This window comes from Malus sylvestris, chromosome 13 (assembly GCF_916048215.2).
Source record: "Malus sylvestris chromosome 13, drMalSylv7.2, whole genome shotgun sequence".
NCBI classification, from domain to species: Eukaryota; Viridiplantae; Streptophyta; class Magnoliopsida; order Rosales; family Rosaceae; genus Malus; species Malus sylvestris.
Window position 1 is genome coordinate 3,157,013 of NC_062272.1, and position 68,556 is coordinate 3,225,568.

Genomic DNA, 68,556 nt, shown 5'->3' on the forward strand with positions numbered 1-68,556 from the left:
ATCATCAACTCTTCAAGAGTTATAATTTAATGTCATTGACTCTTGCAAGAGATTTTAGTATGTTGCAACAATATCATAATGATAGTACTCACTAAGGCAATTTATATCATCCATTGGTATTGAGTACATATTTTATGTTTTACCCTTCAGAGGCTTACTTCAAGCAATTTGAATCCTTCAAGGGTTTTCTACACTTCATGACACATTTTCCTTTGGAATTTATACAGAGCAATTTGCTCCCATGTATACTTGAGGGATTTACTTATGGAGATATAATGTGGGCGACTCACAACCCTTCGTATATAATTCTCCATTCATATGAACTCGTTTACAACCTTGTGTCATATCATGTAAGTGTATTACACTATATTACAAATGCCCATATATAACCTCCTTGGTTTAACATCATTTGGCTATTTGTATTGTATTCAAATATATATAGGTTCATTTGCCCACGTTCTTACAAAATTTGTAATGGAATTGCCTTTCTCCATTTTTGGCCAATAATTTTTCTTTTGTCGACGAACAAAAGAACGTGACTTAATATTAACACAGCTTATTGATGAATTTAGTAGCTACTTGTAAAAACCAAAATTACCATTGGTTATCATCAATCCGTGATCCCATACTCTCATGTGCACGCGCATGCATAAAAACTTTTCATTTCTTTGGATATCCATTGCCTCTTCAAGGGCATGACGCTATCTCTTCCAGGATAGTCATAATTGAGAGAATGTGGATCATAACCTCCTCTTGAGCGTTATAGAGCTTGGATTTTAATCTCCACTTCCGGGAGTTGAGTCATTGGAACCTATATGTCTATTATGCTTCATGTATGAGACATCAACATTCCCATGTCTGTGGATTGTCCTATCTGGGACGTGTATCCATGCGGCGACTGTCATGCTTCTGGCATGCAACAGTTATGCTTCGGGAATGCAATAGTTCAGTAGTGCCATATTATTCTTCTTTCGAATAACTGAACCTTTTGAGTCTAAAAATCTGCCACGCTTCAGGCGTGCAATAGATAAATCATTTACTGTCTCATTATTTTGTCCAACAGGGACATCAATTCTTGTAGGCACATTTGCAGTAAGTATATGTGATTTCATCACTTTCGTTGCATCATTCAATTATTTCAATTTCATTTTCTCATTGTTTGTTTCGTGAATCAAAATAAGACAAATTCTCTTCGTTCTTCTGGAACGGTCTTTTCTCATCATTCTTCTGGAATGATATTTTCTCATCGTTCTTCTGGAACGATGTTATTTTCTCCCCCTAATGGCAGGAAAACTGTCTTATCAAAATCATAGTCCGCAAATCATGCGGTAGACATATCCCCAGTCAAGGGTTCCAAATATTGAATGATAGATGATGTTCAACATCAATGCCTAATCTACGATGATGCCTCATTTCAGTACGTTGTGGTAGTCTTACATGCACATAGATAACACAACCAAAAACTCGTAAATGTATAATGTTTGGCTAGTTCCCAAACACGAGTTGTACTGAGAAGTATTGATGGTTGATAATATGTCTCAACCGAATTAATAATGCATTATGTAAAGTTTACATGTTCCCATGTAGAAAATTGGCAATTTTGTTTTCTTGAGCAGAGCGTTGGTAATCAATTTCACCCACTTAATAAATGTTTCTGCTAAACCATTTTAAGTATGGACATAAGGAACTTCTGGTCCTTGTTTAATAGTCTGTTAACCGAGACTCTTATGTCCTTTATTATGGTTAAGTTGAGGCACTGCGGCACTTTAAACTTACGGTACTCATCAAGGAATTTCATGTCCTGATCTTCAGGATCAAAGGACTTCATGCCTGATCTTTTTGTATGATGGAACTTCGGGTCCTATCATTTTATATGATGAGGATCAAGAAACTGCAGGTTCTGATCTAATCAAGGAACTCTAGGTCCTTGTTATACTCATCGTAACAAAAGATAAGTACAATAAATAAATTAAAGCAATAGACGGTAATTCCAGCCATAATGAATAAAAATTGCATTTAAGTAAATAAAGCTTGTGACAAGGGCTTTAATTCAGCACCATCAAAACTTAAAGCAATAGGCGGTAAAACCGTCCATGGTAAATAAATTGCTTTAAAGTAAATAAAGCTTGTGACAAGGGCTTTGATTCAGCACCATTCACATAAATATCAAAGCTTTAAAGCAAAGGGTAATAATTCTACCCACTATAAATAAATTGCTTTAAATAAATAGAACTTGTGACATGGGCTTTAAACCAACACCATGCACATAAATAAATATATAATTTTATTATTTCTTTTCATAATGGTGATGGTCTCATCAACTTCCCACTATCAACTTTATTATTATTTTTTATTATTTCTTCCCTTCACTTCTGTCGGGGCACCCATCCAAATTGTCCTTATTTTATTAATGTTTTCATTTCACAACAACAAGTCCTTTTAGTTACTCAGGAAGTAAAAGTAACAATAAGTTCCAATTGGTGTTCCTCCTCCGGTGAGTTTCGAAAAAGTCGAAACGGTTCCCATAAGTTTTGGAGTCAAAAGTGTCTGCAACTTATGAGAAGATCAAACCGTTAGATTTAGTTCAAATTTTAGTATGATATGGATAAGAGGATACCAAACAACTTTCGTGAAGAAACAATTTCGATTTGAGCTACAGAAATAGAGTTATGGTACTCATAAGGTGGCTGTCCAGTTTTCTGCGGAAATTGGAAACTGGTTTAGTATTTCAGACATCTGCAACGATCGCACCGTTAAAGTTTTCTGAAATTTTGATATGTTGTAGATATTGAGTGGACGAACAACTTTCAAGAAGAAAGTATTTTAATCCGAGGTCCGCAAGTTAGAGTTCAGAGGCTGTTTACATTGCTGTCAAATTCTTTACGAATTTTGAGTATGTACTCTTTTGCTTCTGCAAAGGATGATATACAGTCATACAACAATATATATAGTTGCTTCAAGAAAATCAATTGTACTGAGATTTGAAGATGAAATGAAAATTGTTTCTTATCTGTGAGATTCCAGTTGAAGGAGGTGAACATGATTTGTGGCGTTGTGCTTTCCACTGACATAAAAGCTTCTCGTGCTGATAACGTGTTGTAAAATCGACTGTGGGTGCAGTGGAATAAATGAAACAAGACACAAAATTTACGAGGTTCCTCTACAGTCAGTGTGACTGGAGTACGTCCTCGGGGCAGCAGCGGCGCTTTCATTATAATTTGAAATAATAGGAGTACAAAGATAACTCTCTCTATTATCTCCTCTCATCTTCCTCTATTCTCTCTCTTCCTCTTCCTTCCTTCCTCTCTTTCTTTCCCGTGAACTCTTCACATCTACCTATCCCTTTGTTGTGTTTCATAAGGCTTGTTTTTATACAAGTAAATCACATGCTAAATAGTGGAAGGGCAACTTGCCCATTATTTGAGTGGACATCCATTTCTACAACAGGTATAATTTTGTCAATTAAGGGACAAAAAGTGTTTACACCAGCATAATATAACCACCATTTTTTACCAACAAAAAATAAACTTTTTGTATTGGTTGTGTAAGGGCATATATGCATGGAACAGAAGACAGAGGGGAGAATAGTGTGCTTTTGTACGGATGTCATAAGAAAATAAAAGGGGTATCTTTTCTTAGTGACGCTGTCAATTTTCCACAATTATACTGTTGATGTTGCAATCCATGTCTAAGAAGAAAAAAATGACAAAATATAATATTATAGCTAGGGCAACCGCTGTGGGTCTTTATTTTTTTATTTTTCTAGTTTGGTGGGAGGCTGGGATCATGTTGACAAGTTGGCAACAATGGAGTGGATTTAGAACAAAGGAACAGAACATATATCATCATCACATATATGGAGCCTCTTATTACAATCACCACCCTACTATGGGTGACTTTGTCTAATGTGATTTATATCCACACATATTTATCGAAAAGAAAATCAAGTTACTGATTATTTAGCTTCATTTTAGACAGATAGTTATGCTTACCACTAGTGATTTACAGTTCCGGACTTTGTTGCCTCTATCCATGCTCATGATATTTCCTTTTGTTCTTATTATATAGGTTTCATTGATCATTTGGTCATTATGGGTTTTGGCTTAGAATCCCCCCCCCCGGGCGCGGCAGCTTATAATTTTTTCGTTTACTTTCGTTTTTTTATTTATTAATAAAAATGGTGGAGAAGGGACGGGCATGGGGTATCTAGGTGTAATAGTTCGCACCCTTACGGAAGAGGATATGTGCCTCGCACGCGACTATTGCCGAAGAGCTAATCTCTCCTAAGCCATTGAACTTATTAAAAAAAAACCACCACCCTAGTAGTAGAGGTACTTGCAATTAGCTTAATTTGTTGATAATGTATTAGAGCCAGTGTATTTAATTCATATCTTATTTTAAAATAATATCACAATCGTTTTGCTTAATATAAATCATTTTATCATATGTAAATTACGTTTCAAAATTCCCAAGAACCTCAAAGACCTAATTCATTGCATATTATGTCAGGCATCATGAACATGTAACATTTAGAATACAAGATCTTCCTCCGTCCAAAATGCTAACACATATCTGCTACAACAATGGATTCATATACATTTATTTATTTTCATTCACCATTTCACATTGGTTCCAGAAATTAAGGACATAATTTTTTTTTTTTTTGGCATGTATATCATACAACAAAGTCTACAAGTTTGCAACCTAAAGTCTTTACTGTTGCTTATATTTGAAGTAACTTATATATATATATGATCATGGTGATCTTGTATAAGATGATAATCTCTACTTTATATACTGCAAATAAAAGTATTGATTGCTTAATGAAAGGCAAGAAAAAATATTGAAACTCTAGTTAGCTTCAATTAGTGGACATCAGGCTGGTCTAATTGGAGCTAACCTTGGTGTGCTTATAAATATTTTAGCCAATAAGCTTCACTTTCACAAATAATTAAGCAGATCTTATGGGCCACTGCAGCTTCCAACTTCCAAAGTGTCTAAACTACCCTTTGATCATATGCATAATATTTGAGAAACAAAGGGTATTGGTAGTAATTAAGGATACAGAAAAGAAAAAGACAACAACTTTGCTAATCTTCCTTAATTACAAACTATGCCATCTCATAAGAGCCATTATTCTTTTCTCTATATATATATTTGAATTGGATTTGTTCCCCTCTCCATGCCACTCTAAATTCCCACCATTTTAAAATCTTCATGAGCACAAGTTGGCCGAGATAGTCGTAGCATCCGGTGGCGATTCGGTTTACTTTCCGGTGAAGCTAGTTACTATACCCTTTCAAGTGGAGGAAGCATATGGTGATGGTATAAAAGCAAAATTATCAAGGGGTGTGTGAGAAGTAAAATGGGGTGTGTGGATAGCACATCCCATTTTAGAATGTGCTTTTAGAGAATTTGGTATGAGACATCGATAAAAAGTTCCTTTTTTTCCAACCCCCATAAATAACAACGAGAACTAGAGCTTCTTCGTTATCCTTCTCTCTCAGAACTCAAAACTCAAAGAGAGAAAATGGTGAAGTTCTCCAAGCAATTCGAAGGGCAGCTCGTCCCTGAATGGAAGGATGCATTCGTCGATTACTGGCAGCTCAAGAAGGACCTCAAAAAAATCAATCTCCTTGACTCTAACAACAACAAAAACTCACCTACTAATCACCAAAATAGCTCGTCTTTATCCAACACTCTCGTCACTTCCATTAGGAAGTTCACTCCTTTTGGCCATCCACATAGAGAACATGACCTCATACATGTACTCATTCTCTCTTCCGAACCCTATCATTATGTTTGTTTTCTGGTTAAATTTTAAATCATGTTTCGAATGCGTATGAACTAATGTGCGTCTTATAATTATGTACCAGGTTCACAGGAAGCTTGCCTCATCAGCAAGCAAGGGAGACATGTATGAGACTGAATTGTTAGAGCAGTTTGCTGATACTAATGCTGCGAAAGAGTTTTTCTCATTCCTCGACCTTCAGCTCAACAAGGTGAATCAGTTTTTCAGAACAAAGGAGAAAGAGTTCATGGAGAGAGGGGAGTCCTTGAAGAAACAAATGGATATACTCATTGAGCTCAAAACCGCCTTCAAGAAACAGCGCGGCAAAGGAGCTTTTGCGCTGAATTCCAAGGAGGATATTTCCATGTCAGTCTCCTTCACATCTGGTAAATCTTCAATTTCGTTTTAGTTTTCAGTCGAATGTGCAAAATCTGCATATACACACACGCATACATCGTACATGTTTTAGTTATACGTTTTGGCATATCCCATCTAGATTGTTTCTCTGAATATTTTTCTTCACTACCTCCTTTAGCAACGCGGAGATTGACTGTCGCTAGAACAAATGATCATTGTGTTCCATTTATATTATTTCTAGTTTGCTATCTATTTCAGTAAACGTACCTTAAATCGTTTCATTCTTTACCAAAATTATAGAATCAAAAAAGCGATTATCTATACTTAGTTTCTGATGGCTCTGTTTCTTGGATACAGATGAGGATTCTGTTAAGGATAAAACAGAGCAAGAACAGCTGCAAGACTGCACAGAAGACTTGGAGAAAAATGAAGTGGCATACTCGGAAGGAACGGCATACTCGGAAGGCACGATATCCGGTGAATTGGGAAAATCAATTAGAACGAAAAGTGAAGATGGTGGAAAGCTAAGGAGCATGTCAAGTCGTTCTTTCAGCTTCCAAGGGAAGAACTTGAAGATAAACATTCCTCTAACAACCCCGTCGCGCACTTTCTCAGCGATCAGTTACATAGTTTGGGAAGATCTGGTGAATCAGTCCTCGAAAAAATGCGGCGCAGACAGTGGTAAGCTGCACATCAACAAAACTAAGTTGCATCATGCGGAAAAAATGATCCGAGGAGCTTTCGTCGAGCTCTACAAAGGGTTGGGATACCTCAAAACTTACAGGTAAAATCTTTTAGTTAAAAAGATAAACAAATTTGGAGTTGTTATTCGATGATGCAGGGGAAGCTTACGTGTTGTCAAATTTTCAGGAACTTGAACATGCTTGCTTTTATAAAGATTTTAAAGAAGTTTGACAAAGTAAGTAAAATGCATAACTTTTAATTCATCTTTTTGCTTACGTAATTAAATTGATTTTTTCTTCTTTTCTTTTTCAGGTCACTGGAAAACAAGTTCTTCCGATTTATCTAAAAGTTGTGGAGAGTTCCTATTTCAACAGCTCAGATAAGGTACTTGACAAACCCTAATTTTTTGAATTTTCGAAGAATAACATCAACAATCAAGCTTTATTCCACTAAGTAGAGTAGGTTGTATGAATCTTAAAACGTCTTCGAACGCTAAGTAAATATCTGATTCCCATCATGCTCGCTATGTTTTAGTAAATTTTTGCATGATCTTTTGATTGGATCATGTTCAAATGTTGGCCACTTTCTATCATTTCGTCCAAATATTTTCCCGACAATTTCAAGTGGCCATTGATCCTGCAGTTTGTGACTGCACAATGGATGCCATTAAATTCGTAAAAATCGAACCCAGATATGCTTGTCTGATACGGAAACTGGCAAAAGTTAACTTTGCAGGTCAATAGTACTTTTGCTTATTAGTTTAAAAAATGACAGGTGATGAACTTAGGAGATGAAGTTGAGGAGCTTTTCACCAAACACTTCGCTGAAGAAGACCGGCGAAAGGCCATAAAGTATCTTAAACCGACTGAGCGTAAAGAATCACATTCTGTAACATTTTTCATTGGTAAGTACAATTTTTTTATGAAAAGTGACCACAAGGGGTATGTTATGCCAAATTACAACAAACTTGGATGAACATTATTTTAAAGATAAAAATTAAAGTACCTAAGTGGTTCTCCTTTACGCAACTTTAGCCCTGGAGCTTAAAAGTTTGTTCATTTTGTGGAGAGATTTTTTCGTGTGTCAGGAAATAGTTCAACACGTTAAGTGTCATAATACAATTATTTAAAAAATTCAAGTTTCCAACTAATTATATTACTACATTTGCGTACCAACCGCGTACTCAATACCACTGAAAATTCTCTATTTTGTGACCATACAAGATTAAGAAACCAAAAGTGTACGGACCCAATAGGCCACTAGGGTTTTGAAACACAAGGCTGTGCCTTGTCCACTTTTTGGGTGGGAAATAAAGCATAGGTCGCTACTGCCATTGTTATTTTTTGGACAACTTTTTTATTGTACGAAGGTAGAACCCTAAAAAGGGACATCAACATCTAGACTCTAGAGGGCAGCAAGATTTTATTTCCTCGGTGCGGAACCGAGCTACTCGCATGTACACTGCTTAATAACCCACAACTCTTCAAGGTTAGTCCGAGTGGTGAGAGAGAACAAGGTAATTAGTTCGGATCAGAGTAGATTCAATCTTTAGAAATTAATTTTCGAGTAAAAATCATAATATCGAACGGGAATATTTGGTAATGATATTTGTTTTTTTGCCTAGCAAAAAAAGAAGTGGAACACAAAATATAGGTTGCATTACATTGTGAACGTTTCTACTCATACATGATATATGAAATTGATAAATATGTGTGACACATTGGACTGCAATGACTAACTACTCAGGTGACTCATCTTCTTTAATTATAATTATCAGGTTTATTTACGGGATGTTTTATCGCACTCTTAACTGGATATGCCATTATGGCTCATATAACGGGATTGTACAAACGGCAGCCAAATTCAGTCTACATGGAAACTGCCTACCCTGTACTTAGGTAAGCATTGCTGCAAATAATTTGAACAGAGTCTTAAAAAATGTTTGATACTTCGATGTAAACAAGGAGAGGCTAGAGAACTAAACTCTTTTTGTTTTGTTTTTGCAGCATGTTCAGCCTACTGTTTCTACACTTCTTCTTATACGGCTGCAACATTTTTGCGTGGAGAAAGGCGCGTATAAATTACAGTTTCATCTTTGAACTGTCCCAGACGAAGGAGCTAAAGTACAGAGATGTGTTCTTGATCTGCACCATGTCGTTGACTACGGTGGTCGGAGTCATGTGTGTTCATTTGTTACTGCTAACAAAAGGCTACTCATATGCCCAAGTTCAAGCAATTCCTGGCCTTCTTTTGTTGGTAAATTCTTCAACTCATGACATGATAAATCATAAAAGGAAGATCAAATAATCCATATTTACAGTAAATATTAATCAGGTTTTAACTTTTCTTCTACATGTGCAGGTGTTTTTACTACTACTTGTGTGCCCCTTCAACATCATTTACCGATCAAGCCGTTTCCGCCTTCTTCGTGTCCTAAGAAATATCATTCTGTCGCCTCTGTACAAGGTACTTGTGGAAATTTTTCAGGTCGACGGGCCGAGGACCCGCTCCAACAACACCGATATTGTCCTCACTTAACCACCTACACAATCCTCAAGTGTGGGGTTATATCACAAAAGGCCTTGATGTTAGTTAGAGTGGGGTCTATATAAATGGGTTTTTGCCCTTTCCTCTGTCCGATGTGGGATAGAATGGGGTTCTAACACTCCTCCCCTGCACGTGAGACCCCATTTATGGGTCACACTGGGGTCTCAAGTGAAATTCCACACATCGGCAACCACGTGGAGCCATGTCGGGACTCACCCAATCGCGCGGGACCAATGGGGACCCACCCAATCACGTGGCAGATGTCGGGACTCACCCAATCGCGCGGGACCAATGGGGACCCACCCAATCACATGGCAGTATGGGCCTGCCCCCTGGCTCTGATACCATGTGGAAATTTTTCAGGTCGACGGGCCGATGGCCCACTCCAACAGCACCGATACTGTCCTCACTTAACCACCTACATAATCCTCAGGTGTGAGGTTTTATCACAAAAGGTTTCGGTGTTAGTTAGAGCGGGGTAATTCTATATAAATGGGTTTTTGCCCTTTCCTCTGTCCGATGTGGGACAGAATGGGGTTCTAACAGTACTGCATCTCTTCAACATGATTAAAACAAAACATTTTTAGTAACAGCTAAAACCATATTAGACCAATTAAATCATGTTTCTAATTAGTTTCTGTTTGCTGTCTGCAGGTTGTCATGCTGGACTTCTTCATGGCAGATCAACTTTGTAGTCAGGTATCATTCAGCGCCAAATCAAATATATTCGTTCCTCAAGTTATAAACTTTTCCGGTTCGTCATAACAATAGATTTATCTGTATTCAATAGGTTCCGATGCTTAGGAACCTCGAGTATGTGGCGTGTTACTACATAACCGGAAGCTACAAAACTCAGGACTATGGCTACTGCATGAGGGCGGGGCATTACCGAGATCTTGCCTATGCCGTGTCCTTCCTACCTTATTACTGGAGAGCAATGCAGGTATACAAATTAGTCTCTTTGGCCATCTGCTATAATCTTTACCGTCTCTTTTCTTCGACATCTGACAAAGATTTTGTTAAATTGGATTTTCAGTGTGCTCGGCGGTGGTTTGATGAGGGACACACAAGCCACCTTGTGAATCTAGGCAAATATGTGTCAGCAATGTTAGCAGCAGTAGCTAAAGTAGCTTATGAGAAAGAAAGGAGCATTGGATGGCTCTGTCTTGTCGTGATCATATCAACTTTCGCAACAATTTACCAATTGTATTGGGACTTTGTAAAGGATTGGGGTTTGCTACAAATGAATTCCAAGAATCCTTTGCTTAGGAACGAATTAATGATTCGCCGAAAGTTCATATACTACATCTCAATGGTAATTGCCATGTCTCCCTCAAACAAATCACAAATTTGGAGAACAAGATTTTTCTTGTGTGGCAAGCAACCGAGAATGAACTTATTCTCGAAATAAAATTCTGGTAAATGTCATGATAAAAGATTCCCAGTCTATTCAAAGAGGACAACATGAGAGCAAAGGATTAGATGTTGTCTGAGAAATTGCACGCACATCATCGAAACAAATTTTGTGTTTTCTTTCTAGGTTATAAATTTTATCGGGTTTCAAATCCGGTGTTTGACGAATGTTTTGGATGCTATATCTGCAGGGATTGAACCTTATTCTCAGGCTAGCTTGGATGCAAACTGTTCTCCATTCAAGTTTTGGACATGTAGATTACAGGGTAACCGGGCTGTTTTTGGCAGCTCTTGAAGTCATCAGAAGAGGGTTGTGGAACTTTTTCAGGTAAAGAAAAACCCTTAAATTCCTACGATTCTTATTCTTTTCAGTCTACATCTGCAGCCATATGCAGAATTTGACATGAAACTAAAATGACCCTTTTTCGATTTCAATATCTCTAACACACGATACGTTCGAATGGTCCAGGTTAGAGAATGAGCATCTGAATAATGCAGGCAAGTTTAGAGCAGTTAAGACAGTACCACTGCCTTTTCATGAAGTGAATGATCAGGACTGACGCCCCCATTGGCAACAGTTGCATATAGAATTCGATGTTTAGGCGTTTTCAGAACAAATGTTTCCAAGAGGAGGAATCTTGTTGAAAGCTCATTCCAAAGTTGGTGTAATAAGACACATCAACTGTGTAATCTCTTTTGGTTCGATCGGGAGAACATTTGTTCATACTTGTACATAGAAAGAATTCCTTCATCAATGAAAGGAAAAGAAAATTGATGCAAAGTGCATATACATTAGTACTGCACAGTTCACTTCACTCATTGCTGCAAATACATCAACGAAGGGAACCTCAAATTGCCGGGTAGTTAATCGGAGAATGGGTGAGACGAAAATACAAGTGGCTGCCTAGTTAACTAGTTTATGCATCTTGTCAGTAAGTCACATGATCAAAACGGTTTCACTTAAGAAATTTCTCTGAATCCAAGTTGGGTCGTGTCATAATTTGGATTTTGGAGGTTTAAGGATTGTTAGTTGCGAGAGATTTTTTAATGTGACCGTAATACGAAATTATATATCACGTGTCATTATATAATTTGTGAGATATGTGTGACAAAAATTAAACTTCATACCACTTATATATCACACGTGTTTCGGTTACAATAAAAAATTTCTAATTGGTTGCACAACTCAGCCTTTTCCATATAACACGTGGCAAAAACCCAATTGATTTGCCCAAAATCAAATACATTCTTGCAATTGCAATCGGAAACAAAACAGAGAAAATTGCGTACAGTCTACAGAGCTACATCAATGGCGGCGACACCAACCGCCTGCGGTTTCTCCCCCGCCATTCCATCCCTCTTGCCTCTCATAACTAACCCTAACAAAACCATTTCCTTTTTCCGACCGTTTTCTGCTTCCCAGAAAAACCCTACCGTCGGCCTCTCCTGGTCCTCAACCCACGGACGAAGAAACCCTCTCTGGTGAATTGGCTCTTCTGGGTTTCTTTCAATTTTTCATTTTTCTTCGTCCACATTTATGTTTATGCTAAAGTTTAAATCTTTAATTTCAGCTCAAGAATTTCCCATACGGCAGGTGTAGCACCAAAGCGGGGCTATGTGGTGCTGGCTGTTTCTGGGTTGATGAGTGGCAATTCTGAGACGGACGCAGAATGGGAACCCAATAATCCGAATACGGTATAAAAAAATATGCGATTCGAGTGTAATTTGAAAGAATCATTGTCTTTTTCGTATCGATATTGCTCGTAGTCATTTAATTTTTCTTACAAGCTTTTTGAGACCAATGTGACATATGTTATCATGTCAATGTATGTGTGTGTTTTGTCATTGCTTGGATGTGTTAACTTCTTAACTTGGGTTCTGTTTCTTGGATGCCCTTTTCGAACTTTCGAAGGATGCTACGATTGACATACAACTTCCAAGAAGAAGCTTGCTTGTGAAATTCACTTGTAATTTGTGTGGTGAAAGGACAAATAGACTCGTCAATCGATTGGCTTATGAGCGGGGGCTTATTTACGTACAGGTACTTATTCCTCTTGTTGATTGATATAAGATTCAGTGTTGTTTGTTCTTGATGATGAAAAACCTGTTAAACTTTTTTTCTGTCAGTTTGTTGATATTTTGATACTTTTCTATATAGTCCTTAGAAAAAAGCATATAAAAATTAAGGATTATGTTAAGCGGTCGGTTTCAAAGTTGCTTCTAGTTCTCTTAATCTAAAAGTAAGAAACAAGTCTTAGGTTCATCTGACTAATTAGCACTGCTTCTCATCAGTGTGCAGGGTGTCAAAAGTATCACAAGTTAGTTGATAATCTTGGCCTTGTGGTTGAGTATGACTTAAGGGAGGATTTTGATGTGGATACAAATGCGGATGAAGTTTGATCCGACATTGAATTCATTATGCTACTTTTGAGTTGTCTTTGTGATAAAGTAATTCTTGGCGGTTGTTGGAATTCATCTCCCTTGATATATTGAACACGAAGTAAACAAAAAAGTGGTAAATGTTGATCGTTCATCTTTTGTATGATTGATTCTTAGATCTAGGGTTGTACATATGAAAAAATCATCTTATTGCAATATATTCTCTTAAAAAAAATTTCTTCTGGCACTGTACCAATAAATTCATAGTTCAACGTCTAAGATTGGTAAGAACTTTAGCCTGTCTTTGCCAGCAGTATAGTGATTGCTAACCCGATCGTAACCCAGAATCCTGATATCCCTCCTTTCTGGTGGAGTGCATTTCCTCCATTCTATGAGACAATAAAGAGAAAGGTCATGGAAAAAACTTTAAAGTTGTTAAGTAACATCTATAAAATTTGAGTTCCATCATGCAAATATGGTGTTCTATGGTAATAAGAGTAAGAGCTGGTTAAATTCTTTACCAAATTCAAACTTGGTGATGGGGCCGGTGTTGTATCGTCCTCTGTATCTGTCACCGTAGGTGGTGCTGGGGGACTTTGTACGGTTGGTGCAGGTGCTGGTGCATGATGATGATGCTTGTGCTTGTGCTTGTGCTTGTTCTTCCCCTTGTGGTTGGGTGGAGCAGGTGATGGTGCTTGCACTGGTTGTGAAGCTGGTGGCACAATAACCGGTGCTGGCGCGGATACTGGGGGTGCTTTTAATGGTGAGGGCACTGGTGCTACTTTAGCTGGTGCCGGTGCAGGAGTTGCTTTAACAGGGGCTGGGGCTTGAACTGGTGTTGGAGATGCAGGTGGCGCCGCTACAGGAGGCGGCAATGTTGGTGTCGAAACAGGTGGTGATGGCGGCAGATTCGGTGGCTGTGATGGAGTTGACACAGGTGGACTTTGGGGTAGCGGGGGTGGGACTGCTGGGCTTTTGGATGGTGCTACCTTAGGGGAAGGTGATGCGGGTGTGGTGGTTGGTGGGGTTGCTGCTGCATTTACAGGCGGTTGTGTTACTGCGGTTGGTGCAGTAGAAGGTGGTGGGGTTGTAGTCGGCAGAGTAGCCGGTGCAGCAGGTGTGGTAGTAGGCGGGGGCGTTGCAGCTGGCAAAGTAGAGGGTGCGGCTGCCGGTGTCTGTGCACCGATAAGTATTACCTGAAAGCTGAGGCAACATAGAACGAAAGCCAGCAAAATCGAAACCATTTTTGGAAGACGAATGCCAGGGAACAGCATTGGAGGGTTGTCGGTTATATATCAGGTTTGTGAGGAGAGAAAAATGCAGTTTGGTGAAACAATTGAAGTGGGGAGAGATGTAATTTTCATGTGATGGGAACTTCTCTGCTAATCATTTGGCGAGCAAATGTTGTTAATGAAGTTGAGAAGCTGGCCAAGAAATTGACAAAAGTCTCGCGGCACAAATGTAGAAGAAACGTCTAATTTTGATCTTAACAGCAAAGCTTAACTCTGGTAGGAGGTGTCTATCCGTCCTTTCTGAAAGCAACGTCCTCAATCCTCAATTCAACACCCTTCGTAACACGGGACGTTGTGATGGCAGTCATGTCTCATGCAAGTTACTCTCCTATTAAGCGCAGATGACCGCACGGCATTTATTTGTTTGTTTATCATTCATTTGGTAATGGCTCACTGTCAAAGGGAGGTAGGAGGCACTGTGATTAAAACAAAGGATGGGCAAACGAAGGCCAACAATAATCCAACGTGAATATCATGAATAAAAGCTATATTTAAAATTAAATAAATTAAAAAAAAAAAAAAAAGAGACACTATCTAGAACATAAAAAAAAATTGGATGCTCCGGTGTATCGGGTACTTTGGGCGTTTTAACTGTTTTTAGATCTTTATTTTTGTATTTTCAAACAAAGATCTAACGGTTAAAATAGGGGTGTGATATCCACACATCCCATTTTACTTCTCACACACCTTTTTAATTTTCAGCAGTCGGATTGAATGAATTGAAGAAGATCAAATGACAGAAATTATCAAGGGGTGTATGAGAAGTGAAATGTGGTGTGTGAATAGCACATTCCCTAAAATATCCGAAGTACTGAATACTCACCTAAGAAAGTACCCTAGAGCATTGTCCCATTTACGCGGCCTTGCTTGTAATGCTAGGTTTCTGTAAATACTTTTGGAACACGCTTTTGTTAAAATCGCAATTAAATGTTTATTAAAAATTCATACAGCTTTTTAAAACAAATTGATAAGGGCTTCTTTGAAAAGTGCTTTTATAATTTCCAAGTTTTTTTTTTTTTAAATTTGCCGGATGGTCCCATAATCTATAGTCATCCCATTTGACATCATGCAATTGACATAGTCATAGCTCATAGTCGGATCGCCAGTGAAATCTAATTATACTGGTAGATATATTTTGGCAAAATTTTCGGACTAACTGAAAGAAAGACAACTAAATTTCGCCAACATTCGACACAGATTTGTACATTCATCAAACTAACAGTCTTTGAACTCTTACAAACAGAACATTATGTGGAAGATGCGATGCATCTTCGTAAGTAACTTTGATGGATGGAGAGAAATTCGATGAAGACGCCGGGGCGCTGCCGGGTCTGCTCAGCTGGAAGAATTGCTGCATTATATCTGCACAATCCGATGCCAACACGCCACGTCGGATTGTCATATTTGGGTGGAATGGGTGGACAGGAGGAGCTGGTTTTTCCGAGTGTTCCGAGCTTCGAGCTATTTCCTTCACCCCCATCAGGAAAAAGTCTGCAAGCATATTTATAGGTTGATAAGATAAGGTGCAATTGAAGAACACAAATCGCATACCTTATCCAGTTCGGGGTTACTTAGAAGGACACAACAGGCATACCTTATCCAGCTGCCATCAGCTCCGAGAAGCTTATTTGGAGCTCCCCATACAACAGTGTCGACTCTTGCTTGGAGTATTGCTCCAGCACGGTTCGGGCACGGTTCAAGTGTCACATACAGAATAGTCTCCTGAGACATCAGAAAACAAGAGTCAAGTCTAAGGTGGGATGGCATGGCTTCCTTCATTGGTAAGTAGTAAGTTCAGTTACATATAAACCATTGTCAACAAAACACTTCCACAGTTATGAATGTCGTTATCATTGTATAAATTTCATGATAAATGTGACTGACATCGCTTCCATTTTACAACTTAGGGAGTTTTTTAATATCCAATAGAAATGCAGATATTTGACGTTTAATGAAAAAAGAAAGACTGCTCTCTAACTTTGCAATGTCATCATGCAGACACAGAAGCCAGAAGGGAATTTTTAATGGAGAGGAAGAAAAGCATGATTCCATGACTAGAATATGTCCCTTCAGATCATCAATATGCGTGTATATATATATTGAAATGGGTACTAACAACTAAATAACAGAGAAATTACCGAAAGCCTCCATGACCGAAGAACATTTGAAGCTTCCCGTATGCATATCATTTCTGCATGGGCAGTTGAACCCGTAATTCTTCCACTCTGATACACACATCAGTGTAACTATCCAGAAGAAAGCATTTAGCTATACACATAAGCTAATAGAACTCACAGGTTACATCCACGTGCAATAATCTTGGCCTTGTGGTTGAGTATGACTTAAGGGAGGATTTCGATGTGGATACAAATGCGGATGAAGTTTGATCCGACATTGAATTCATTATGCTACGTTTGAGTTGTCTTTGTGATAAAGTAATTCTTGGCGGTTGTTGGAATTCATCTCCCTTGATATATTGAACACGAAGTAAACAAAAAAGTGGTAAATGTTGATCGTTCATCTTTTGTATTATTGATTCTTAGACTAGGGTTGTACATGTGAAAAAAATCATCTTCTTGCAATATATTCTCTTGAAAAAAATCTTCTGGCATTGTACCAATAAATTCATAGTTCAACGTCTAAGATTGATATTAGCCCGTCATTGCCAGCAGTATAGTGATTGCTAACCCGATCGTAACCCAGAATCCTGATATCCCTCCTTTCTGGTGGAGTGCATTTCCTCCGTTCTATGAGACAAAAAAGAGAAATGTCATGGAAAAAACTTCAACGTTGTCAAAGTAACATCTATAAAATTTGAGTTCCGTCATGCAAATATGGTGTTCTATGGTAATAAGAGTAAGAGCTGGTTAAATTCTTTACCAAATTCAAACTTGGTGATGGGGCCGGTGTTGTATCGTCCTCTGTATCTGTCACCGTAGGTGGTGCTGGGGGACTTTGTACAGTTGGTGCAGGTGCTGGTGCATGATGATGATGATGCTTGTGCCTGTGCTTGTGCTTGTGCTTCCCCTTGTGTTTGGGTGGAGCAGGTGACGGTGCTTGCACTGGTTGTGAAGCTGGTGGCACAATAACTGGTGCCGGCGCCGATACTGGGGGTGCTTTTGATGGTGAGGGCACTGGTGCTACTTTAGCTGGTGCCGGTGCAGGAGTTGCTTTAACAGGAGCTGGGGCTTGAACTGGTGTTGGAGATGCAGGTGGCGCCGCTACAGGAGGTGGCAATGTTGGTGTCGAAACAGGTGGTGATGGCGGCAGATTCGGTGGCTGTGATGGAGTTGACACAGGTGGACTTTGGGGTAGCGGGGGTGGGACTGCTGGGCTTTTGGATGGTGCTACCTTAGGGGAAGGTGATGCGGGTGTGGTGGTTGGTGGGGTTGCTGCTGCATTTACAGGCGGTTGTGTTACTGCGGTTGGTGCAGTAGAAGGTGGTGGGGTTGTAGTCGGCAGAGTAGCCGGTGCAGCAGGTGTGGTAGTAGGCGGGGGCGTTGCAGCTGGCAAAGTAGAGGGTGCGGCTGCCGGTGTCTGTGCACCGATAAGTATTACCTGAAAGCTGAGGCAACATAGAACGAAAGCCAGCAAAATCGAAACCATTTTTGGAAGACGAATGCCAGGGAACAGCATTGGAGGGTTGTCGGTTATATATCAGGTTTGTGAGGAGAGAAAAATGCAGTTTGGTGAAACAATTGAAGTGGGGAGAGATGTAATTTTCATGTGATGGGAACTTCTCTGCTAATCATTTGGCGAGCAAATGTTGTTAATGAAGTTGAGAAGCTGGCCAAGAAATTGACAAAAGTCTCGCGGCACAAATGTAGAAGAAACGTCTAATTTTGATCTTAACAGCAAAGCTTAACTCTGGTAGGAGGTGTCTATCCGTCCTTTCTGAAAGCAACGTCCTCAATCCTCAATTCAACACCCTTCGTAACACGGGACGTTGTGATGGCAGTCATGTCTCATGCAAGTTACTCTCCTATTAAGCGCAGATGACCGCACGGCATTTATTTGTTTGTTTATCATTCATTTGGTAATGGCTCACTGTCAAAGGGAGGTAGGAGGCACTGTGATTAAAACAAAGGATGGGCAAACGAAGGCCAACAATAATCCAACGTGAATATCATGAATAAAAGCTATATTTAAAATTAAATAAATTAAAAAAAAAAAAAAAAGAGACACTATCTAGAACATAAAAAAAAATTGGATGCTCCGGTGTATCGGGTACTTTGGGCGTTTTAACTGTTTTTAGATCTTTATTTTTGTATTTTCAAACAAAGATCTAACGGTTAAAATAGGGGTGTGATATCCACACATCCCATTTTACTTCTCACACACCTTTTTAATTTTCAGCAGTCGGATTGAATGAATTGAAGAAGATCAAATGACAGAAATTATCAAGGGGTGTATGAGAAGTGAAATGTGGTGTGTGAATAGCACATTCCCTAAAATATCCGAAGTACTGAATACTCACCTAAGAAAGTACCCTAGAGCATTGTCCCATTTACGCGGCCTTGCTTGTAATGCTAGGTTTCTGTAAATACTTTTGGAACACGCTTTTGTTAAAATCGCAATTAAATGTTTATTAAAAATTCATACAGCTTTTTAAAACAAATTGATAAGGGCTTCTTTGAAAAGTGCTTTTATAATTTCCAAGTTTTTTTTTTTTTAAATTTGCCGGATGGTCCCATAATCTATAGTCATCCCATTTGACATCATGCAATTGACATAGTCATAGCTCATAGTCGGATCGCCAGTGAAATCTAATTATACTGGTAGATATATTTTGGCAAAATTTTCGGACTAACTGAAAGAAAGACAACTAAATTTCGCCAACATTCGACACAGATTTGTACATTCATCAAACTAACAGTCTTTGAACTCTTACAAACAGAACATTATGTGGAAGATGCGATGCATCTTCGTAAGTAACTTTGATGGATGGAGAGAAATTCGATGAAGACGCCGGGGCGCTGCCGGGTCTGCTCAGCTGGAAGAATTGCTGCATTATATCTGCACAATCCGATGCCAACACGCCACGTCGGATTGTCATATTTGGGTGGAATGGGTGGACAGGAGGAGCTGGTTTTTCCGAGTGTTCCGAGCTTCGAGCTATTTCCTTCACCCCCATCAGGAAAAAGTCTGCAAGCATATTTATAGGTTGATAAGATAAGGTGCAATTGAAGAACACAAATCGCATACCTTATCCAGTTCGGGGTTACTTAGAAGGACACAACAGGCATACCTTATCCAGCTGCCATCAGCTCCGAGAAGCTTATTTGGAGCTCCCCATACAACAGTGTCGACTCTTGCTTGGAGTATTGCTCCAGCACGGTTCGGGCACGGTTCAAGTGTCACATACAGAATAGTCTCCTGAGACATCAGAAAACAAGAGTCAAGTCTAAGGTGGGATGGCATGGCTTCCTTCATTGGTAAGTAGTAAGTTCAGTTACATATAAACCATTGTCAACAAAACACTTCCACAGTTATGAATGTCGTTATCATTGTATAAATTTCATGATAAATGTGACTGACATCGCTTCCATTTTACAACTTAGGGAGTTTTTTAATATCCAATAGAAATGCAGATATTTGACGTTTAATGAAAAAAGAAAGACTGCTCTCTAACTTTGCAATGTCATCATGCAGACACAGAAGCCAGAAGGGAATTTTTAATGGAGAGGAAGAAAAGCATGATTCCATGACTAGAATATGTCCCTTCAGATCATCAATATGCGTGTATATATATATTGAAATGGGTACTAACAACTAAATAACAGAGAAATTACCGAAAGCCTCCATGACCGAAGAACATTTGAAGCTTCCCGTATGCATATCATTTCTGCATGGGCAGTTGAACCCGTAATTCTTCCACTCTGATACACACATCAGTGTAACTATCCAGAAGAAAGCATTTAGCTATACACATAAGCTAATAGAACTCACAGGTTACATCCACGTGCAATAATCTTGGCCTTGTGGTTGAGTATGACTTAAGGGAGGATTTCGATGTGGATACAAATGCGGATGAAGTTTGATCCGACATTGAATTCATTATGCTACGTTTGAGTTGTCTTTGTGATAAAGTAATTCTTGGCGGTTGTTGGAATTCATCTCCCTTGATATATTGAACACGAAGTAAACAAAAAAGTGGTAAATGTTGATCGTTCATCTTTTGTATTATTGATTCTTAGACTAGGGTTGTACATGTGAAAAAAATCATCTTCTTGCAATATATTCTCTTGAAAAAAATCTTCTGGCATTGTACCAATAAATTCATAGTTCAACGTCTAAGATTGATATTAGCCCGTCATTGCCAGCAGTATAGTGATTGCTAACCCGATCGTAACCCAGAATCCTGATATCCCTCCTTTCTGGTGGAGTGCATTTCCTCCGTTCTATGAGACAAAAAAGAGAAATGTCATGGAAAAAACTTCAACGTTGTCAAAGTAACATCTATAAAATTTGAGTTCCGTCATGCAAATATGGTGTTCTATGGTAATAAGAGTAAGAGCTGGTTAAATTCTTTACCAAATTCAAACTTGGTGATGGGGCCGGTGTTGTATCGTCCTCTGTATCTGTCACCGTAGGTGGTGCTGGGGGACTTTGTACAGTTGGTGCAGGTGCTGGTGCATGATGATGATGATGCTTGTGCCTGTGCTTGTGCTTGTGCTTCCCCTTGTGTTTGGGTGGAGCAGGTGACGGTGCTTGCACTGGTTGTGAAGCTGGTGGCACAATAACTGGTGCCGGCGCCGATACTGGGGGTGCTTTTGATGGTGAGGGCACTGGTGCTACTTTAGCTGGTGCCGGTGCAGGAGTTGCTTTAACAGGAGCTGGGGCTTGAACTGGTGTTGGAGATGCAGGTGGCGCCGCTACAGGAGGTGGCAATGTTGGTGTCGAAACAGGTGGTGATGGCGGCAGATTCGGTGGCTGTGATGGAGTTGACACAGGTGGACTTTGGGGTAGCGGGGGTGGGACTGCTGGGCTTTTGGATGGTGCTACCTTAGGGGAAGGTGATGCAGGTGTGGTGGTTGGTGGGGTTGCTGCTGCATTTATAGGCGGTTGTGTTACTGCGGTTGGTGCAGTAGAAGGTGGTGGAGTTGTAGTCGGCAGAGTAGCCGGTGCAGCAGGTGTGGTAGTAGGCGGGGGCGTTGCAGCTGGCAAAGTAGAGGGTGCGGCTGCCGGTGTCTGTGCACCGGTAAGTATTACTTGAAAGCTGAGGCAACATAGAACGAAAGCCAGCAAAATCGAAACCATTTTTGGAAGACGAATTCCAGCGAACAGCATTGGAGGGTTGTCGGTTATATATCAGGTTTGTGAGTAGAGAAAAATGCAGTTTGGTGAAACAATTGAAGTGGGGAGAGATGTAATTTTCATGTGATGGGAACTTCTCTGCTAATCATTTGGCGAGCAAATGTTGTTAATGAAGTTGAGAAGCTGGCCAAGAAATTGACAAAAGTCTCGCGGCACAAATGTAGAAGAAACGTCTAATTTTGATCTTAACAGCAAAGCTTAACTCTGGTAGGAGGTATCTATCAGCCCTTTCTGAAAGCAAGGTCCTCAATCCTCAATGCAACACCCTTGGTAACACAGGACGTTGCGGTGACAGTACTGTGTCATGCAAGTTACTCTCCTATTAAGCACAGGATGACCGTAGGTGTATTTATTTGTTTGTTTATTATTCATTTGGTAATGTCTCACTGTCAAAGGGAGGTAGGAGGCACTGTGATTAAAACAAAGGATGGCCAAACAAAGGCCAACAATAATCCAACATGAATATCATGAATAAAAGCTATAGTTAAAAAAAAAAAAAAAAAAAAAAAGGACACTATCTAGAACATCAAAAAAATTTGGGTGTTCTGGTGTATTAGGTACTTTGGGCGTTTTAACCGTATTTAAATCTTTATTTTTGTATTTTTAAACAAAGATCTAACGGTTAAAATATCTGAAGTACTGAATACTCACCCAAGAAAGTACCCTAGAGCATTGTCACATTTACATGGCCTTGCTTGTAAACGCTAGGCTTCTGTAAGTACTTTTGGCACATGCTTTTGTTAAAATCGCAATTAAATGTTTATTAAAAATTTTGATAAGTGCTTCTCCAAAAAGTGCTTTTATAATGTCCAAGTATTTTTTCAAAAAAATTTTGCCGGATGGTCCCATAATCTATAGTCATCCCATTTGACATCATGCACGTGACATAGTCATAGCTCATATTCGGATCACCAGTGAAATCTAATTATACTGGTTGATATATTTTGGCAAAATTTTCGAACTAACTGAGAGAAAGACAACTAAATTTCGCCCAAAATTCGACATAGATTTGTACATTCATCAAACTAACAGTCTTTGAACTCTTACAAACAGAACATTATGTGGAAGATGCGATGCATCTTCGTAAGTAACTTTGATGGATGGAGAGAAATTCGATGAAGACGCGGGGGCGCCGCTGCCGGGTCTGCTTGCTTTTCCTTCTTCCTTCTCCTCAGCTGGAAGAATTGCTGCATTATATCTGCACACTCCGATGCCAACACGCCACGTCTTATTGTCATATTTGGGTGGAATGGGTGGACAGGAGGAGCTGCTTTGTCCGAGTGTTCCGAGCTATTTCCTTCACCCCCATCAGAAAAAAGTCTGCAAGCATATTTACAGGTTGATAAGATAAGGAGCAATTGAATAACAAAACTCGCATACCTTATCCAGTTAGGGGTTACTTAGAAGGGCACAGCTCGCATACCTTATCCAGCTGCCATCAGCTCCGAGAAGCTTATTTGGAGCTCCCCATACAACAGTGTCGACTCTTGCTTGGAGTATTGCTCCAGCACACATTGGGCACGGTTCAAGTGTTACATACAGAGTAGTCTCCTGAGACATCAGAAAACAAGAGTTAAGTCTAAGGTGGGATGGCCTGGCTTCCTTCATCGGCAAGTAGTAAGTTGAGTTACATATAAACCAATGTCAACAAAACACTTCCACAGTTATGAATATTGTTATCATTGTATAAATTTCATGATAAATGTGACTGACATGGCTTCCACTTTACAGCTTAGGGAGTTTTTTAATATCCAATAGAAATGCAGATATTTGATGTTTAATGAAAAAAGAAAGACTGCTCTCTAACTTTGCAAGGTCATCATGCAGACACAGAAGCCAGAAGGGAATTTTTAATGGAGAGGAAGAAAAGCATGATTCCATGACTAGAATATGTCCATTCAGATCATCAATATGCATGTATATATATATTGAAATGGGTACTAACAACTAAATAACAGAAAAATTACCGAAAGCCTCCATGACCGAAGAACATTTGAAGCTTCCCGTATGCATATCATTTCTGCATGGGCAGTTGAATCCCGTAATTCTTCCACTCTGATACACACATCAGTTTAAATATCCAGAAGAAAGCATTTAACTATAAAATATAAATATAAGCTAATAGAACTCACAGGTTACATCCACGTGCAATAATCTTCCCTTGTTGTACCAAAACAGCCCCGACAGGTACCTCCCAATTATCAGCAGCCTTCTTAGCTTCGAGAAGTGCTTCTCTCATAAACATTTCATCCATTTTTCTTTGTTCAATTTCAAGTGTATGTGCTTCTTCCCATTCGTCAAATCTGTCTCTGAGGACTTGCGTACTCCTCTGAATCTTTCTTTGTTTCAATTCCCCACCCGTTTGCACATTGTCTGATACTCCTTCATTCAACTTCTGACAGCCAAATTGGTCCATGCGCTCCATTGAACCACTTCCAGAGACAATGTTACCGGCATTTGAAATTTCTTCTACAACAGCAGGCTTTACGCCACTAGTAGTTAGTGGTTGAGATGGCTCCACTTTTTCAATGCCAGAAGAAGAACCTCGAAAACTCTTTTGATTCTCTTTTGAACCCAAAGATCTCTCACTAGAAGATGTGGAAATGACTTTTGATGTCAGCCCACTTTCTTCTTTATTAGGAGAAGGCGGTGTGCCTGCTTCAAGATATCTTACTTTGTCCTTTGATCTCAATTTTCCACTTTGAGGAAATGATTTAGACAGTTGCAGCTGATGTTGCACGTCTTTTTCCCTTTTTGTGTTCTTTTCATTGTTGTCCTCGGTCTCATGGCCAGAAAACCATGCCTCACTACTTGCAGATTCATTTGACGAAATCCTTCCACCCAACTTCACAGCAGAATGAGGGGTCTCAGCATGCGAACTCCACCTCAGCCTAACAATATCTGCAACAATGTTCCATATGGATCTGCCAGTTCTCTTGACAACGGCATCCCCACTTGTTGTAGTAGCCTCTGATTTTTCTAACTTGGGGGTTTTAAGAACAGATGTGTCTGTCACATCCCACATTTCATCTGCAGGCCCCTTGGTTCCAGAACCTACAGATGAACGCCTTGTGTCATTTCCCTTCGTCTGAGAGTCTTCAGACCTATTTTGACTAAAATCCATTTGCCCATTCTTCTCACCTCCAGGCACCAATTTTGCTTCAGAAACTGTATTTGCATCCTTATTTTTGGAAGTTGAGACTTCATGTCTTGCTCTTTCAGAGAACTCCCCAACAAACTGTGAAGATGACTTCTCCAAACGGTGAGCTGAGTCCAAAGCATCTTCAGGATTAACGAGGTATAAAATCTCCCCTTGAGTCTGAGTGTTTCCATTTCCGCTACTTGAGACAGTATTCTCGTTCTGGTTTTCAGAAGTTGAGACTTCATGCCTTACTTTCTGAACAAAACCCCTGACAAACTGTGAAGATGATTTCTCCAAATGATAAGTTGAACCCAGAGCATCTTCAGGAATGAGGTATAAAATCTCCCCCTGAGTCTCGGAGTTTCCACTTCCACAGGATGATTCTTGGTGCAACGCAGAAGTTTGTTTTCCTGAATGAGTACGCAAGGCAGGTGAACCACCATCTAGAATTTCTTCAGAAACTCCCTGAGTTGCCGTCCCACTTGATGACTCGATGCGCAGCGATCCTCTAGCTATCAATTGAGAAGGGGGAGGCAGCAGCATTGCCCGTGGGCTTCTCTTATGCCCCTCAACATTATCCGGTTGCTTTGTAGCTTGGGAAACCACATCCAAAGATGCTTGGAAACTAGAGGCTTCTCCCGAGTCACCTTGGGCCTCTTTTCTGGGTTTAACTTGTATGCGCTTTTCATCAGCGGTTCCTTTTCCGGATAGATTTCTCTGAAAAGCCTCCTCTTCTATTTTGGGACATGGCTGTGATGACTCCCCACTTGGATTAGGGACCAAGTTTGACTGCCCTACCTGGTTTGTAATTCTAGTTTCAGGCTGAGCAATGTTGGCCCTTTCAATACTACTGTCACAAGTTTCTGATACTTCAGTGATTTGTGGGGACTTTCTTCCCGAGTCAACGAGTCCAATGACCTGCTGGCCTATTTCTTGGCGTTGCGCGTCTGTCTCATTTGCTGAATTCGACAACATATTTGCTTTTTCTTCCTGATAAATCCTTCTTATATCAGTCTCCCTCCGCCTATCAGAGATCCTTTGAACATCAACAACTCGAATTTGTGAGATTTTTGAAATCTTTTGGTGGTCTCTGTTTAACTCTTCTTGTTGACCGATGTATCCAGCTGTGTCATAACATTCCTCTTGTCTTTCCTGCACCAAGTTTGTAGCTATCGCTAGGTTTTCCTGGGACAAGAAAGTTGTTTCAACCTCACTTCCATGGATTTCTGATTCATTGCGCTCTTGAAATTTTCTTCTAGAATCAGTCACACCAACCCCAACAACTTGGTTACCTATTTGACTATATTGTTCTCTTGTTCCCTTAGTCAAATATGAACTCTCTCCCTCATCATCAAATTGCTTGCGGGATCCAGAGGCCTCTCCTAACTCACTTTGATTGGTCTTCGACACTCTTGAAGGCATTTCTGAGGATTTCCCACCAGCCTCGGTTTCTTCAGCTACTACCTCTGTAAGCTTCTTTTCTGTCTTCTTCCTCCAATCCCACATGACACCACCATCAACTACAGCACTTCTTTGTTTTGTTGTTTCTCCTTTGCCCTCGGAATCGTCTCTATACTTCCTGTTATCTTCAATGACCTGCCCATCAAATCTACCTCCAATATCAAATTTTGAATCCTCGTACACACTTGAAGCTGATTCCCCAAAGAGGCCATGCTTATCCTGAGCATCTGCCTCACTTCCGAAATCGCCTGAAGATGACAAAGAGTAATAAGACGAACTAGAACCTACTTTCATTCCACTACGATTCTCACCACTCAAAATCATTCCCCTCTCTTCTTTCTGTCTGAAATCCCCTTCACTCAAGTCAACAGTGGCTGATCCAAATTGGCGCTTCAAATTACTCTCCGAAGTACTCCCCCTAACATTACTTTTCTTCTTCCTACTGTTACACTCACTACTATTGTCTTGTTCGATATCCACTTGTACGCCCTTAGACGAACTCCCATTTTTTTCTCTACCATCAACACTCCGCCTCTCCACTTCTACTCTCTTAGACAAACCGCCATTTCTCTCTCTACCACTAAAACTCCTCCTACTCTCATCTTCTACTCTCTTGGATGAACCGACATTTCTCTCTCTACCAATCGATATCCTCCTACTCTCCTCTTCTGCTCTCTTAGATGAACTCTCATGTCTCTCTCTACCAATCAAACTCGTCCTCTCCTGTTCCATTCTCTTCGACGAACTAGCTTTTCTCTCTCTACCGATCAAACTCCTCCTACTCTCCTCTTCTACTCTCTTAGATGAACTGACAATTCTCCCTCGGCCACTCAAACTCCTCCTACCCTCCACCTCCACTCTCTTAAACGAAACCCCATTCCCCCCTCTCCAAAAACACTCCTCACCCACTTCCTCCTCACTCAACAAGCTGAGCATAGCCTCGGCATCATCGAGATCACCCGAATCATAAACTCCACCCTCTCCCTCCCCATCAACCACACAACTACACCTCCCCTTCCTTCTCCTCCCCCTCCTATCACACACACTCCTCTCCCTAACTGAGCAAGGGAGCTCACAGCAACCACAGTCAGGCCTACATTCCTGAACACGATAACCACACCGGTCCATGCCACCCAAAACTAACCTTCTAGAAGCTGACCATTGAAGCAATGTGGATTGCCTCAAACCATACAAGTAACACGGGTTTATCCGCACTCTACGGATTGAAAATTCACAACAATTACAACAACAACACGATTTGGATGATGAACAATGAATTGGGTTTATTGGGTTCCCTTCAAATCTTTCATTCAACAAGTAAGAGTAATCATTGAAGGAATAGGACAAGGAGCCTTGGCTTCTCACAGAATATAAACTTGAGCTAAAATATGTGTTCTGCATATCTACCGAGAGAGAGAGAGAGAGAGAGAGAGAGAGGAGGAGGAGGAAGCTTACCTTCGAATTGAGAAGTGGGTTTTGGAGGGTTCGTGAGAGCGAAGCTCCGAGTGAAGGAAAGGTGTGGTTTTTGGGTGGATCAAAATCCAGATTGCTAAGCTGGAAAATGAACGAGAGCAGAACAGAGCCACCTAGGAGAGCGATTCACAGTTGAGTTGACTCGTTGGGTACACTAACTCGGTCAATTTTTGGGCTCAAACATATGTTTGGACCGAGTAGTTTTTTGACACAATATTTTCTGGACCGGAAATTGGATGGAAGGTTAGTGTGGGTTTTTAGTGGGCTTAATGCTTGGTGGACACTAAGTTACCAACAAATGAACCCAATTTCTTGTTCATTGGGCTCATTAATTTTCAGTTTTTATGACCGTAATTCAATTTGCAGGTAGACCCCGTGTCCAAACAAAAAAATTCGTGTTGGCGTGTCTGATCTCGTCATTTGTATCACAAAAATATAAAATTTTCTCTATCAATCTCATCCAATACCACGTAATCATATATATTATATATTGAAAGAATTATCCAAGTCAAAAAGTCCTTCCGAATATCTTCTCGAGACATCCAACTAACTTTATCAACAACAAAATCATATTAATTTGTCTCTGTTTATGTAATATCTAAGAAGTTTTATGTGAGTTCTTTTATAACGACTGACTTTGCATACAACCGGTATAAAAATGCAAACTTTTCGTTACCATTATTTCGGTGGTGTTATAATGACATTGGAGTCGAAATCTTCAAACGTGCAAACGCAAAATTAATATGGATCCGACCAAGTTAATTTTGCTTATCGCATGTATGAAGATAACTTGAGTTGAGGGGAGGGTGGGAAGATAACTATTTTTTTCAAAAAGGGATTAGTTGTGGTTTCACCATTGCAATTTACTTTTTTAGGAATCGGGAAGATTCAAAGAGGTTTTTTAGTCTCCCCTAACTACTATCGTGTGATTCATATGCATCAAGAATAAAAAACAGAACGTACTATATGAAATACAAACATAGAATTCGTTTCTAACCACCAGATCGCCTCATAGTGGATATAACTAATTAACTACCAATAATCTATCATCCTCTATTTCAATCAATTAATCAGTCATGAAAGAAAGGATAAATAACAATTAATAAAAAAATAATGACCAATATAATATCTAATCGTAATATGAAAGCAACTTTCTACTTACTACTTTGGCTTGCTTCCCCCATTTGTATAATCTACTGACCCCTATAAACAATCCCAAACAAGCAACTGAGCTGAACAAGTGTATAATTAACCAGCTCCACCAATTATTTTCCATCCATTAATGTCAACTCTCCCCCTTACGTTACATGACATAAACATTTTTATACAATATGATTATTTAAATCGTGCTTGAGCCAATGTTGTAACATGTATAAAAAAAAATTAGGCAATACCAGAATGACTAAATTTAGAGATAAAATTTGCAAAACTAAATGATGTGTCACTAATAAGAATGAACACGTTTATTAACGATTAAGTAATAATTCAGTTATCAACTTCCATATCATTTAGTTTGCAAAATCTTGTCTACAAATTTAGCATTACTCAAAAAGATTTATAAGATAAAATAAACTTGGCCTCTAGGGTTTCTACACTTGTTCAAATTCAAGAGTGCCCATTTACGGAAGTTGCCATATTTGTCCATGCATGGTTGGTGGATGTGTAACGCCACAAAAGACCTTCTGCCTTGGATGATGTTTGGTAGGTCACCTTAATCCTTATGAAAGTCCTTCGATCAAACAAATGGAACTCCACTTCAACAACAAAAAAATTTCTACCTGTGAATTTGGATGGATATTGTTCCTGATATTGACACTTTCATGATTTCATTCTAGACGTAATACAAGTTATTTTAGTATATTTCGAAGTTTTGACCGTTACATCTTAATTTTTTGTCAAATATACAAGGATCAAAATATAACGATTAAAATTTTTAAAATATAAAATTATAATGCGAAGCACTAGAGAGTTTTCGGGGTTATACATGGGATTGGAAGAGTGATACATTTTCTTTTACCAGCATGTCCTTCAAATTTGGATGGTGTATAGTCAGTTGTCATCCGAAATTTGTACTCAATCTTAATTAACATCATTTGCACAACAATTAACCCCTAAACCTAATGAAATATAACACTTTATTTATCCTTATTTAGGACAAAACATATAGGTATCACCGAGTTCAAATTGAACTTACTTTTAAGAGATTCTGAATAGAGCATGTCTTGAGCGATTTGATTTAGGAAAATAAATTGAATTAGTTGGTTTTGTTTTCTTTTGTCAATCCAAGCCTTCTAAAAAGTCTTCCCTTCTAGACATCCAAGCGTGGCACGAAAGGTTGCCAAACCACACGTAGCATGATATAACAACATCAGCTCGACAAGCACATCACATTAGAAATTGAGCTGCTTCTATTTTCACATGCAAGTCGCGTCCACTTTGTTCCACGTTCCACACAATGGAACATTAACTAATTAGCATAATCTCAAGTATGATAAATGGAAAATTTGTAGTATCTTTCAGGCTATTTTGTATATTGAAATTTCTTATCATTGATTAAAATTTAGGGAACTTTAACGAAAAGTTCTCGGTACTATTTATTTTAATGAAAAATCATATTTTTACACTAAAAAATCAATCTTGGTATTATTCATTTTACACTTTATTTTGTCTTTATCGTTAAAATTCAAAGTTTTCAAGCCATTTCATTAGTTTTCCTTTTAACGGTAAAAATTTGAAGTATAAAATAAACGGAAAACCAATGAAAAGAGCTTAAAAACTTTGAATTTTAACGATAAGGACAAAATAAAAGGTAAAGTGAATAGTACCAGGATTGACTTTTTAGTTTAAAAATATGATTTTTCATTAAATTAAACAGTATAGGGAGCTTTTCGTTAAAATTCTCAAAAATAAATTAAAACATAATAGAATTTGTGTAGGATGAATCAAATTAGCATGTATATATAACATTATTACGTATGCACATACGTCAAGAATAGACTTAGCGATTATTAAATAAGATTGATTGAGAAGACCAATAGAATTTATATGTGTGCATCTATAAATTGTATGATTGATTGAGAAGACCAATAGAATTTAAAATACATGTGCACATTATATTTATATAAGTTGGTGGAAAAAGCAAAAGAACCCATAACCCACACAGCTTTATAATATTACACGACTAGCAGCCAATTGACGAGAGATTTTTCAGTGGTTTAGAAAGACGGTTCAATATGTTAAGTGTAATAATATAATTAGTTATAAATTTGAATTATAATTAATTGTATTATTACACCTAACATATCAAATCTTATTTCAGCACATTGAGATATTTCTCCTAACTCACCATTCCATCAAAAGCCGCATGGCCCTTCGTTCCCTGGCTAACTCACTTTAATACAACCTAATTAATAAGTAGTTGAATTATTCAAACCCAGAACCCTAGCTAGCTCACAACTCCTGCACGTTACATTTCTTGAAGCTTAGGTTATGAAATAATCGTGCATATTCCACTGCTACCAGTACTAGGCATATATGAAGCTTCCGTTCCGAGTTCCGAAACGCGGTTAATATAAAACCGATACCTCCCAAGTAGTCAATCTTTTTTCGTATGCAATAAAAAACACTCGGACCTTTCCATCTCCAAGTCATGCTTGACCATGAGAATAAAAATCGAGTTATAACTTCTCTATGGTGCTTGACTTTGATGCCAAGGATCTAGTATCTACATTGAAAAAATAGATCTTGACCTAGTATACAAGTTTTGGAGATAATTTTTCAATGTGCTCAAAACATGGAATAATACACCACGTGTCACTGTACAAGTAGTGAGATATTTGTGTAATAACTCAAAAAATAGAACTTTTCTCCACTTATATAATAACACGTGGTGTACCGCTCGTGAAATTGGTACCAAGTGGAATACCCTACAATAAAAACTTAGAAGCAACTATACTGACTAGTCAGATGAACTAGTCAACTAAGTACAGGTTGTTAGATATCCACAAGCATATAAACCAAGTAAACTGATACTGCTAAAGCAAGACAAATGATCTCCATTTATTGTTGTAGCTTTTGTTCTTGAGTTAAGTTTACTTAGTTAACAAAGTGTTAATACTAACACACCCTACAAAGTTTATCTCTAACAATGATTATTTGGACATAAACGTAACTTTGCAAAGTATTGACACACAAGGAAGTTTTTGGCCGGAAAAAACCCACCTATGGGTAAAAAACCGAGGACTCTCCACTGAGTCCAATCCATTAGTGTAAACAATGTTCATACAAAGACCACACAAACTCTGTTGATGCACAAAATCGGCGAGGACTTTGGTACAATAGAAAGTGTCAAGTTTGTGACCTTCGCTAGGTTGCTTCGGTCACTAGTGTGGATAAATATGTAAATAGATAGAGATAGGGAATCAAACATAAGATGTATGTGGTTCACCCAGATTGGTTACGTCCACGGAGTAGAAGAGTTCTCATTAATTGTGAAGGGTTTACACAAGTATATAGGTTCAAGCTCTTCTTTAGTGAGTACTGGTGAATGATTTAGTACTAATGACATTAGGAAATATTGTGGAAAAATGATCTTCTTTTATAGAAAAGAGTTTCTAGCTTTGTTCTGACATTAACACATGTCGTGTTATGATTGACTTCTGATGTTGACACGTGTTGCGCTATGATTGGCTTCTGATGTCGACACATGTCGCGCTGTGATTGGCCCTCTGGTTTGAGGGAAACTCTTCTGGGTCCTTGACGGTATAACGTTGACCGGTGTTCAGTAGTTTCGGGATTGGTCAAGTATGGTACAAACAGTGCTCCCCTAAGTTCCCGAGTGAGGGAAGCTCCTCGGTTAAGGACTTGCAAGATCTAAGCCACTGAGTAATCACGAAACTTCTAAGTACCAAAGTGTGGTATCGTTTTGACTTGCCTTATTTGTCTCATAGGTAGATGTGGCATATTCTCTGAAAGTACTTTTCCTCCATCCAGGGGTGGTATCTTTAACTGGTGGAGATGCATAAGGTAATGTATCAATTTCACTTGAAGCTTACTTGTAGTTTCAGGCTTGGTCAAGTGCGATACAAACCATGTAGCAGACGGTGCCAAATGTTGATGCACAAAATCGGCGAGGACTTTGGTACAATAGAAAATGTCAAGTTTGTGACCTTCGCTAGGTTGATCCGGTCACTAGTGTGGATAAGTATGTAAATGGATAGAGACAGGGAAGCAAACACAAGATGTACGTGATTCACCCAGATTGGCTACGTCTACGGAGTAGTGGAGTTCTCATTTAGGGGTGGGCACGAGTCGAGCCCATTTTTGGAGGGACCGGACCGGACCTGTGTGAATAGGAAATGGGTCGGGCCGGGGATAACAATTTGTAATATAGGAACCGGACCTAATCCGGCCCAGTTGAAACGGGCCGATTCCGGCCAGGTCCACGGGTCCTAGGTTTTTTTTTGTTAAATATATTATAAAAAAAATAAAAAAAAAACCGTAACATTTGCGATTTTGCACAAATTCAACATTTGCATAGTTTTGCACATATTCAATTCAGCATTTGCACAGATTCAACATTTACACATGTTTTGAGAATCAGAGATTGAGATTGGGGTATGAGATCGAGAGGGATGAGATCGAGATTGAGGTCTGAGAGTGAGAATAAGAGAAATAGGGTGCGGGGAGAGTTGGGTGGCAACCCGGGATAGAGAGAAGGTGGGGGCTTGAGTGTGCATTGGGCCTGAGAGTGAGAACAAAAGAGAGTTTGTACATGGGTAATAATAAAGGGCAGATCACAAATGCAATGAACGGTCCGGGCCAAGGGCCATTTTTTCTAATTTTTGGAATCGGCTTGCCCTGTTATTTTTAAGAAACAGGCCTAGCCTGCCCCGTTTTGTATTTTTAATTTTTGGACCCGCCCTGATCCACAAAGAACCGGCCTACCCCGCGAGTCCATGAACCGTTTGCCCACCCCTATTCTCATTAATTGTGAAAGGTTTACACAAGTACATAGGTTCAAACTCTCCTTTAGTGAGTACTAGTGAATGATTTAGTACAAATGACATTAGCAAATATTGTGGGAGAATGATCTCCTTTTATAGAAAATAGTTTCTAACTATGTTCTGACATTGACACGTGTCGTGTTGTGATTAGATTCTGATGTTAACACGTGTCGCGCTATGATTGGCTTTTGATGTCGACATGTGTCGCGCTGTGATTGACCTCCTGGTTGGAGGGAAACTCTTCTGAGTCCTTGGCGGTATAACGTTGACCGATGCTCGGTAGTTTTAGGATTGGTCAAGTATGGTACAAACAAACTCAATTCTTAGATCCCTATCTATAGAGCAACTTTACCTTTGTGCAACCTTGCCTTACACGAGACAGACTCCTTCAGTCTTCACAAAGTGCCAGCTCCTCCTGAGCTCATCACTTTGTGGCATTGAGATCAACACGATCAATGAAATGATGTGATGTTATGATGTGCTCATGAAATGAGGATTCAACGACTAGTCAGGTTCTCTAGTCAAACAGTTAAAGAAGAACCTAACATGAAGCCAAATGCTTAGTCTAAGAAAGATATGAAACATTGAACATTAGACTAAGAACTTAATGCAAAACCATGAATACAATGCAACCCTAATATGTAGTGATTGGGTATTTGTGCATGAAATGGTTTTGTGGCTAAAGTTTCAGTTTGGAAGCTTAAGAGGTAGCTCTATGCTAAATGCATTCTTTTATTAACATGTGAAAATCCTAACCAAAGAACAAATGAGACCTTGGAAACCCTTTTAATGGAAGTTGGATGTTTCAGACCCGAGGGACAACGAGACACGTGTCACAAGCCAAAGAGACCTTCCCAAATCAAGGGTGAGAAATCCATGCACGGAAAAAGATGTCTGTTGGCCCATATGGGCTTTCTTAATTTACGTGCCAAACAGCTGCAAAACAAACGAAAATTCTGACTAGACAACTACACTAGACGAAATGAATATGAAAAAATAAGTTTGACATGCATATGCAAATGTATGTGTTGACCCTAAAAACTACCAAGCCTACGTTGTAACATCCCACATTGCCCAGGGGAGTAATCCTTATATGTATATTCTCATCCTTACCTAGCACGAGGCCTTTTGGGAATTCACTAGCTTCGGGTTCCGTAGGAACTTCGAAGTTAAGTGAGAAAGGGGCTAAAGCACTCCCATGATGGGTGACCCACTGAGAAGTTGCTCGTGAGTTCCCAAAAACAAAACCGTGAGGGAATGGTAAGCCTAAAGCGGACAATATCGTGCTACGGTGGTAGAGCGGGCCGGGGAAGTGATCCGCCCTGGGCCGGGGTGTGTCAATTGGTATCAGAGCCTTACCCTGGCCGTGGTGTGCCGACGAGGACGTCGGGCCCCTAAGGGGGGTGGATTGTAACATCCCACATCGCCCAGGGGAGTGATCCTTATATGTATATTCCCATCTTTACCTAGCACGAGGCCTTTTGGGAGCTCACTGGTTTCAGGTTCCGTAGGAACTTCAAAGTTAAGCAAGAAGAGGGCTAAAGCACTCCCAGGATGGGTAACCCACTGGGAAGTTGCTCGTGAATTCCCAAAAACAAAACCGTGAGGGAATGGTAAGCCCAAAGCGGATAATATCGTGCTACGGTGGTAGAGCGGGCCCGGGAAGTGATCCGCTCCGGGTCGGGATGTGACATACGTGGCACGCAGGTCGAGTAATTAATAAGCTAACTACGACGTCCTTCGGTTATGTATGGGGAATGCCAACTCGTCTGCCGAGCTCGGCCGATGAGTAAAATGTGTTGATGTCGTGTTGGGCGGGCTGCTGACTTCTTAATCTTGCAATTGCGACCGAGGAATGAACACGTCTTGGCATTCAGGTTCTAGAGCCTGAAGACAAGGCTGCTAGTTCTGCGAAGTTCAATATCAAATTCGGCTTTTAATGTGCCGAATATAGTAACCTGTAACATCTCACTTCGCCGAGAAGGCTAATGAAATGACCTCTGCCAATAAGGACTCGACAATCCTTCTCGATCGAGACTTTGATAGATAACCAGTCGACCTCGACGTAGTACTGTTTATCCAAAATGAAGGTGCTCTGCTGTCGGCTGATTCTACGGTAACATTGTTGTTTATCCAAACTGAAAATGTTCACCGGTTGCCTTCACAGTGCTGTTTATCCAAATTGAATATGTGTTGGCGGAAAAAGGAAAATAAAAAATATCAAGGTTGTTGAGAGGTTTCGCGTAGAGCGAGAGTTTGCACATGGCAGTTTGTGTGTTGAATTGGAGAGAGCCTCAAATGATGCACAGTGTTTTGTATTTATAGCAACGAACATACTTCTGGCCGAACTAGAGATATACTTGGATTAGGACTCCTCAACCCAATCCGATTAAACTTCGACCAATCCTAATCTCCATAGGATTCTGAACCAAACCTTCAAACAATCCAAGTTCATCTCCTAATCCCAAGTACTTTAGCTTTGAGACCCCTTATTATACCAGGATTCGACTACTTCATCTTTATCCGAAATAATCCTCTTTGTAGCAGGATTCGGCCAACCTTGACAGGACCGACCCATGACAAGACTTTAAATAAACGCCATTGGGCTGAGAATTACTCTGGGCTCGGCCCAAAGTAACATTTTAGGTCCAAACAGTATGATACAAACCCTTTTATAGTGAAGATGACTAGGGCTTTGACAGGATCAATCCCCAAAAGTAATTCCAGATTAGCATTGCACCCTAACTCTAAGCTATGAGCATGTGTGGTAGCAATTACAAGATTTAACAAGGAAAGCCAAACAATAAACCTAAGACTTAACAACCGGTATTCCAGGCGCAATAAATCAATTTCTCCTAGTTTTAGGGTATATTAATAAATAAAAAGTTTATTTGAGTAGAATGGCAATGCATGCGACATACTAAAAACAAGAAAAATCGTAGACGAAGCTTTCCACGCGTTAAATATGCATATGAATTTTCTTCTTCCTTGTGTGGGAACACATGTACATGAAATCTGATCATAAAAGGTCACGTAATTGGGGTTTATTTTTCTATTTATCTTTATTAAAATCCAATTTAAAGAATTATGATTTCTTCTTATTAAACTAGGCAGCGTTTATTGGCAATCTTTTAATTTTTTTTAATTTTTTAATGAATTAAAATAGATTCAAGTATTTGTTTAATTTTATTATATAAGTAATCTTAGGAACGACACTTAATTTTTTTCTAAAAAGACAAGAATGCCTCATTAAATAGGCAAGCCTTACAAATATTCCCTCGCGCATGAGTTTAATATTGGAGGCTTGAGCAACAAATTATGACACCACCAAACTTTCTATCCTAGCAAGAGAGAAAAGTCAAAAGCATTAAAGATAAGAATTGTATCTTTAATACTCTCTTAATTGAAGACCAACTAACACAAGTGAGGAATCCTCAACACACTCAATCATACTACCATCATCATCTGAAGATGTTAGCTCATAATTAATATTTTTGAGATTATTCTTTCCTCATTCATCTACAAATAACTCACTTTTGCTAATGGGAAGCCGCCACGTGTAGGGCAACATTCTACAGCTAGAACCACCACCTTCCTATAAATACCCCATCTCAACCAATTTTTGGTAAACTTTTGATACGCATACAAACCCAAAACACTAATTCTTTTAAGATAAACTGACTTACATCAGAGGTCCATTCCCAACCTCCCACCTTGTGGATGCGTGAGGCTTTGGCCTTGATCAAATGTGTTACTTTGTTTCATAGGTATAATTTTGTCGAGACCGAAGATAACTGAATTTTACTACCACATGTCCATCATTATATATATATATATATATATATATATATATTTATATTTTAATGTAAGTAACATTATTACTCTAAACAATACAAGAAAAGGGAGTAATTTAAATTCAAAATATATGTTAAAAATAAAAACTTTATTTACCGTGACAGTTACAATTCCAATTAAGGCACTATAATTTGTGTGGGGTTACATTAATCAAGTGGGTGGGATATTCTAAGGATATATAATATTGATGTATTTGTCTTAATTTACATGTTTTTTTCTTTCTATTCTTCTGTAATTTTGGATCTATTTGTACTAGTCGTTGCCCAATGCTTCTGCAGCAGCCACTCTTGCACAAGTCGCCAAAACGTGTCACTATATAATTCAGCGGGTCATGTAAGCAAATGATACATCAATTGGAAGCTTTCGCTCTTCACATGTCATCCACTTAACACATATTAATCCACACGTTGATTGGTCAAAGCAGATAATTGGATCTTAAAATTGCTTTCCAATCGGGTTCAGATAATAACTGTTAGGAACTGACCATTTCAAGATAACGCAATATTTGGATGAACATTATTTGAGCAGCTCTTTTTTAAAGTGAACGATAGCAATTTTATTAACGTGAATAAAGGCATCCTTGATCACGTTAAGGGCTCCTCAAATTAACAAGAATTAAAATTAGGCTAATTTGGCCAATCTATACTCCATAACATTGATGTTTTTACAAATATGACATACACGGACATCTCCGAAGTTCTGCAAAAGAGACTTGATATCCTCCACAATCAAGCCCAATGGAGTAGAACACATCTGCATGCTGTCCAGGTTCTGAAGTTGAACAACTTGAAGAGCATCATTCTCAAGGACCACTTGCGGAAACTTACTGCCAAAAGCCATCTGCGCAGCATCAGGAGCTGCAAGAAACTTAGCAGTCGAAGGGCTAGTCACATCCGGTATTTTACGAACGAAACTTCTAGCATAGTTACCGGCTTCGTCGGAAAAAACCATACAACTCTCCCAAAATTAGTTTTAGAACAAAATGATCCGTCCACATTGATCCTTTTAGATTATTTTATGAGAGAATTTATTTTCTATTGCTATAGCGAGCAACTTTCAATGAATTTGGAGCATGATCGCAATGCATTATATCTACATAGATTTGTTTTTCATAAATCTACGTCGACAGAAGAGGACATATAAAAAATAATACGTAGAACAATATATCATGTAATTTACTGTTTATCTACAATAATTTATCCAAACCAATCCAGTACCATCCATTACACACAAATATATGTGTAGTAGGTTGCTTTCACTTTAATATTCAATTTCTTATATTCATGGTTGTTGGAGGGACAAGGAAATGGATGGATATGTTTGTAACAAACTTTTTGGCCCTATTGTAATGTGATTAATTAATTTCTGTCCAATTTGTCGAATATATGCTCTTGTTATATTTATGGAGCCCATGCATGTTAGTATTTATCCTAAACCCTAATAGTTTTTATTTTACTGGATCTCAACAAAACTCCGAAGTTAAATGAGTTTATGTGAAAGTAAATACTGAAATAGGTGATCTCTTAGGAAGTCATCGTGTTGCAATCTTCACCCTAAACCCTAATAGTTGGAGCATGTAAAATGGAAAGGAGGACTGTCTTTTTTTTTTTTAATTTTTTTTTTTGGGTAAGGGTTAATAGAATATAGTGCTTAACTCCTTAGGGCCAATGCTGGACCACCATCCCCCTAATGACGATTCACAAATGACAATTCCAATGAAACAAGACACAATGCATGCTACAATTTTCTTATGAAATGGCACAAGCCAATTGGTCAATAACCTTAGTGAACAATAATATATGAAGAGATTTTTTAGTGTGTCTGGAATAAGGACACATACATTAAATTTCATTATACAAGTAGAGAGATCCATCATATATATATATATATATATATATATATTGTGTGTGGATATACATATATACTGATTGAAGACTTGAAATGATATGGTCCTATCCTATTGGATGAATGAACTGATGAAAGTGATTTTGTGACGGCAATTTTTTTTAGTTTTTTGCTTACCAAAACGGTGTCTTCTTTCACGGTCTCGACGGCTTCTTTTGCCTCTTTCCCAATTCATGCATGCATGTAATACTAATCACATGTTATACATATTCTGAGCCGGCCACCTGCTGCCCGTGTTACGTTTACGTACCATTTTGGTTTTTGGTGGGTAAATATTCCATCTGCACGGCCACCTTAATTAACACACGCGTCCATAGATACAGACGAAGTTGAAAATATTAAATTATTCCTAATTTTTTTTGTAACGGATCATAGTAGATTGTATGCACTCAAAGAAAACAATGTTACGTCACTACAATTGAACTATCCGAAATTAAGTATTTGTAAAATATCAATCTAATTCTTATGTTGAAGGGTGAGATGACGATTGATATGAGTCACTTGAAGTTCCTCAATGATCTTGAGGTTCCTTGTGTAATTTCATTCGTTACGATAATCATGCAATGGAGCGGTGCACGCAGTGGTCTCTTTCATTACTAAACATAGGGGACATTTTTGTTGGGACCAAATAGCAAACTACAAGGCATGCAGCAGACACGAAACGAGTCCGATAGACTCCAACAATTTCATCTATGAGAGCTGGTTAAATTTCAGTTAACCAATTGATCTGTCATAATATTATTCTCTCTGTAAATGTGTTTCAACTCACATCTCCTTAGTTGTCTCATAATTAATCTGCAACTATGCATAATTATCTCAAAAAGATGGAAATTGTCAACTTAGATTTGTTTCAACAACATAGCAATAGCCATGGAGTCCATCTTTTTTTTTTTTTTTTTTTTTTGGAGAAAAGGTGGCATCCAACTCAGTTCTTCTTGATAGAGCTAAGATTTGTTACCATATATGTCGACGTGGATAGATGTATCAATATTTGATTTACCTTTTTTATTTACCATTCCATATTCCTTAATTAATTATGAATTGCTTTGGTTAATTCCCTCTATATGACTCCCTAGATTTACCAAAATATATTCTAAAATAAACCATTCAAGATCCTTTACTCCTTTTGGTTTAAACTTCAAAAAATACAAGTGTTTCATGGCACTTAGAACAAAAGTTTTTTTTCCTCTTTTATTTTGAATTGACAAAGAAAAGGGTAAATGAATACTTAGGAAGATTTGGAAAGAGATTCCAAAAAAATATAGAGCATTTGTAGCTAACGAAAAACTTGAAATAAAATCGAACACAGTAACGTTATAAAATTTATATAACTGATCTTACTTAATAAAATGAACCCCTTTGTTGTTGTTGGTTGTATTTTGAGTTGACGAAGAAAAAGCTTTTGTTTTTGGTCTTTGAACCAGACAAAAATGCCAAACGTTTTAAAAGTACAAAAACAATACAAAAAAACATTTGAAGCAAATAAAAAGACAAGAAAAGGTGCATCATGTGATGTTAGTGCTTTGGTGTAAGAGTGTTTGACCCGCCGCGCCCATCCAGTTTGATTTCCCTAATTTTAAATTTTAAAAAAATAATTCCTTAATTTTAATTTGTATTTGTCTTAAATTTGTTTCCAACCAATTAAGAAAAACCATGAAAAATTAAACCAATAAAAAAAAAGAAATTTACTCTGAAATAAAAAAACCCTAATTTTCCAGTAATCTCCTTGAAACACTTTTCCAGTTTCCCCTCTCTCTCCTCCTCCCTCTGATTAATGAATTAGTCATCCGCTAATTAATCATTACATCAGAAGATTAATGCAAATCATTTCGAGGACTTTTCTAATCAAGTTCCAGAGAGAGAGAGAGGGACTAGAAGGAGAAGACCATTTCACGCATAAAACAGTCACCACCATTGACGAGGAGCTCCCCCCTTAACTTTCCCGCGAAACTGAACTTACCCGGAAAATTCCAATTCGGTAAATCCATTTCAAACATTCCTCCCTATTCTTCGTTTTGTTTTTTTCTGGGCAAGCAGCTGAGTCTTTGGAATCAATTTTCAAATTTAAAAAAAAAGAAAAGAAAAACCGAAGGCAAATGCGCGTCCTTGACATTAGTCAAAATGCGAGATCCGAACCAAGTCTCCGTTCAAAGCTGCAATTTTTAGAGAAAATTCAAATACCCGAATATTGTTCATATAAAACCAATCTTTCCCAACTCTTATTTCTGAATATTTGTGGGTTTGGATTTGTGGGTTTCTTCTGTTGAGAGAAAAAGTTTACAACTTTGGGTGTGCAGATTAGAGAGCTGGGTGTGCAGAAGGGGAAAAAGCAGGGTGCTTATAAGTAAGCCTTTTCTGGTTTTGTTTTTTTACCTTTCAGGTTGTAAAAATTCTTTGTTTTTATTTGTTCTTTTTCTCTGTTAGATACCGAATTTGTTTATTTTTTGTGTACTGGGGTTCTGAGCTTTCTGCCTGAGAAAGTTTTATTTATTTTCTGGGATTTTCCCCCACTTTTGGGTCTCTGTGTTTAATATTTGTGAATTTTTGGGGGGTTGCGGAACTGGGTTCTTGCTGTGGGTGTCTTTTTTTTAAGAAAGAAGCTGTTTTTTTTTTTTTTTTTTTTTCACTGAGGAATTGCTTTTCAAGAAGCAGCTGCAGAAGTTGTTACCTCTTATTTTCACTAGGATACATATTCAAAACTGGTTTTGGATTTTATTCCATTTGAAGAAGTTGCATTAATTAGTGAGGGTTTGGAATTCAAAAGCAGCTTTTTAGCCTTGTAAGTTGGGTTTGTGTTGGTTGGAGCTTGTGGTAGAGTGAGAGGGAATTAGAGAGAGAAAATGAGGGGTGGAGGCAGAAGGAGAAAGCTGCATTTCAGCAAGATCTATTCTTTCACTTGTGGTAAATCTTCTATGAGAGATGAACATTCACAAATCGGGGGACCAGGATTTTCCAGAGTGGTTTACTGCAACGAACCGGAATCTTTCGAGGCTCAGATGCAAAATTACGGAGACAATTATGTTAGAAGTACAAAGTATACACTCGCTACTTTCTTGCCAAAATCTTTGTTTGAGCAGTTCAGAAGGGTGGCCAACTTCTACTTCTTAGTCACTGGCATTTTGTCCTTCACAGCTCTGGCTCCATATAGCGCTGTCAGCGCGATCATCCCTCTTATTATTGTGATTAGCGCGACCATGGTGAAAGAGGGTATCGAAGATTGGCATCGAAAACAACAGGTACTGGTTTTTCTTTCGTCAGCCTGGCTCTATATTTTGGTTGTTTTTCTTTCCTTGTCCCTTAAAATTTCAATGACTTAAATTAGTAGTTGAGGATTTTTAACTGTTGAATTTTACTATAACTATCTTGGGAGTTAGAATTGATGAGGAAATTTATTGAATGAAAGTTTTCCGAGGCTTGGAGGATAATCAAACTAGATTTTTTAACTTCCTTGAAGATATGCTCGATCTGAATTATTTGACTGTGCCATGTATCTTACCTGCTTTATAGTTTACATATCATTTTCTGGTTCTGGTATACTGTCAACCGCGGCTATATAATCTTACAAGTGCGATGATTTTCCAGGATATTGAGGTGAACAATCGAAAGGTTAAAGTACGTGATGGTAATGGGGCTTTCAATTATACTGCGTGGAGAAATCTGAGAGTGGGAGATATAGTGAAGGTAGAAAAGGACGAATTCTTTCCGACAGACCTCCTCTTGCTCTCATCCAGTTTTGACGATGCAATTTGCTATGTTGAGACCATGAACCTTGATGGGGAGACAAATTTAAAGTTAAAACAAGCGTTGGAAGTAACTTCATCCTTGCAGGAGGATTCTAACTTCAACGATTTTAACGCCATTGTTAAATGTGAAGACCCGAATGCAAATTTGTACTCATTTGTTGGAACTATGGAGTTCGACAATGAACAATTTCCCGTCTCTCCTCAACAGCTTCTCCTGAGAGACTCTAAACTCAGAAATACAGACTACGTATATGGAGCTGTTATCTTCACTGGTCCTGACACAAAGGTTATTCAAAATTCTACCGCCCCTCCTTCAAAAAGAAGCAGAGTTGAGAAGAAGATGGATAAAATTATCTACTTCTTGTTCTGTGTTATATTTTTAATGGCATTTGTTGGGTCCATTTTCTTTGGGATTGCAACGAAAGATGACCTAAACAAAGGGATCATGAAAAGGTGGTATCTCAGGCCAGATAATTCTAGAATTTTCTTTGATGCTAAAAGAGCTCCGTATGCAGCAATTTACCACTTTTTGACTGCCCTAATGTTGTATGGCAACTTTATCCCCATCTCCTTGTATGTGTCCATAGAAATTGTCAAAGTTCTTCAGAGCATCTTCATCAATCGAGATGTTCACATGTACTATGAGGAGGCTGACAAACCAGCACACGCCCGTACCTCAAACTTGAACGAGGAACTTGGCCAAGTCGACACAATTCTCTCTGATAAGACGGGAACTTTGACCTGCAATTCAATGGAGTTCATTAAGTGTTCTGTGGCCGGGACAGCTTATGGCCGCGGCTTTACTGAAGTTGAGAGGGCTATGGGTCGACGAAATGGTTCACCATTGGTTCATCAACTAAGTGGAGGGGACAATCTCAAGGACTCTACTGAAACAAAGGCACCCATCAAAGGCTTTAATTTTAAAGACAAAAGGGTCATGAATGGAAACTGGGTTAATGAGCCTAATGCAGAATACATCCAGAAGTTTTTCAGTTTATTAGCAATCTGTCATACAGCAATTCCGGAAGTTGATGAAGCTACTGGGAATGTTTCATATGAGGCTGAATCTCCTGATGAAGCAGCATTTGTGATTGCAGCAAGAGAACTTGGTTTTGAATTCTACAAAAGAACGCAAACAACCATATCACTGCGAGAGTTGGATCCAGTGTCTGGCAAGAAAGTTGAGAGGTTCGTATATTGCATTGTTTTTCTGATTATTAGGACTTTTATATCTGTGCTGGTACTCTTAGTAAGTACTGTAGAGAGTATACTCATTGAGTGATGTCGTTTTTGCAGGACGTATAGCCTTCTCAATGTTTTAGAGTTTAACAGCACAAGGAAGCGAATGTCTGTGATTGTCAGAAGTGAGGAAGGAAAAATATTATTACTTTCCAAAGGTGCCGACAAGTAAGTGCTTGCTGCCTTAAACTTGAATCTCTTCTTACTTCTTACTGCAAATTTAAAACTGTTCTTCTAACCAGCATAACTTCTTTTCTGTTCAGTGTTATGCTTGAAAGGCTTGCCAAAAATGGTTCGGGTTTTGAAGAAGAGACCATGGATCATCTAAATGAGTATGCTGATGCAGGGCTGAGGACCTTGATACTTGCCTATCGTGTACTTGAGGAAGACGAATACAAAGAGTTCAATCAAAATTTTATCAAGGCCAAGAATTCAATTAGTGCAGATCGTGAAACAGTGATCGATGAAGTAACAGAAAAGATTGAGAGAGATCTAATTCTTCTTGGTGCAACTGCTGTTGAGGACAAACTACAAAATGGGGTATGTAGTCATATATTGATGGGGTAACATGGAAGTTTCTTTATAGACGATATCAGATTTTGAATTAATGTTCTTTCTTTCTTTTTTGGTTAGGTTCCTGACTGCATTGACAAGCTTGCCCAAGCAGGAATTAAGATTTGGGTTTTGACTGGAGATAAGATGGAGACTGCCATCAATATTGGGTTTGCATGTAGCTTGCTTAGACAAGGAATGAAGCAAATTGTAATCACTTTGGAGTCTCCGGAGATTAAAACGTTGGAAAAGGCAGGAGAAAAGGAGGCCATCGCCAAGGTAAAACTATATGCATATAGTTGAATTTGTTTGTGTATTGAAAACGGAATCTGTAGCTTAATACTCAAGGAAGTAAAACAGTTTACTTCAACAATATAATAGTACCTTAGTAATGATGCTGATACAATATTTGCTGATTCATCATTAGGCATCAAAAGGAAGTGTTCTCGATCAGATAAATAGGGGAAAGGCTCAGCTTATAGCATCGAGCGGGAACTCTGAGGCATTTGCATTGATCATTGATGGAAAATCGCTTGCTTACGCTTTGGAGGATGATACAAAGAATTTGTTTTTAAATCTTGCAATTGGCTGTGCATCTGTTATTTGCTGCCGTTCATCACCTAAACAGAAGGCACTGGTATGTTTACAAATTATAACATAAGGATTTTTTTCTTTTTCATTTTTGTTCTTACATCATGCTCAGAAAAGAATTAATTTGTTTTCAATGGTGAAATGTAAAATAGGTCACAAGACTGGTAAAATCTGGAACTGGGAAAACAACACTAGCGATCGGTGATGGAGCCAATGACGTGGGCATGCTCCAAGAAGCAGATATCGGGGTTGGAATTAGTGGTGTTGAAGGAATGCAGGTATTGTACAGATTCTTCCACTTGTTTTACCGAAATTAATTATTGTTTCACTGTATTTTCCTCTAAACTTTTATTCTCATGAACTTATCATGCTTATTTTTTCACAGGCGGTCATGTCAAGTGATATTGCGATTGCACAATTTCGATACTTGGAGCGTCTCCTGCTTGTGCACGGGCATTGGTGTTACAGGAGGATCTCATCAATGGTATGCATGTCATATCCTATGAAACAAACTTGAGACTTCAGAATCTTCGACAATGTGGCAAAAAAAATTTAAATTATCACAGGCTAAAACTCATATGTGTGCAAATTTCTCCTTGCAGATTTGCTACTTCTTCTACAAGAACATCGCATTTGGTTTCACTCTCTTCTTATACGAGGCAAACACATCCTTCTCTGGACAGCCTGCATACAACGACTGGTTTTTGTCTCTTTATAACGTATTCTTCTCATCACTTCCGGTGGTTGCTATGGGAGTTCTCGACCAGGATGTATCTGCACGGTTTTGTCTCAAGGTAAGCTCACTGGGTTACATGTGAAATTCCGTTCGGATTAACATGCTTAATTTCAAGCCTTGTTTTGAAACTTTTGGCATTAATTGTTTATCCTGTTTTGTGTGGCAGTTTCCTCTATTATACCAAGAAGGGGTGCAAAATGTTCTCTTCAGCTGGCGTAGAATATTCGGTTGGATGTTGAATGGGTTTACAACTGCCGTGATTATTTTCTTCTTCTGCACGGAAGCGCTAAATCAGCAGGCCTTCAACAATGAGGGCAAAACTGCCGGAAGGGATATTCTCGGGGCAACGATGTACACATGCACAGTTTGGGTTGTGAACTTGCAGATGGCACTTGCCATCAGTTACTTCACCTTAATACAGCACCTCTTCATCTGGGGTTCAATTGCACTATGGTACCTCTTCCTCTTGGCGTACGGCGCCATGTCACCCTCAATCTCCACCACCGCCTACAAAATCTTCATTGAAGCCCTGGCCCCCGCCCCTTCGTTCTGGCTCCTCACAATCTTCGTGCCAATCGCCGCTCTAATCCCATACTTCACATGCTCAGCCGTTCAAATGCGGTTCTTCCCAATGTACCATAGAATGATACAGTGGATACGCTACGAGGGCACATCAAATGATCCCGAATTTTGTGACATGGTGCGGCAGAGATCTTTGCGGCCGCAGACTGTTGGTTTCACGGCGCGATTAGCAGCGAGGGCCAACCGTGTAAAAGACAGACATCGTAACCGTAGATAAGCTTTGTAAGTTTGTTCTTTGGTATAGTAGGTCTCAAAGGATACAGCTTCAGTCTCTCCCAAGTTTAGAAAAACGCTGCGTTTTGTACATCGATGGGTTGCACATATGTTATACAACAAGATTTTTTGGTTCAATTTGTTCCTAGGAGTGGGCCCCTGTAGCCAGATGACTCTGTACAGAAGCAGTTTTCAGCTCCGTTAGAATTAGAGATTGTAAATTTTGAGTCATTGGCCAATGTATGTGATACATAGTGAAATAATATATTGCAGGGTTCAGTACTTGTGTTTTCTTCTTGAATTTCTGTTCTTTTTCTCGTGAGTTCTCCCTTTTCCTTTTCGCGATAACAAAAATGAAACCTAAAAACTGAAACGAAATGGTTATGAAACGAGGTATTAATTATTTAACAACAAATTGTTTGTGAATCGAAGACTTACTGATGTTCTGGTTAGAATATGAGATCATGAGATAGAAGCTTATGGTAAAAGAGGTAGAGGAAGACCCTAATTTCTACGAGAGCATCTCATTATTGTGAAAAAAAAAACACAATAAATCATAAAATTAAAGAGGAGGGCTTGATCATAACTATATTTGATAATTAATTCGTAACTCTTTAATTTACATGAACATCCTTTATATTTCTGCTAACTATTAATTGGCGTTGGACCTCTTATTACTCGTAACGTGTGATATTCTTTTTGTTTGCTAAAAAGAAAGTGATTCACTATATATGCATGGTGTGTGTGAGTTAGTACAGAGCTAATAGGTGTGTAAACACGAATATTCTGTAGCGAATGAAACGAGAACACGTGTACAAAGTAGATTCGTAAGGCTACAATCTTTGCTTACAATTTTCCTCTGATTCAGTCTTCAAATGTGATGTAGATGCGTAGGTTGTTGATCCAAGGGTCGTGATGACTTGATCTCGGACGAAATATTGAACGATTGCTTTAAGTTTTGAGCTTGAAACGATGCGTAGATGATCTTCACCTCAAGGTGCGGCAAAGATGGTGTTGATGCGGGATTTTGTTGATTCAAGGGTTTTGACGACTTGATCTTGAATCAAACGTTGTTACAAGTTTTGAGCTTGTAACAAAGTCTTGAAGGAATCGGCACAAGTGCTTATTGATTCTTCAAGTGAATGCTTCGGCTTTGGTTGTACGTTCTTCGAAAAGAGCTTTGGTAGCGTATTAGTCTTCAAGGATTTGTGCAGAGGTTCTTCTGGATGTAGGAGTTTCGACCCTTATGTTGTCTTGGGTCCTTGTATTTATAAACTTCCAAAGCCATGCGTTTGGGTGGATTTGGCTTTGATTTGTGTCTTGATTCGTCCATAGGAGAATTTAGGCATGTTTTGTGTCCAGTTTCAGCCACTTTACCCTATCTTGGCTGAATTCTAGAGGGCTTGTTACCTATTTTGTAAGCAATCTTCACTTCTTGCTTGTTTTATGAAGATGGTTTAGCTTTCTTTCCGGTTTTGGGAGTAATTTGGACCCCTTGCCGATTTTGAAGGAGATTTCCTCCCCTTTGCCGAATTTTGGGAAGTTTTTGTGCTTCCTTTGCTTGATTTGTGCCACATGTCATTGATGACTTGTCCATTTGTGATGAGTCATATGTCATGTGGAGCTTTGTGATGCATTATTTGTATACAACGAAATTTACATGTCTACAAGGTGAATTTATATAGAAGAGCATTTATATACCTGCTGCTTGATGTGGAATTTTGCTTTTTTTTTTTTTTTAGCAATAACATGTACAATCTTGGATTTTATTACAACGAAAGCAGATCAAGTTTCAGAGTGAAATTTATCATTGATTTTATAGTTTTATTGGTGTGAATTATCCTGCACTCACACCATGATGTCTTTGCTAATGAGTAGTCTACAGGGTCCTTTCGTCCGAAAGAGCTTCAAAAGCTAGGCAGTTACAGCATTCGTTGAGTACTTCCATGTGCCTCTTTGTGCTCGGATTTTGTTAGGCTCGTATCCCAGGTGTGTATTTTATCTTCATATGTTTCATAGTTTTATTTAGTTTTGATATATAATCAACTAGAAACACATTCAGTTGGACGAATTCCGCATTGTGACATACATGGCATTGGATTTCACTGGTTGGACACTGTAAAATTTTGAGTGAAAATCAATTAGGGGAACTATATACTGGTAGAGATGTGCATATTAATCCTGCCTAAAGTAAAATTTAGAAATCTGGCATGGTGAAAATCCAATAGAGAATATGAGAAACCCAACTTAATTTTAAGAATTTGTTTTGGTGCCTACAAATGAAATCTGGCATAGTGAAAGTTTGCGTAGCGAAATTATGACAAATTTTCCTTCATCTTTAAATTTTCATTCAATTCATATGCAATTTGGTATGATTCAATTCATAAGTGATCAAATTCTATTTTTTTCTTTCCTTCTTTTGAATTTCAGTTTAACGTTGTCATACAAAACGAAGGAGACATCATTAACGGAGTTACGGAGTTGGGTTCTTTAGTGAAACAAAACTGGATTGTTTTAACTTTGTATAGTAGTAAACATAAAACAATCTCTGGGATATAGCCATAGCTTTTGAAAAACAATCCCTAAGGATGGCATGCCAACATTCCCAATTTTTTTCCATGTAATATATGAACGTAAATAGCACTTCCTTAACACATAGATATGATATATGTATATAAATATAAATACCACTTTGTGGCACATATTTTTTTCGAGACTTCTACATATTCATTAGTGTTTTCAAACCCCACAGCAATGGACAGGTACTCTTTGGTAGTTTTGAACAAAACATCATTTTATGCAAATCTGTTTTATCAACTACATGCTCAAATTAAGAATAAGTTGAGAACGTGGCTTTTAAGAAAGGAAAATGATAAACACATATTGTATTTTTCCTCTTATATTCCTATGTTTTATCATGTTTATTGTTTTTATTGATTTATCCGACTTGTTGATTAGAAAAGAAGGATGTGTGATAGGCTAACTAAAAAAGGTGTGTGTAATCTAGTTTCCTTGAGAAACCAAGAGAAATGTAAGAAAGCGAGACACTTCACAGTTTCATTACACTCTTTGTTAAAAAAGGAAAATAAAAAGGCTTTTTAGCTAAAATAGTTCAAGAGATTTGCATAATTTATTATTTTGGTTTTTGAGATTTAAAATTAATAGAAATGGTTTCTGAGATTGTCCATCATCTATCATTTTGATCATTTCGTGAAAAGTCTCTGTTAAATTGAGAATATTTTTGTCAAATCAAATTATCTACTTACTTTTTCACCCTTTTCTCTCATTTCCCTAAAAAATGATCATATGTTGCTGATTTTGACAGTGAAATCAAATCTTCACCCATTATTAAAAAACTATTTGGCGCCAAATTCAAGTAAATCATTGCAGATGACCCTTGACTTTTTCCCTTTCGTTAATTTTTGGAAAAAGCTGCACAATTTGCACATTTGAACATAAATGAAATCTATGGTTCAAAGTATAGTATATCCACAGACAAGGGTAAATCAATAGAATTACCAAAAAGAGATACCATGTTCCATCACATGAGATTTCCAACATGATCAACATTATAACTTGCAAAATATCCCAAAGCAAAATATTCAAATGTTCAACAATTTTACAATTTTATAAATTTTAAAAGCGTGAATTGACGAAAATGCCCTGGAGGCGAGGACTTTGATTTCTGTTGACCGTCGTCTAGAGGAACGTATGACTTATTCTTTTGGCGTATTTGTGTAGTACTCGTTGGTACGAACGCATAGGCGAAAACTGTTTGAGAATCCGGATTATAACGGTATGGTCACAGACATTTGAATTTGGTTATTTATATTTTGGATTATAGATTAATTGAACTTCCACCTTGCGGGAGAAAAGCCCAATCGGATTTAGGCAAGAGTAAGGAGAACCAATTGGAATTAAGTAAGAAATAAAGGTGTTGATGCACAAAATCAGCGAAGACTTTGGTACAACAGAAAGTGTCAGGTTTTGTGACCTTCGCTTGGTTGCTTCGGTCACTAGTGAGGATAAGTACGTAAATGAATAGAGACAGAGAAGCAAACACAGGATGTACGTGGTTCACCCAGATTGGCTACGTCCACGGAGTAGAGGAGTTCTCATTAATTGTGAAGGGTTTACACAAATACATAGGTTCAAGCTCTGGTTTAGTGAGTTCTAGTGAATAGTTTAGTACAAAATGACATTAGAGATTATTGTGGGAGAATGATCCCTATTTATAGAAGAGAGTTTCTAGTTTTGTTCTAATATTGACACATGTCGTGTTGTGATTGGCTTCTGATGTTGACACGTGTCGTGCTGTGATTGGCTTCTGATGTCGACACGTGTCGCATTGTGATTGGCCTTCTGGTTGAAGGGAAACTCTTCTGGGTCCTTGACGGTATAACGTTGACCGGTGCTCAGTAGTTTCGGGATTAGTCAAGTATGGTACAAACAGTGCTCCCCTAAGTTCCCGAGTGAGGGAAGCTCCTCGGTTGGGGACTTGCAAGATCCAAGCCGCTGAGTAATCACGAAACTTCTAAGTACCGAGGTGTGGTATCGTCTTCACTTGCCTTAACTTTCTCATAGGTAGATGTGGCATCTTCTCTGGAAGTACGCTTCCTCCATCCAGGGGTGGTATCTTTAACCGATGAAGATGCACAAGGTAATGTATCAATTTCACTTGAAGCTTACTTGTAGTTTCGGGCTTGGTCAAGTGCGATACAAACCCTATAGTAGGAGTCCCCCAAGTCGCCGAGCTAGGAGATCTGCCGAAAGAGGTGACAGACAAGGTAAGCAGTCAAACTTCCAAGCAAGCAACCCAGGATCAGAGGTTTGACTTCGGCTTCCGGTTGATTGTTCTCCTTCTCCTTGTCTCTCATTCAACTGCCAGGATAAGGAGAAGCAAATGGATAAGAGATGATATGAGATACTTTTGCTTTTGAAGAAGTAACTTTCCACAGGCTTATTCTTGAACTGTGCTGGAGGGTTTTCTGGTTCCCTTCAGAGTATAAGGCCGACTCAAGAATTTGAGGGTCAAAACAAGTCCATCAAATCTAGAGTACGTTCGACCTTGATGATATGGGATACTTTTGCTGTTGACGGAATAATGAATGTGGTATGGAAATGTGTCGTGCTGTAGTGATCTGTTTCAGCTCACCGTTGAACCTTCTGCTTCAATCTTTTGCATGGCAGAAGTGGTGTGCAACCTTTGCATTTAAATGGTCCTTCAGAACATTCCTTCATAGTGACTCATCCACGCTTGGCAGCTTCAGTGTAAAGAGCCAATATCTGATCAACTGTCATGAGGTATTTGCCGGTGGAATTCGTGACCTTGACAGCAGTTGAGGATGAGTACTCGAGAGCAATGCTAAGTAAGCAACCAGGCAAAGGTTCCAGGCAGTCAGTTCCAAATTGGAGGTTTGATTTCAGGTTCCGACTGACTGCTCTCTTTCTCCTTGTCCTGCAGGTGTGGACAAGGACAAAGACAAAGACAGGGAGAAAGCATGATATGGGATACTCTTGCTTTCGACCCTGATGATATGAGATACTCTTGTTCTTGGTGTGGCTTATTTGCTGAGGTATTATCGGGGGGAAATAAAGCTGAGTATTTCGAGAGGTTATGTTGAGGGTGCCTTCTCGAATGCGAGAAAGGGTTGAGCATTTTTGCAGGTTTGCCTGCCCGTTGAGGAGGGAGGTCGATGTATATAGGGATTTCCCAATAACAAGTAGTAATGCTATTCCTTTACCCTTCTTGGTCACAGCAATGTAGTGGGAGCTGCCAGCTTCACGTGTTTTAATTTTGTCAGAGCACTTTGAAAAAGTGGTATGTGGTATCTGGAAAGCTGATGTTACATGTGAAGATTACAGACAAGCTTTATCTAAGGAAATCTGGCTCTCGAAGTTCTGAGAGTTGTGCCTCTTCGATTTTCGAACAAGCAATCCCGTCGAGGATCTGACTCTCGAGATTCGGAAAGCGGTGCTACTCCGGTTTTTGAGAAAGTAATTATGTTGGGAGTCTTTTCTCGAATGTGAGTAAAGGTTGGACGTTCTTGCCAACCTGTCTTGCCGCAAAACACGGAGGTCGACACACATAGGGACTTTCCAGTTGTCAAGCAGTGGTGCTGTTCCTTTACCCTTGTGGGTAATAGTAGGGTAGCTGGAACTTCGAAATTCTCGTGCCTAAATTTTGTCAGAGATCTTTGACAAAGTTATATGTGGTACCCGAGGAGTTGATGGTGCATATGGAGAACGGTGATTGAACAGTAAGATTCACGTGCTTTCTACTTCACCAGAAATCTTCGACAGATTGCCCGTAATTTCCGCAAAGCTGAGTGTGCATGTGACAGGTGCTGACGAGGCTGAAAAAGCAGGTGCTTCTTCGATTTCTGAGATCGGCCCTCGTGGTCTCTGAGCAGCCCAGTTTTTGAGAAAGCAAACGCCTCTTCGATTTCTGAAGCTCCGTCGAGTGCAGATTTTTATAGAGGCTGGCATTAAGTTCCACAGCACACTTGAATCTCTACCAGTAGAAGCTCATTTCTTGCACTTCTAAGATCTTGATTTGTCTGACCTCTTCCCTCTTCAACACATTTGAAAATGTCTGGACCCTCCGACCGTCGTTTTGACTTGAACCTTGGAAAAGAGACAGCCACGCCTTCTCCAGACAACATATGGTGCCCATCCTTCATATCCCCTACTGGTCCTCTTACCGTTGGGGATTCTGTGATGAAGAATGATATGACCGCTGCAGTGGTGGCCAGAAACCTTCTCACTCCCAAAGATAACAGACTACTTTCCAAACGGTCTGATGAGTTGGCTGTTAAGGACGCTCTGGCTCTTAGTGTTCAGTGTGCAGGTTCTGTGTCTAATATGGCCCAACGCCTATTTGCTAGAACCCGCCAAGTTGAATCATTGGCTGCTGAAGTGATGAGTCTCAAACAGGAGATTAGAGGGCTCAAGCATGAGAATAAGCAGTTGCACCGGCTCGCCCATGACTATGCTACAAACATGAAGAGGAAGCTTGACCAGATGAAGGAATCTGATGGTAAGGTTTTACTTGATCATCAGCGGTTTGTGGGTTTGTTCCAAAGGCATTTATTGCCTTCGTCCTCTGGGGCTGTACCTGGTAATGAAGCTTCAAATGATGAACCTCCAATGCCTCCTCCTTCTGGGGTTTTGTCAAGTACTGAGGCTCCGGATAACCACCCTCCGGTGCTTTCTCTTTCTGGGGCTCTACCGACTGCTGAGACTTCCCCTAAGCAACCTTTGTGAAGGCTCCCTTTTGTTTGTTTATTTTGACTCATGTATATGTACATATTTGTGGCTTATCGAAAATATTAATAAATAAGCTTTGCTTCATTTCAACATATTGTGTTAAATACACCAAAGCCTTCTTCATAAAGTTCTTTGAATTTTTTCTTTTGTTGAAACCTGTATTGTTGAAGCTTTGTGAGTGAAGCGTGTAGTTTGAGGTAGTGTTCCCTTAATTTCCCGAGTGAGGAAAACTTCTCGGTTGGAGACTTGAAAAATCCAAGTCACTGAGTGGTTGTGAGACTGCCGAGTATCAAGGTGCAGTAGCATATGGTGGGAGTCCCCCAAGTCTTCAGGCGAAGAGAGTTGCCGAATGAGGTGTCTCGCTTGTTACTAATTTGTCAAAGTAACGAATCCTTGTTTCGATGTCACACATTCGTATATACTTTATCTAAAAATATTTCCAACTTTTGTGTGTTTGATGCTGCATGCTATTGACTAGACAAGATCAAGTGCAATTAGTAGCTTTTCTCTCTTTTTCATCTTTTCTTTGGTGGAATTGCTTTTCGTTTCCACTAATCAGCCTGAGTGGATGCAAGATAACACCATTCTCTATAGCTCAGATTGCAAAGTCGTCTTCATGAAAGTTGTTCCTTATCTTGTGAACTACAACATATCCAAATTTGAGATCCATCGGAGTAGTACAACTTCAGAAATTCAAGTATGATGAGTAACTGTTCATCAATTTTCTGTTAACCCGTCAGACTTGTTGTGAGCTTCGAAACTCCATTTTCTCTTGTTCAGATCAACATACTTTCTTCATGGAAGTTGTTCCTCATCATCTCTTCCATAACATATCAAAAATTCAGAACAAACTAACGGTTGAATATTTCCAGATCTTCGAAACACCGCAGCAGCTTTGAAGCTTGCAGAAATCTGACCGTCATGTTTGGAGCTTCAACACTCTAACTTCCGTCGCTCAAATAGAAAAATTTCCTTCGTGAAAGTTGTTCATCTGCTCAAGAACTATAAGATGTCCAAAATTCAGCTCCACTGGAATTAGCTTCGCACTATCTTGATGAAGAGTGTGTGAAGCTTTTATGTGTTTTGGTGTTGAAATTTGGTATTGTAGGTGAAACTTTGGGGTTGAAGCTTGATAGGTGAAGCTTTATAGGTGAAGCTTTGGTGTTGAAGCTTTATAGGTGAAGCTTTGTGTTTGAAGCTTTATAGGTGAAGCTTTGGGGTTGAAGCTTGATAGGTGAAGCTTTGTGTTTGAAGCTTTATAGGTGAAGCTTTGGTGTTGAAGCTTTATAGGTGAAGCTTTGTGTTGAAGCTTTATAGGTGAAGCTTTGGGGTTGAAGCTTTATAGGTGAAGCTTTTGTTGGCACCATAAATTGATTGTGCTTCGCACTATCTTGATGAACATAGTGCGAAGCTTGGGAGATTGATACTTGTCCTCCATTGATGAAGCTTTTGTTGGCACCATAAATTGATTGTGCTTCGCACTATCTTGATGAACATAGTGCGAAGCTTTGGAGATTGATACTTGTCCTCCATTGATGAAGCTTTTGTTGGCACCATAAATTGATTGTGCTTCGCACTATCTTGATGAACATAGTGCGAAGCTTTGGAGATTGATACTTGTCCTCCATTGATGAAGCTTTTGTTGGCACCATAAATTGATTGTGCTTCGCACTATCTTGATGAACATAGTACGAAGCTTTTGAGATTGATATTTGTCCTCCATTGATGAAGCTTTTGTTGAATTTCCCAATTTCCAATTTCCTCTTTTTTTTTTTTTTTTTTTTTTTTTTTTTTTGGGAAAACTAGAAATTTGAAAATGTGGGAGATACAACGTATACAAATTTTGCTTCCATACTGTTAAGCGAGAGATTGTGATGCAAGCCACATCTTGTAGTAGTCGAAGGTTTGGATGAACCATATAAATTGAATTTGCTTCGAACAGTCTTGATCAAAAGCGTTTGAAGCGTTCTATGAGTTGTAGTGTTTGCATTGTTACAGAGGAGAAATGTCTGAAGCAGATGCAAGAGGGCTGAAGAGCTTGATCTTCGTATACCATGCATTGAAGCCATTGTTGGCTTGCAATAAGACTTTGTTGGTGACTATAGCTCTTGTTAGGCATAAGTGCTCCCCTAGTTGAGTTGTAAAGCTTGATGGTTTTTGATTATTTGTGAATGCTAGGAGTTCACATGTACAAGTTGTACCACTCGTCTTCTGGTTAATGGAATGAATGGTAGGTTGCTTTCATCACATGGTTGGTGGTACGAATGTGAATTCCTTAATCACCTTTCATCACATTTCATCACCTGGTTGGTGACATGAAGGAGAGTACGCGTTGTACATTTCATCACCTGGTTGGTGGCATGAAGGAAAGTACGCGTTGTACATTTCATCACCTGGTTGGTGGCATGAAGATGAGTTCCTTCTTCACCTGATTGGTGATAAGGGTGGCAAGTTTCCAAATAATATTAGAGTACGGGTTGTACATTTCATCACCTAGTTGGTGGTACGAATGTGAGTTCCTTCATCACCTAGTTGGTGAGAATAAGGGCAAGGTGTCGAGGCACATTGTGGCAAATGTCGAATGGCACAAAATGTGTTGAACCCTTTCGAAGCACAGTTGGCTTATGTATGGATGTGTTGGAATGTATGATGTTTATGCATGAATGTGTTGGAATGTATGATGTTTATGTATGAATGTATTGGAATGTATGATGTTTATGTATGAATGTGTTGGAATGTATGATGTTTATGTATGAATGTGTTGGAATGTATGATGTTTATGTATGAATGTGTTGGAATGTATGATGTTTATGTATGAATGTGTTGGAATGTATGATGTAGATCCTTTGTATAGTCTTGTTGACACATACTTAGATTTTGTTTTGTATTGGAAACATTTGCGTTGAAGCTTCAACACTTGAGTGTTTCATTGCTCAGAATGGAAAAGAGTTTATGGCCGAGTTGGCTAAATCACCTCTTTATTGAATTCATACCAAATGGTCTTTGTTACATAGGATGCCGAACGGCTGTAGCTTAACACTTGTACAATGTGAGTCTTATTTGTAATAGTACTTCAAGTGGTCAGCATTCCATGGATGGCCAAGGGTCTTGCCGTCGGAGTTTCTGAGCTTGTAGGAGCCAGGGCGGCTGATGCCGACGACCTCGAACGGTCCGTCCCAGTTAGGACTGAGTGTTCCTTCAATCGGGACTCTATCACAGAGTAATCTTTTCTTCAGTACCCAGTCTCCCACTTTGAAAGAGCGAGGTTTGACCCTTGAGTCGTAGTAGTTGGAGATGCGCTGCTTGTAGGCGACATTCCTCAAGTGAGCCTGATTTCTGTGTTCCTCGACTAGATCCAGGTTGAGGGTGAGTTGCTTGTCGTTCTCACTTTGTATGTAGTTCTGGATTCGGTATGTTGCTTGCTCAAGCTCAACTGGGACAACTGCTTCTGTACCAAAAGCAAGTGAGAATGGAGTTTCTCCTGTGGAAGTCCGATATGAAGTGCGGTATGACCAAAGGACTTGGGGTACGAATTCTGGCCAACAACCTTTAGCTTTGTCCAAGCTAGTTTTCAGAGTGCGCTTGATTATTTTGTTAACGGCCTCGACTTGTCCGTTAGATTGGGGATGGGCTGGAGAGGCAAAACATAAGTTGATGTTGAACTTAGAGCAGAACATCTTGAACTTCTTGTTGTCGAACTGCCGCCCATTGTCCGTGACTATCGCATTGGGAATGCCGAATCTGCAGAGGATGTTCTTCCATACGAAGTCTTCTATTTTTCCCTCAGTAATGGTTGCCAAAGGTTCTACTTCAGCCCACTTTGTGAAGTAGTCAACTGCAACGATTGCATAGCGGACCTTGCCTTTCCCTGCAGGCATTGGGCCGATCAAATCAAGTCCCCATTGGGCGAAGGGCCAAGGGCTGATCATAGGAGTGAGCGGCTCGGGAGGGGAGTGAGGGATAGTTGCGTAGCGTTGACACTTATCACATGAGCGAGATATTCTGATGGCATCTTGGTGGAGTGTTGGCCAATAGTATCCTTGGCGAAAAGTCTTGTGTGCTAGGGATCGAGACCCAGCATGATCTCCGCAGACTCCTTCATGTATTTCCCGAAGGACAATTTCCGCCTCCGCAGGTGTAAGGCATCTTAGGTATGGCAGGGTGAAACCGCGCTTGTAGAGTTGGTCATTAATGATCAGGTAGCGGGCAGACTTGTATCGAATCTGCTTAGCTTGGACTTTGTCAATTGGGAGGGTGCCATGAGCAAGGAATTTATAAATTGGGGTGATCCAACTATCTTCTTGTTGTAAATTGTACACCTCCGCGACCATGGTGCTTGGTTCTGCCAACAATTCGACATGAATTTTTCTCCCAATCTTGTCTTCCACTGCCGAGGCGAGGCGAGCCAAAGCGTCTGCATGACTGTTTGCCGCTCGAGGAACTTGGGTGATCTGGTAGTGGAAGTGCTTGAGCAAAAGTCGCGTTTGCGCAAGATATGCTGCCATGGAGCTATCCTTAGCATCAAAGTTGTTTGTGACTTGGTTGACCACTAATTGGGAGTCACTGAAGATATCAATTCGTTTAACCCCAAGGTGTTTGGCCAAACGCAAGCCTGCTAGAAGGGCTTCGTATTCGGCTTCGTTGTTCGATGCCTTGAATTTGAAACGAATAGCGTATTCCATCGCCACTTTGTCAGGGGTAGTGAGGACTAATCCTGCTCCGCAGCCCTGTTGGTTGGATGAGCCATCAACATACAGACTCCATGTTGGGGTCGTTGATTCTACTTTCTGAGCTTCCGATGGTAATGAAGCTACTGTTTCAGGTGTAGAAGCAATGTCAACAGGATATGTGAAGTCGGCGATGAAATCTGCTACTGCTTGACCTTTTTCGGCTGGTTTTGGTTGGTAGGAGATGTCAAACTCACCCAATGCTATCGCCCATTTGATCATTCGTCCAGACGTGTCAGGACTCTGGAGTATCTGTCGAAGAGGGTGATTGGTAAGCACGATGATGGCGTCTGCTTGGAAATAAGGGCGAAGTTTCCGAGCAGACATGACCAATGCTAGAGCTAATTTCTCAATGTTGGAGTATCGTGTCTCCGCATCTTGGAGGGCCTTGCTAGCGTAGTAGACGGGCCGTTCGACACCACTGTCCATTCGAATAAGAACAGAACTGACTGCTGAAGCCGAAACCGATAGATAGATGATGAGAGTGTCACCAACTTCTGGTTTGGAGAGCAGAGGGGCTTTACTAATGTACTCTTTGAGGTTCCTGAATGCCTTGGCACATTCCTCCGTCCATGTAATGTACTTCTTATTTCCCTTGAGTGCTTTGAAGAAAGGAGCACATCTGTCTATGGCCTTAGAGATGAATCTGGTTAAGGCTGCCACCTTGCCAGTAAGGTTTTGGATGTCTTTTGAAGTTATTGGCTCTTTCATGTCGAGGATTGCTTTGATCTTTTCAGGGTTAGCTTCAATGCCTCGTTGGCTAATCATGAAGCCTAAGAATTTGCCAGAGCCCACGCCGAAGGCACATTTGTTGGGGTTCAACCTCATTCGATACCTCTTAAGAATGGTGAAAGTTTCAGATAGGTTGGTGATGTGTTGGTCAGCATGTTTGCTTTTGACTAGCATATCATCAACGTAAACTTCCATGCTCTTCCCAATTTGTTCGGCGAACATTGAATTGACCAGTTTCTGATAAGTTGCTCCTGCATTCTTTAGGCCGAAAGGCATGACTTTATAGCAATATAGTCCCCTGTCAGTAGTGAAGGCCGTGTGTTCTTGGTCTGAGGGGTTCATGAGGATTTGGTTGTATCCTGAATAAGTGTCCATGAAGCTCAAGAGCTCACACCCTGCCGTAGAGTCTATAAGTCTATCAATGAGAGGAAGGGGGAAACTATCCTTCGGGCATCCTTTGTTTAGGTCGGTGTAGTCGACACACATTCTCCACAAGACCTTTTGAAGCAGGAGACTTTCCTTGGTCGGATTTTTCTTAACAAGGACAACATTTGCTACCCATGTTGGGTAATTGACTTCACAGACGAAGCTTATGTCCTTGAGTTTTTCAACTTCTGCTTTCATCGCCTCGTATCGTTCAACATCATAAGATCTTCGCTTCTCTTTTATTGGTTTGGTCTTGGGATCAATACTCAAGTGGTGACAGATGATATTGGGAGAGATGCCCGACATATCTTTATATGACCAAGCGAAGACCTCGGCGTTCTCTTGCAAAAAGGAGATCAGCGACAACCGAAGGGGTGGTGACAAAGGGGTGCCAATATTCACCATGCGGTCTGGATGGTCTTTGGAGATAGAGATATTCTCTAACTCTTCAGCGGGTTGTGCTTGCTGGGTGAATGAGTCATCTCGAGGGTCGTCGGGTTGACTGTTGCCATCCTGAAGACCCGAGTTGGATTCATCTGGACTGGTCTTTACGACTTGGTTATGTATAAAGAGAGTCTCCTTGGGGACAGGCAGGTGTTGTTGTTTGACTGAAGTGTTGTAACATGATCGAGCACTAAGTTGATCTCCCCTGATGTACCCATTGCCGAAAGGGGTTGGAAACTTCATCAACAACATATGTGTGGATACCATGGCCTTGAGATCATTGATGCCTGTGCGCCCAAAGATGACATTGTATGCCGTCGGGCAGTTGACCACTAGGAAGTTAGTGGTAATAGTAGCTGTGTAGGGGCCTGTACCAATGGTGAAGGGTAAGTGTATACTCCCTAAAGGTTGCACGATATCGCCAGAGAAGCTTATCAGAGGAGAAATCGAGCGATCGAGCAAGTGTTCAGCTACATTAAGTGCCTTGAAAGCTTCAGCAAACATGATATTGACTGAAGCACCTGTGTCTATCAGGATTCGTTTCACATCAAAATTTGCTATGTGAGCTTCCACGATCAGCGGGTCATTGTGAGGGTAGATGATACCTCTTTCTTCCTCAGGGTAGAAACATATTGGATCCCAGTTAGGCTTTTGATACTTGCCTCCTTTGATGTCTTCCACGTGAAACACTTGATGGCCAGGTCTCAAAGTTCGTTCACTGTTTTTCATGGCCCTATTGGAAGATTCAGACATGGGTGTGCCGCCGCTTATGGAATATATCACATTCACCTGGCGTTGGTTACGGTTATCCCTTGGAGGGTGAAGGAGGAACTGATCAATTTTTCCTTCACGTGCCAAAGCTTCAATATGGTCACGGAGGATAATGCACTTCTCACTATCATGGCCATTATACTCGTGGTAGCAGCAAAACATGCCCGTGTTCTTCGTGGACTTGTAATCTGGTTGTCTTGGCTTTGGCTTTGGTATCAGGTGAGCTATACTGGGGTAGATGGCAGCACATGTAGCATTCAAAGAGGTGTATGTCTCATACCTCGGGGTAGGGCCTGTCTTGACACGTGATTGGCCCACTGCGTTGACTGCCTGGGGGCGGGCATTATTGTGACGATATCCTGAGTTATCGCGATAGTGCCCCTTATTCTTTTTATTAAAATGAGATTGGTGAGGATGGAAGTCCTTCCTTTTGCCCTGAGATTGATATGTCTGCTGACTTGGCGAAGCATTAAATGAGGCAGGGGGGTGTGCTGCTACCATTTGGAAGGTTGAGGTCTTTTCATTCGGTTGGATCTGGCCTCCACTCCCTACTTGCTGATAAGGGGTGACTGTAGGGGGTTTCCCTTGATATGTCCTTGCCTCGGCGGAGGCATGGTTGTAAGCTTGTGTCATCACCTCAGAGTAAGTCTTCCAAGTGTTGGCATTGATCATGTACTTGAAGAAACAGTCACGTAAGCCTACAGTGAAAGCCTTGAGGGCGGTCTTGTCATCTGCCTCAGCGCAGCGAGAATACTCATGGCTGAAGCGGCCATCGTACTTTCGTAATGACTCGTCCGGCTTCTGGTGAATAGTGTACAAGTCAACTGCGGAATGCAAGCGATCAGTCTGGAAGATGTGTTGAGAGACAAACAGCTTTCTCAACTCTTCAAATGAGTCTACTGTCTCAGGTGGAAGACGGCAATACCAGTTTAAAGCTCCGTCAGAGAGGGTGGAGGGGAAGAGAAGGCACCGTTCTTCGTCGGTGTGTCCCCGGTATACCATGGTGGACTCAAAGAGGTTAAGGTGTTCAATCGGGTCTTCCCTTCCAGTATAGAGCTGTAAGTCAAGCTTCTGCTTTGTCTTCGCTTGGAGGGGAGTGTTAAGGATCCTTCTTGTGAGAGGGCCAGGCCTGGGTTGGTTCCAGTCAGGTATCTTGGCTTGACGTTCAGCCTTCAGCTTGTTTACTTCCTCAAGGAGCTGCAGGACAAGGGGGTCTTGAGCGGAGTCGTGCACCACCGAAGTTTTCTTCTTTAAGTCCCCATCGCCTCTTGGAAGTAGGAAAGTTTGATCAAGATAGCGTGATCTTTCTCTGGACTCGCCACACTGACTTCTAGAGTGAGTATGTCGGAATGTTTCCGAGTCCCCAGTACCTTCATATTCTTCTGGGACTTGTTGCCCCTTCTCTAGATTGGCGGCTGGCCTGGGTCGTGGAAGAGGATCGAGTCTTTCAGAAACCCTTGGGTCATTGATCTTCGAGCTTATGTGGATGGGATTCTCTCGACGTTGCTTTAGGAAGTCTCGACAATCGCTATAGACAGCTTTTGATCCTTCCACACCCTCTGTGAGGAGGTGTTTTCCTCTACTTCTCATGCTTCGGGTTGAAGCAGCTGGGTTGAGAGAAGTCTCATGTTGATTATCACATTGATGTGTAGCTCGATCCCTATCAGGGATGTCCGTGTCTGATATCGGCGACCCTCCGTGTTGGGGGGCATTCAGTTGATTGTTGACCTCGACAGGGGCGACGAGCTTGTGTGTTTGAGCCTGCCTAGCCTCGTGAAGCATCTCGAAAAGTTTTTCATATTGTTCCTGGAGGACTTCATTCTTCATCGCTATCTTGTTGTTCTTAACCTCTAGCTCATCGACTTTAGCTTGAAGAGTAACTCTATTTCCTTCCTGCTTTCGTTGCTTCATACTAGGTCCAGCAGGGGTGTCATTCTGTGTGCTATGGCTTCTTTCGCTCCCCATATCGGAGAGAGATGCTTGGCCAAAAGAGAGTGTACGAGCGGTGGAAACCAGCTTGACAAAGCTGAAGAGAGTGGGAATAAGTGTCGTTTCCCACAGACGGCGCCAAATGTTGATGCACAAAATCAGTGAAGACTTTGGTACAATAGAAAGTGTCAGGTTTTGTGACCTTCGCTTGGTTGCTTCGGTCACTAGTGAGGATAAGTACGTAAATGAATAGAGACAGAGAAGCAAACACAGGATGTACGTGGTTCACCCAGATTGGCTACGTCCACGGAGTAGAGGAGTTCTCATTAATTGTGAAGGGTTTACACAAATACATAGGTTCAAGCTCTGGTTTAGTGAGTTCTAGTGAATAGTTTAGTACAAAATGACATTAGAGATTATTGTGGGAGAATGATCCCTATTTATAGAAGAGAGTTTCTAGTTTTGTTCTAATATTTACACATGTCGTGTTGTGATTGGCTTCTGATGTTGACACGTATCGTGCTGTGATTGGCTTCTGATGTCGACACGTGTCGCATTGTGATTGGCCTTCTGGTTGAAGGGAAACTCTTCTGGGTCCTTGACGGTATAACGTTGACCGGTGCTCAGTAGTTTCGGGATTAGTCAAGTATGGTACAAACAAAAGGAACCAATTAGGGGCTTGGTTTCAGCCCAATCAGTTATGTTAAATAAGTGACCAATCAAATTTTGAAAAAGAAAAGGGGAAGGACCAATGAGAAATCAGGAAGAAAAAAAGAAAAAGAGGAAAGCTCCATTTCCGTCGGCCCTTTTACCCGCACCCAACCCAATCGAATTCTGGCGATTTTCGCCATCTTTTCCGTCGAACGTCACCATCTAACACCTGCCATCTCTTCCACAACATTTCTTCTACCATTTCCACCCAAATTTGTAAGCTTGTAGGTCCAAAATCGCGATAACCGTGTGGAAGAGCCTGAGGTGTTCGATGGCTATCCCGCCGTTCCGGCGAGTTCTACCACCCACCATCACCCTTAATCAACTTCCCTTGGACCCAGGAACAAGACCCAACCAGTTATAGGGGCGTTGGAACATCGGAGAAGTCGAATCGAAGCACACCCTTTATAGGGTTCCGACGGGTTTGAGTGAAATTGGAGCCTTTGGTGGCTATATTGGACTTGGCCACAGGTATAAATCGATTCCTCCTTTTGTAGATGAATTTTCATGTTTGGATCATGTGATTTGGTGGAGAAATGAGAAAGTTATAACAATTTAAAGTTTGCCCAGTTTTCGGCGACCTCAACCACTTTCGAGGTGTTTTACGGAAAAATCACGGCAAGATAGCCATCTTGTAAGGTATCAATCTCTTCATATTGTTGAGAACTATGATTTCCGTTTTTGAATCACTTGTTTTCATTGAGTATTGACAAAGTTATGGACATTGAAAGGGTGCCCAGAAATTCCGGCGAGTTACCAGTTTTCCCGCGGACAGCCGTCTTTCAGACCATTTTCCGGCCACCTATGGCCACCATTTGGACTCTAAGTTGGTATAATTTTGTTCTAAATTTCTCTAGCTTCGATTTGGTATATTATGGGTTGAATTTGGTTGAGAAACAAGTGAGATATGGAGTTCCAAAGATTGCCCAGGAAATCTGCAAAATCTGCATAATCCGGCAAAGTTCCATTAAGGTCCACCACTTGATTAGAATAGTAATAGATGATCTGACTGTTGGATCATCACCAAACTTTAATAAATTATAGTACAGTATATTTGAGGACCATAGAAACTTACGGATAAGGAATCCGACGTACGGATCTTCCCAAATTGGATTTGTAAGTTTATAAAATAAATGTTAACCGCCACTTGGTTTTGGGCAATTGGCGGAGATCCGACCGTTGGATCGCAATGAAATTTTAGTATGTTATTCTAGAAGCATAATGTGTATCTTTGGAAGTTTCGGATTGAAAATCTGAAATTCGGATCTTCCGGATTGAGTTATACAGGTTTGTAGACCCTACGGTCGATCTTTGATCGATGGTTGACTCGTGGTCGATGAGTCTCAAACTATTTTAGAATTTCCTTGAGGATGTGCTTTATGTGAATTTCGTATTCTATTGATAAGAGTTCTAAGATGTGATCCGATAATTGTTATAGGCGCCAATCTTTCGAGACGTCTCGATGCTCGTGCTAGATAATCATAGCGTGGACTCCAGGTGAGTGGGTCTTTTCCTTTTATCATAGGCATATAGTTGATAGTTCCACAAATGCTTCTAAATTGATTTATGCATTTTATGCCATGTCATATATATATATATATATATATATATATATATGTACATGTGTGTGTATATGTTCTGAAGTGCTAATAGATGGTTGAGTTTAGATTATGTCATAGTATATCCACATGCATGTTATCTACAATTAATTAATGTGAACTACAAATGGCTTGATCCCTGTTTAGGGTACGTAGGCAGTCTAGTGAGACGTTAGATGCAACCATATAATAAATGAGACTAAATAATTGAGACAATAACATTGTTTGGGGAATTGAGCAATGTGAGTGGGCATTTGTTCACACACACACACACACACATATATATATATATATATATGTTTTATGGTTTCCAGAAATGTTTTAAGTTGAGTTATGCATTTCATGCTATGTCTAAAATGTGTTATATTCTAAGTGTTACATTGTTTTGAATTATGTTATGCTAAACGACACTGAGGAGGCGCAAGTAAGTTCAGGTAAGTATACGGTATTAGTTGAATTAATGGGGTTATGGTATGACTACATTTACGTTTTAAGCAACTCCGACATTGTCGTACAGGTTGCAATAGTAGGTAAGTCCGGCATTGTCGTACAGGTTGCCTATGAGTCGTACATGTTGTATTAAATGCATTTAAAGCTCATAAACCTGCACCCCGGTGTTAGTGCTCCTGCTCGTGGCCAGGGCACAATCTTTCACGTGATATTCACCTCTCGCACCATACGCTCACCTTGAATCCAAGTTAGGTGCATAGGCATGTCGTATAGACCACTATAGGTGGTTCCGACTCGTAGGTGACTTGCGATCACTCGCACAACTTTCACGTAATTGTAGCACTAGAGCGTATACATTCACACCTAGGCATGTCGTATAGACCACTACAGATGGTTCCGACTCGTGTGCAGATGTAGTGCCATACAGGTCACTAAAGGTGACTCCGGCTTATGTGCTAGCAATGATTGATGAGTTATGATTTCAGTCGTACAGGTCACTAGAGGTGACTCCGGCTTATGTGCTAGCAATGATTGATGAGCTATGATTTCAGTCGTACAGGTCACTAGAAGCGACTCCGACTTATGTGCTAACAATGATTAATGAGATATGGGTGCAGTCATACATGTCACATTAGGTGACTCCGACTGATATATCATTTCATATTGATTAAATTCATTTGGCCTACTTGTTAATGCATTGTGGAATTGATGGACATGGCATACCCGTGGTTTTGGTCATTCATGAGTATGGTTTGGATTTACATACATATAGATATGTATATATGTAGTATTGTCTTATGAAAACAATACGGGTTTTACATTGAGGGGCATTACTTCTAGAAAGGTAATAACTTTGGGAAGCTTGGTTTTTATTGCTCACTCACACTCTCTATTTCGTGCCCTCCAAGTTTTAGCTGATGAGTTCGTATCGACGATGATTTGTGGCGAATCTTAGTATTGATGGCCACCTCTGAGGGTATGATTCATACCCACACTACTATACTTTACTTATACTCTAACTTCGCGTGTGAAATGGGTTCGTTCCCGCTCACAACGTACTCTGGTATTTAAACACTTTTAGGTTTAAATTTATTCACATTTTACACATCATCACATTCTATGGCTTCGTCACCCTCCAGATGTCGGCCAACACGGCTCAATTCGGGGTCCTAGTGGACATTCCGGGTCGGGGTGTGTCAATATCCAACTGTTCTAATTCACAAAAAGAAGAAAAGAAATGGTTGTAGCTTGTTTTCTTCCATTTGTGCATTGACATCCAAACTACAAACTCCCTCCATACTCAAGGCTTCCAAGGCTTGCCACTTTTTTAGGGTGATTTGTATCTTTTGTTGGTAGATTCTGATTGTGGTGACACTACTTGGGATATGACACCAATGCAGTCTTGTACCTGTTAAAGGAAAATGATCATCGCCATATCCTTTTTCTAAGGATCCTAGGGATCCAGCAATCGTGTATGTTCATCGTACATCGTGCGGTCATAAATCATTTTAAAATTTGAATTTAAATTCAAATATAAATAGTACCTAACGAAAACTGACCGCACAATGTACGATGAACGGACAAGATTGTAAGATCCCTAGGAAAAGGATTCGGAAGATCTTTTTCCCCTGTTAAAAACCAAATGATAATAGCTTATGCTTAGTCACCCTATAAAATCCAAATCATACTGCTTTTATCACAATTTACACAAATTATTGTTAAAAAAAGGTAAAGAATAAACAATACAAAAACTAAAGGACTCTTGAATGTACCATTTAAACTTGTGGAGTGAGTTGTGAGCTAGTTACTACTATTCTCATTCCCCTCCCTTTTTCCATGCCTCTGCCCTGTCCCACGGAAAATGATCATCGCCGGAACCTTTTCCTAAGAATCCTAGAGATCCAACAATCGTGTCCGTTCAACATACATCGTACGGTCATAAATCGTTTTAAATTTTAAATTTTAAATTCAAATATAAATAGTACCTAACAAAAACTGACCGCACGATGTACAATGAACGAACAAGATTGTAGGATCCCTAGGAAAAGGATCCGGCGAGGATCATTTTCCCCTCCCACCTACATTATCAACAAATATAATGAACTTCACTTTCATTATAAAAAACTACAATTTAAAAACAAAAATACAACATAAAACATATTATACTTCTAGTGTAGATGTGTTAATAATCAAATGATTTGGCTCTTGAGTAGCTTGAGTTG

At 39.7% G+C, this 68,556-nt stretch overlaps 8 protein-coding genes and 3 long non-coding RNA genes across 22 annotated transcripts; 7 read left to right on the plus strand and 4 right to left on the minus strand.

Annotated features, from left to right (window-relative positions):
• Window positions 1–5,213: 5,213 nt before the first annotated feature.
• LOC126594884 (phosphate transporter PHO1 homolog 1-like) lies at window positions 5,214–11,573 on the plus strand. Of its 2 annotated transcripts, XM_050261151.1 has the most exons (14): window positions 5,217–5,767; window positions 5,877–6,177; window positions 6,506–6,932; window positions 7,019–7,067; window positions 7,145–7,216; window positions 7,607–7,736; window positions 8,610–8,730; window positions 8,839–9,088; window positions 9,194–9,298; window positions 10,034–10,078; window positions 10,170–10,322; window positions 10,416–10,694; window positions 10,984–11,120; window positions 11,262–11,573. In XM_050261151.1, exons 1-14 carry the CDS (start codon window positions 5,531–5,533, stop codon window positions 11,350–11,352), a joined length of 2,397 nt encoding a protein of 798 aa, XP_050117108.1. In that variant the 5' UTR covers window positions 5,217–5,530; the 3' UTR covers window positions 11,353–11,573. The 2 variants fall into 2 exon arrangements, with proteins under 2 accessions (XP_050117109.1, XP_050117108.1); XM_050261152.1 differs by lacking the exon at window positions 11,262–11,573 and having other exon boundaries at window positions 5,214–5,767; window positions 10,416–10,797; window positions 10,984–11,118.
• A 453-nt stretch (window positions 11,574–12,026) lies between these two features.
• On the plus strand, window positions 12,027–13,334 carry LOC126594889 (uncharacterized). Its single transcript, XM_050261157.1, has 4 exons — window positions 12,027–12,274; window positions 12,364–12,487; window positions 12,705–12,833; window positions 13,085–13,334. Exons 1-4 carry the CDS (start codon window positions 12,102–12,104, stop codon window positions 13,190–13,192), a joined length of 534 nt encoding a protein of 177 aa, XP_050117114.1. The 5' UTR covers window positions 12,027–12,101; the 3' UTR covers window positions 13,193–13,334.
• LOC126594888 (lysine-rich arabinogalactan protein 19-like) lies at window positions 13,306–14,580 on the minus strand. Its single transcript, XM_050261156.1, has 2 exons — window positions 13,693–14,580; window positions 13,306–13,560 (listed from the first exon to the last, which is right to left on the minus strand). The coding sequence occupies exons 1-2, from the start codon at window positions 14,443–14,445 to the stop codon at window positions 13,465–13,467; spliced, it is 849 nt and encodes a 282-aa protein (XP_050117113.1). The 5' UTR covers window positions 14,446–14,580; the 3' UTR covers window positions 13,306–13,464.
• On the plus strand, window positions 14,036–21,703 carry LOC126594890 (uncharacterized). Of its 2 annotated transcripts, XR_007613464.1 has the most exons (3): window positions 14,036–14,180; window positions 17,826–17,903; window positions 21,558–21,703. It is a non-coding gene; the product is annotated as an uncharacterized LOC126594890 (long non-coding RNA). The 2 variants fall into 2 exon arrangements; XR_007613463.1 differs by lacking the exon at window positions 14,036–14,180 and having other exon boundaries at window positions 17,769–17,903.
• On the minus strand, window positions 15,570–27,946 carry LOC126594883 (tRNA(adenine(34)) deaminase, chloroplastic-like). Of its 10 annotated transcripts, none has more exons than XM_050261146.1 (4): window positions 23,913–27,946; window positions 23,748–23,835; window positions 19,712–19,839; window positions 15,570–15,954 (listed from the first exon to the last, which is right to left on the minus strand). In XM_050261146.1, exons 1-4 carry the CDS (start codon window positions 27,782–27,784, stop codon window positions 15,711–15,713), a joined length of 4,332 nt encoding a protein of 1,443 aa, XP_050117103.1. In that variant the 5' UTR covers window positions 27,785–27,946; the 3' UTR covers window positions 15,570–15,710. The 10 variants fall into 10 exon arrangements, 8 of the variants coding, with proteins under 8 accessions (XP_050117103.1, XP_050117101.1, XP_050117105.1 ...); XM_050261144.1 differs by lacking the exon at window positions 19,712–19,839 and adding an exon at window positions 23,204–23,331 and having other exon boundaries at window positions 23,913–27,945; XR_007613461.1 differs by lacking the exons at window positions 19,712–19,839; window positions 23,748–23,835 and adding exons at window positions 16,058–16,185; window positions 16,602–16,688 and having other exon boundaries at window positions 15,815–15,954; window positions 23,913–27,945.
• On the plus strand, window positions 16,168–16,606 carry LOC126594891 (uncharacterized). The gene is made up of 2 exons (XR_007613465.1): window positions 16,168–16,244; window positions 16,462–16,606. It is a non-coding gene; the product is annotated as an uncharacterized LOC126594891 (long non-coding RNA).
• LOC126594885 (lysine-rich arabinogalactan protein 19-like) lies at window positions 16,964–18,260 on the minus strand. Its single transcript, XM_050261153.1, has 2 exons — window positions 17,344–18,260; window positions 16,964–17,210 (listed from the first exon to the last, which is right to left on the minus strand). Exons 1-2 carry the CDS (start codon window positions 18,097–18,099, stop codon window positions 17,115–17,117), a joined length of 852 nt encoding a protein of 283 aa, XP_050117110.1. The 5' UTR covers window positions 18,100–18,260; the 3' UTR covers window positions 16,964–17,114.
• Window positions 19,822–20,260, plus strand: LOC126594892 (uncharacterized). Its single transcript, XR_007613466.1, has 2 exons — window positions 19,822–19,898; window positions 20,116–20,260. It is a non-coding gene; the product is annotated as an uncharacterized LOC126594892 (long non-coding RNA).
• LOC126594886 (lysine-rich arabinogalactan protein 19-like) lies at window positions 20,618–21,753 on the minus strand. The gene is made up of 2 exons (XM_050261154.1): window positions 20,998–21,753; window positions 20,618–20,864 (listed from the first exon to the last, which is right to left on the minus strand). Exons 1-2 carry the CDS (start codon window positions 21,751–21,753, stop codon window positions 20,769–20,771), a joined length of 852 nt encoding a protein of 283 aa, XP_050117111.1. The 3' UTR covers window positions 20,618–20,768.
• A 13,529-nt stretch (window positions 27,947–41,475) lies between the features above and the next one.
• LOC126594893 (putative phospholipid-transporting ATPase 9) lies at window positions 41,476–47,559 on the plus strand. Its single transcript, XM_050261158.1, has 10 exons — window positions 41,476–42,857; window positions 43,204–44,552; window positions 44,661–44,771; window positions 44,867–45,143; window positions 45,237–45,434; window positions 45,583–45,792; window positions 45,899–46,024; window positions 46,132–46,230; window positions 46,349–46,540; window positions 46,649–47,559. Exons 1-10 carry the CDS (start codon window positions 42,462–42,464, stop codon window positions 47,279–47,281), a joined length of 3,591 nt encoding a protein of 1,196 aa, XP_050117115.1. The 5' UTR covers window positions 41,476–42,461; the 3' UTR covers window positions 47,282–47,559.
• Window positions 47,560–51,862: 4,303 nt separating this feature from the next.
• LOC126594898 (uncharacterized) lies at window positions 51,863–56,331 on the plus strand. The gene is made up of 2 exons (XM_050261163.1): window positions 51,863–55,654; window positions 55,753–56,331. The coding sequence occupies exon 1, from the start codon at window positions 53,869–53,871 to the stop codon at window positions 54,541–54,543; it is 675 nt and encodes a 224-aa protein (XP_050117120.1). The 5' UTR covers window positions 51,863–53,868; the 3' UTR covers window positions 54,544–55,654; window positions 55,753–56,331.
• Window positions 56,332–68,556: the final 12,225 nt, after the last annotated feature.

What these genes read in the sequence shown, in the direction of transcription:
- LOC126594898 (XM_050261163.1), top strand. Translation starts at nt 53,869, where the DNA reads ATGTCTGGACCCTCCGACCGTCGTTTTGACTTGAACCTTGGAAAAGAG.
- LOC126594889 (XM_050261157.1), top strand. Translation starts at nt 12,102, where the DNA reads ATGGCGGCGACACCAACCGCCTGCGGTTTCTCCCCCGCCATTCCATCC. An exon ending in GGACGAAGAAACCCTCTCTG is followed by an intron (nt 12,275 to 12,363) that starts GTGAATTGGCTC and finishes CTTTAATTTCAG; the next exon opens with CTCAAGAATTTCCCATACGG. An exon ending in AACCCAATAATCCGAATACG is followed by an intron (nt 12,488 to 12,704) that starts GTATAAAAAAAT and finishes GAACTTTCGAAG; the next exon opens with GATGCTACGATTGACATACA.
- LOC126594893 (XM_050261158.1), top strand. Translation starts at nt 42,462, where the DNA reads ATGAGGGGTGGAGGCAGAAGGAGAAAGCTGCATTTCAGCAAGATCTAT. An exon ending in CTTTCCAAAGGTGCCGACAA is followed by an intron (nt 44,772 to 44,866) that starts GTAAGTGCTTGC and finishes TTTTCTGTTCAG; the next exon opens with TGTTATGCTTGAAAGGCTTG. An exon ending in CACCTAAACAGAAGGCACTG is followed by an intron (nt 45,793 to 45,898) that starts GTATGTTTACAA and finishes AATGTAAAATAG; the next exon opens with GTCACAAGACTGGTAAAATC.
- LOC126594883 (XM_050261142.1), bottom strand. Translation starts at nt 27,784, where the DNA reads ATGCAGAACACATATTTTAGCTCAAGTTTATATTCTGTGAGAAGCCAA. An exon ending in TTCGGTCATGGAGGCTTTCG is followed by an intron (nt 23,332 to 23,747) that starts GTAATTTTTCTG and finishes CTGATGTCTCAG; the next exon opens with GAGACTACTCTGTATGTAAC. An exon ending in GCTGATGGCAGCTGGATAAG is followed by an intron (nt 23,101 to 23,203) that starts GTATGCGAGCTG and finishes ATATGCTTGCAG; the next exon opens with ACTTTTTTCTGATGGGGGTG.
- LOC126594885 (XM_050261153.1), bottom strand. Translation starts at nt 18,099, where the DNA reads ATGCTGTTCCCTGGCATTCGTCTTCCAAAAATGGTTTCGATTTTGCTG. An exon ending in CATCACCAAGTTTGAATTTG is followed by an intron (nt 17,211 to 17,343) that starts GTAAAGAATTTA and finishes TTTGTCTCATAG; the next exon opens with AACGGAGGAAATGCACTCCA.
- LOC126594888 (XM_050261156.1), bottom strand. Translation starts at nt 14,445, where the DNA reads ATGCTGTTCCCTGGCATTCGTCTTCCAAAAATGGTTTCGATTTTGCTG. An exon ending in CATCACCAAGTTTGAATTTG is followed by an intron (nt 13,561 to 13,692) that starts GTAAAGAATTTA and finishes ATTGTCTCATAG; the next exon opens with AATGGAGGAAATGCACTCCA.
- LOC126594884 (XM_050261151.1), top strand. Translation starts at nt 5,531, where the DNA reads ATGGTGAAGTTCTCCAAGCAATTCGAAGGGCAGCTCGTCCCTGAATGG. An exon ending in GAGAACATGACCTCATACAT is followed by an intron (nt 5,768 to 5,876) that starts GTACTCATTCTC and finishes ATTATGTACCAG; the next exon opens with GTTCACAGGAAGCTTGCCTC. An exon ending in ATTTCAACAGCTCAGATAAG is followed by an intron (nt 7,217 to 7,606) that starts GTACTTGACAAA and finishes AAAAAATGACAG; the next exon opens with GTGATGAACTTAGGAGATGA.
- LOC126594886 (XM_050261154.1), bottom strand. Translation starts at nt 21,753, where the DNA reads ATGCTGTTCGCTGGAATTCGTCTTCCAAAAATGGTTTCGATTTTGCTG. An exon ending in CATCACCAAGTTTGAATTTG is followed by an intron (nt 20,865 to 20,997) that starts GTAAAGAATTTA and finishes TTTGTCTCATAG; the next exon opens with AACGGAGGAAATGCACTCCA.